This window comes from Ictidomys tridecemlineatus, chromosome 4 (assembly GCF_052094955.1).
Source record: "Ictidomys tridecemlineatus isolate mIctTri1 chromosome 4, mIctTri1.hap1, whole genome shotgun sequence".
NCBI lineage: Eukaryota > Metazoa > Chordata > Mammalia > Rodentia > Sciuridae > Ictidomys > Ictidomys tridecemlineatus.
Window position 1 is genome coordinate 80,539,812 of NC_135480.1, and position 67,025 is coordinate 80,606,836.

The 67,025-nt window shown below is 39.4% G+C and overlaps 1 protein-coding gene across 1 annotated transcript; it reads right to left on the reverse strand.

Annotated features, from left to right (window-relative positions):
- Positions 1 to 47,985: 47,985 nt before the first annotated feature.
- On the reverse strand, positions 47,986 to 60,337 carry Gpr83 (G protein-coupled receptor 83). The gene is made up of 4 exons (XM_005337188.4): positions 59,688 to 60,337; positions 55,068 to 55,193; positions 52,697 to 52,830; positions 47,986 to 50,787 (listed from the first exon to the last, which is right to left on the reverse strand). The coding sequence occupies exons 1-4, from the start codon at positions 60,072 to 60,074 to the stop codon at positions 50,163 to 50,165; spliced, it is 1,272 nt and encodes a 423-aa protein (XP_005337245.1). The 5' UTR covers positions 60,075 to 60,337; the 3' UTR covers positions 47,986 to 50,162.
- Positions 60,338 to 67,025: the final 6,688 nt, after the last annotated feature.

The following is a 67,025-nucleotide window of genomic DNA, read 5'->3' on the forward strand; positions in this document are numbered from 1 at the left end:
TCAAATAGAAAGTAAAGGGTAAAGGCGCCAAATAACCATCCCGAGAAGAAAGGGCTAATGGAGGGTGGGAGGTGAGTACTCAGTTTTACCCTGAAGCTAACATTTATTCAGCCTGTCCTGCAGCTAACACAGGTAAAGAAATTTCTTACCCTTCCCCATTTCTTAGGATCAAGGGGCTCAGGTAAAATTCAAGACTCTCGCTTCTGCTCCCATCGCTCCCTGCTTCTGGCATGGGACTACTTCCACAGGCCATTTGCACTGTCTCACCTTTGTACTCCAATTCTGCTTGATTTGGACTGCCCTGCCTTGGGCAGAATGGGGAGGAAGCAGACAAGGAAAGGCAAGAAAAAATGTTTATTGGGGACTTGTATGCATCAGGAGTTGTACTAAATGTTTTATCCATGACATTCAGTAAAATTCTTCTTCAACTCAATTCTACTACCACCCTCTTGATTTGGCACCATTACCCATGAGGGCCAGTAAACCCATGTGGCGCCTACAGCTTCAGAACCTTCAGGAGTCCTTTAGAGTCCTATGGGACCTAGGCAGTGCTCATCTGAGCTCTTCCCATGTTTCAGTGTGTTTTTGTCTCAGTCTGTGTGGGATACTATAACAAAATACCTTAACTGGATAATTTACAATTACTAAAAAATTATTTTTCATAGTTCTAGAGATTGGGAAGTCCAAGGTCAAGGTGTCACCAAAAGCTCAGTCCTTGTCCCCAATGCCAATCCAATAATGAAGATACAGTTTTGAGAAAAAGGAAAAAGAAGGTTTATTGCTTTGCTAGCAAGGGAGAAACACAGGGGAGTCCTGTCTCAAAGGCTGTGATTCCGCCCATCAGCAAGAATAGGGAGATTTTAAAGAGGTGACTCAAAGGCTACATTCCACATATTCTCAGTCTAGAGTTGTAATTTACTTGTTAATTGGAGAGACAGTCATTTCTGTGCTCTTCTGGTACCATCCCCAAAGTCTGGATTACTTCCTTCCTGTAGTGGGTATGTATTCAGGGACAAATAACTCTGTCTAGGATGGGGAAGAAAGGTAACCTGTTTCCCCTGAGATTAGGGAGGGGGAAAGATAAGGGAAGAGCAAGGGAAAGAGAAAGAAAAAGAAACATGTCCATTTTAAAAATAAGTTGCAATGGTAGAGCAGCAAGGGTTATGTCCAAAGCATAAAGTGGAACACTGTTACAGTATCTCATAACAAAACTAAGGGGGAAGTATAAACATGCTATGGTTTAAGTATTAGTCCCCCTGCCCTGCAAATCCATATGTTAGAATCTAACAGTATTATGAAATAAGGCCTTTTCAGAAGAGATTAAGTCATAAGAGCTCTGTCCTCATAAATGGGATTAGTGCTTTTATAAAAAAGGTTGAAGAGAGCTTAAACCTGACATTTGGCTGTTTTGTTTTGTTAGGTTTGGTTTGGTTTTGGTGGGGGAGGGGGAGCATGGTCTTTTCTCCTTTTCACAGTTCTCTAGAATTCCTTGGCCATAAAATAACTTCTTTGCTTCTTCAAGTATTCTTGAATTCCTGACATCTACTGTACTTTAAATTCAACCTATCCAATATGAGAAATAATTCCCTACCAGGAGGACCATAAAACATTATCAATAAGAGGACATAAGGAATTTAACAAAGGAAGGTAATTGTATAAACAACATTAAGAGCTGTTTGGTTGGCCTTGGGGAAAATGTGATTCACTTGCTCTGCAAAATCACTTGTTAGAATACAAAACAAAGTAGAGAGTAAGCATACTCTAAATTCTTTGGTTTTCAGGGCAATGCAAAGCTGTTGTGTTTTGAATAGACCTATAAAGATTAACCTTCAGCCTCCACAACATACACATACATTAACATCTGTATTATCTTTCTCATCCTACCATATCCCTTGGGAAGTCAGTGTTACTGTCACCATTTTGTGAGTGAGTTTACCAAGAGTGGGTGCAGTTTTCTGGTTCAACATTATACACCATATGTGTCAGAGCCTTGATTCCAAGTAGCCTGACTTCAAAGAGGATACAACATGCCTTGTGCTCTTCTCTTCCCCAAATGCTGCACATTCCTGAAGGCATAACTATATTTAATAATTATTCTTGTATCTCACAAGTGCTTTATACATTATCAGTCTTCAATAAGTAGTTAGAACCCTAGAGGTATAGAAACCTTATACCAAATTGGGTTCAAATGCATCTAAAGAAAATCCAACTAACAGTGGCTCAGATAAATTGGGACTTGTTTTGCTCACATGGAGGTAGGTGGCTGGCTTAGGTCCTGCAGTTTAGACCAGCAACTCTGGGGTTCTCTCTGCCTTTCAGAATGGATGTGATATGGGCCAATATGCAGTGTTAGCCACAGGCTTTTAGAGAGCACCTGGTCTCAAACCTTCTTCACCCTACACATGAGAATACATGGCAGGAAGCTTAAGTTACTTAGCTAAGATCCCTGGGTAAGCGGCCAGCTGAGCTTTGAACCAAACTCCATTAAACCATGGCCTTTTCTGCTTTAAAGCTATCTCCCTCCTGAGATCCTGCTGTCCACTAGAGCTAACCTGGTAATGGATTTTAAATAAGTCTTTGCTCATCCACCTCCTCACCAAGTTAATTAAGTTCATTTCCATCCTAACTTCAGTTATTAGTGGTCATAATAGTAGAAATTACAGTTCCTGCATTGGGCAGAATAAGCAAAGATGGTTCAAGCCAGAGTTGACAAAGCCTCAGATAAAGCCTCTAGAAGACATACAGGAAGTTGGTGACTCACTTAGGGTGTCCATCTAATGAATTTCTAATCAACTTTTTAAAATGAAATGTACTATATTAAAACATTGTGTCCTCCTTGTCCTGGATTCCTGTCACACAGCTTTTAAACTCTTAGAATTTTCTAAGTGATGGGAGTATCTTTGAAAGGACACTCACAGAGTCCACGCAAAGTCCAAAGACCATGCCACGCACAGGAATCTCATGCAGATTTATTGTCAGTAGCACAAGGCAAACTGGCAAGGCAGCCCTTCCGAGGAGAGCAGCATCGTGTAGGCACTCACAGGGCAGCTTTATAGTCTGCAAGAGGAATTTCATAAGCTGCTTAGGAGTGATGTCATAAGCTGGGGTGGGGTCGATCATTTAGGAGGCACATGCTCTTATGGGAAGTTAAGTAAGCTTTGCCTCAGAATCGAAACTTTGGAGCCTCTAGATAAAATGGCTCCCACACTAAAATGGTGAATCTGATGCCAATAATCTTTTTCTTTATGATAATGAGGTAACTTTTGGTAGTTCCCTAGATAGCAAGAGGAGGGAAGCTAGTCCAACCATGTGATTAGATTCCCTGGAGTCTAGGGAAGGAGAAGAGATCTGGAGGTCAAGTTTGATGACATGACCAATAATTTAATTAGTCATGCCCACATAATAAAATCCCAATTAAATCTTTGCACACTGAAGCTCCCTGGTGCTTCCTGGTTAATGAACAGACCAAAGTGCCAGGAGGGTGGCACACCCTGATTCCCTGGAGAGAGAGTGCAGAAGTTCTAGGTCCTTCCTAGACCCCACCCTGTGGGTGTCCTTGACAATAAAATTGCAATCCCAAGTATAACTCCTTCCTGAGTTCTGTGATAGAGTGATAATGGCAGAAGGACTGGGTTGGATGATATTCATATAATAGCTAAAAATTCAGAAAAATATCTCAAAACATCTATATGAATGTACTGGAAATGACAAAAAGTAGGTAGAAATTGAGTTGTGGTCCACTGTTAAAATATCATCACAACTGGTGTGATTTGGGAGCTTGAGGTTTTTGTATCTGTAGACATTTTCCACAAGGCTCAGAGGGCAAAGTTCAGGTCTTCCTTAGTAGTTGGAAATTTAGGGGGAAAATTGAGAAGGAGGTTCAGAAAGTTGAACCCAAAATCTGAATATACACGGAGATCAACTCTTTGTCAGATTATTAAACTATGCATATGCTGGGGAAGCCCAGAGAGTCCACCTGAAAACAGCAGGCAGCAGCTCTGGGAACAGTAGAGATTTGGGGTGATGCACACTATAGGGGATATCAAGGCTAACTGCATGCAAAGACCAAAAACTAGAAAAACAAACTCTTCAGAGAAACAAGATCCAGAGTCTCCTTATTATAGTTATAGCTCAGGTCTGGAATGCCCCACAAAGACTCTTGTACTTAAAGGCTTGATCCCCAGTGCAGCACTATCCAGAGGTGGAGCTGTTAGCAAATGATTGGATCATGAGGGCACTAACCTCCATGAAGAATTAATTCACCATGGCTGAGTTGACTATGGGGAGGTGGAGGAACCTGCAGAAAGTAGGACATGGTTGAAGAAAGTTGGTCAAGGGGACATGCCACTGGGGACTTTGTCTTGTCCCTGATTTTTCCCTCTCCTTTCTCTCTGCTTCCTGGTTGTCATGAGCTGAGCAGCTTTCTTTTGCCTTGTCCTTCCAAAATGGTGTTCTGCCTCACCTCAGGCCCAAAGCAATGCAGCTAGCCAACCATGGACTGAGAGCTGTTAAACTGTAAGCCAAAAGAAATCTTTTCTCCTTTAAATATCATTGTAATGCCCAGTATACAATCCATCAAATATCACTAAACACACAAAGAAAACAAAAAAATACAATCCATATTTAAGGGAAAAAAAGTCAAACAATAGAAACAACTTTGAGATGACCTAGATGTTGCAATTAGCAAGCAAGCAACTCTAAAGCAGCCACTATTATAAATATTCAAATATTTTAAAGGAAAATATATTCATAATGACAAGCATATGGTGAATTCTCTGCAGCAAAATAGAAATTATTCTAAACATCAAATAGAGAATTGGATTTCTATAATGATGGCATAGAAAAGGTCAGCTAATTCCTTTTTTCTTTTTTTTCATTTTTCGTGGTGCCAGGGATTGAATCCAGGGCCTGTGCATGCATGGCAAGCACTCTGCCAACTGAGCTATATCCCCAGCCCAGGTAATTCCTTTGACAATAGAAATCATTTAAAAATTGGACAAAATTGTTGAAAAAAATTACTTAAAACTATTCCCCAAAGTTTAAATGACAGGCAGAAATTTATTCATGAATAACCATGAATGTATCAAGTTTGGTAGAACAGAGGGGCCATCTAAACTTGAGAGATGCAGAGGAAGCATGATAAGTGGTATGTGAGGGGTGCTCCATGCTTCTGGGATAGAGATTGGAGAGGAGATAGAATGCCACCTTGGAGCCCCTGTGTGGTGGCTTTCAGATGAAACTTTCTGATACAGCTATCTGTGGAGGGAGCAGGGGAGTTCATAACAAGCATTAGGACTGTTTCTGCATGTACCTGCTGTGAGATCTAGAGTCTTCCTGGTGGAATATGACTGAGAAGGTGCACAGAGGAAATTGCTGATAAGGGTGCTCAGCATAAAAATATGGGAATGGAGTGCTTCTTGTTTTACCTCTGAGTTTGGGAGCTTGCAGGATTAGCTGAAGAGATACCAGAAGCTGGACAGGTGCACACATTTGCACTATGGATCTGATCCTGAGAAGAGCACTTTTGTGGGGGTGGAGTATATGAGAAAAACAGAAAGTTGGTTGCTTTGCCCCAAGAAAAGGGCTCTCAGGACCCCCTGCTCCAGAACTAAATGCACAGTGGAAATCATCAAATGCCCAGTAAAAATGTGGCTGGAGATATTCTGTGTACACCAGACACTTCATGACAAAGCTGGGAAGGTCAGTCAGAACTAAACAACCAGCGTCCTGAACTTCACATTTAGAACTCTGCTTCAGCCCCACCCTGGGAAGGCTGAATGGATAAAACTCCAATTGTCACTACTTCCCATTCTGTTCTTAAACTGGTGAAAAAGGAATCTGAGGGCCAATATAACCAGTTTCTCTTGCAGAGCACTCTAGCTGGCAGCTTAGTGAACAACTCAAAGTTGGGTTTAACAACACCCAGTGCTTGCTCTCAATAAGGGGTACATAGCCCAGGAAGAAACAGAAAGAACATCTAGCACGGGCGGTAATCATCCATTCTTGTCAATAATTTTGACCACCGTGGAAACAACCCCTTCATTCTTCATTAAGATTTTTTTCCTTTTCTCAGTTTTCCAGCTTTAGTGTCAATGTGTGAATGTGTGTGTTCTAGCTGTGCTGATGGCACATGAATATGTTTTTTTTCTCTTCATTTTTATCATGTTTTTCCTTCTTTTTCATTTTTTACTTTTTTCTTTCATGAACCATTTGTTATTTTGCTATTTAATTTTAGAGAAGTAAGGTGTTTTGTTTAGGTGTTTTAGTTTGAATTTGTTTGTAGTGGCTCTTGTTATTGTTTCTCTTATTATTCCTCTCCTCTCTCCTCCCTTCAACAGCCAGATTTTCTTGTTCCCTCTTTCTCTCTTGATATTTTTTTATTTCTTCTAGTTATATTTTACTCTTCCTTCTTTATAGCCATCACTTGCTACCTCTTTCCTGATGTACCTCTTTTTGCCTTTTTTAATATTTTATTTTTTCGTTGTATATGGTCACAATATCTTTATTTTATTTTTATGTGGTGTTGAGGATTGAACCCAGGGCCCTGCACATGCTGGGTGAGTGCTCTACCACTGAGCCACAACCCCAGCCCTGCCTTTTATTTTAAACTTTCTTGTACCTGACTATCCATTTTATTTTAATGAACAATAATTTTACTATCTTTAAGAACAATTTTATTTATGTAATTACTGCCCCACTAGTCATGTTGCTGTGGTTGTCAATAACATGGGAAGGCATAGTTGACACACACTGTTTACTTTAGTGATCAATGTAGTTCATGGATGTTTACTGTTGATTCTGTTGTTAAATGCTGACCCTGCTGTTACTCTTTTTGTGGTAATTAACAGTGAGCATGCCATAATAGGCACCAAACATTTATCCTAATACTGTATGTTGATCATTATGGTTGTTTCTGTTGCTTGATTCCCCTTTTTCTGAGAAGGGCTGAGAATTGACTATGAGTTCACAAGGTAGAGGCTCCATACCTGAACTACACCCACAACTCAGCAAAGTGACAGCTCATCTTCCTCCACACACAAACCAACCCAGCTCAAGCTTCAACAATACTTTAACACATAAACAGGAGAGACAAATACCCGAAACCAATGACTAGGCCCCAAGTAGGAATGACTAGAGGCAGGTAACGGGTCCACTCTTAGCCATCTATTCCTCCAGCAAAATCAGAGAAAGATTTCAAAAAGAAGATGCAGGAAATCCCACAATATTATAGCAGTCCTGTAAGAGTAAATTTTGCATTTCTTCAGTGGCAAACTGAGAAGCACTGATAGTTGAAAATAACACTTGTATTACACTGAGCCCATGTGTTAAAGCTCAGAGAAAGAAACAACTACATACCAAGGAACATCCTCACAAAAATAAAACAAAGGAGGAATCCATCTCAAAAGAAGTTCAAGTCCAAGACCTCTGAAAACATAAGGAAACAGGCAAATATGCCTTCTCCTAAAAGGTATAACCCCACAATAAAGCAACACACAGAAATAGAAGCAGATGAGGAGCTGGAGTTGTAGCTCAGTGGTAGAGTGCTTGCCTAGTGCATGTGAGGCACTGGGTTTGAGCCTCAGCACCATATAAAAATAAATAAATGAAATAAAGAAATCCTGTCCATCTACAACTAAAAAAAATATTTAAAAAAAAGAAATAAAAGGGGATAAAATTCTGGAGAAATATTTTTAAATTTATTATTTAAATGATTAATGAGCTAAAATAAAATTTAAAAAATTAATGAATGAACTAAGAGATAAATTACAGGGGAGAGAGATAATTTCAATAAAGAAATAGAAATTCTGAAATGAAAACAATTAGAACTCTTAGAAATGAAAGACAATAAATAAAATGAAAAATTCATTTGAAGTATAATCAACAGACTAGATTATACAGAAAACAGGATCTCAGGGCTCAAAAACAGCATATTTGAGCTGGAACATTTGGCAGACAGTAAAGGGGGAAAAAAGATCATGATCAGAATATATAAGAATTCTGAGACAACATTATGAGATGAAACTGAAGAGACAATGAGATAAAAGAGGGCCTAGAAACACAGGCTAATGAAATTGAAAATCTTTTCAGTGAAATAATAGCAGAAATTTTCCCAAACCTTAGGAACAAGATGGACATGCACACACAGGATGCATATAGAACTCCAAATAGACAAGATCAAAGAAGAAACTCTTCAAGACACATTGTAATCTAAATACCTAACACAAAATAAGAACAGAATATTAAAAGCTGTACAAGAAAAATGTCAGATCACATTCAGAGGTAGACCAATAATACTTACTTCAGACTTCTCAAATTCAGACTCTTAAAGCCAGGAGGGCTTGAAATGAGATAATAATTCAAGCTCTGAAAGAAAACAATTGCCAGCTAAGATTGCCATATCCAGGAAAGCTATCATTCAGAACCAATGGAAATTTCCCATGAGCAACCCATGCAGAATCCCAGTGTGGCGCAGTACAGTGAGCTGCTCCCAATCTACCAACAGCAGCCACTGCCATAGCCCCTTCCATTTGGTAGCCTCCACCTTAGGACACCAGACAGGACCTGGAGACAGCCACCCACCACAGCACTGCATCTCTGAACATGCCGCCCAACACCTCTGCGCAACTTGCCCTTGCTGCCCCACCTCCATCTTGTGTTACCTCCACTGTCATCATTGCCATCTTTAGTTGGGGCAACTTTTATCTTGGGTCACTAACTGGGGCCTGGAATCCCAACATCATGGTACCTATGGGCCCACAGGTCCAGATGTTCAGCCCTCAAGACTTCAAGAGAGAGAGGTTCCTGATTTGGAAGTAAAAGGGCAGGGCAGGAAATATACAATATAGAGACCAGGAATTGTGGGATTCACAGATAATATAAGGGCCTAAAACCAGGCTCCTACATCTCACCAGTGGACACCAAAGGAGATTCCTGGGATGCAGTCTGCCAATGGGGACCAGCAATCATTATACCCTACCTCCAGGAGTTCTACTTCCAAGACTAATCCTCCTACCCTAGTATCCCTCACCATCCTGAGAATGGAGATACCAGCAAACAACAGACAATCCCACCTACCAGGTGAGAAGGGAAGCAGTAAGATAATGAACTCCAACAGAAACAATTGTTCAATTTTCATTGAGACTTTTTTCTTCTTTTGTTGCCCACTCTTACATCCCCAACATTTTTTAATGTACTTTTCATGCATCAAACCACTAGGACTGAAATGTCTGAATAGTATATTATAGTTTTGTCATATATTTTTTTATTTTTACATTTTATCTTTATCTCTTTTTTCTTATTTTTTATATTTTTTACTCTCTCTATATATTTTCCTCTCACTTATGTTTCCTCAGAGTCTCTTTATCTTTTCTCCTTCTAAGATACAACTTCTTTTGATTTCTCCTTCACTCTTCTTATTATCTAATACCTCTATATTCTAACCTCCTACCTCAAAAATGTCACATCCCACCCACCTCCATTCTCTCTTTGTCCACCATTAGAAACTGTAGACCCTTTTTCAAACCTACTATTTACATTGTAGATAATAATCGAACACATCATTTCTGTTTATAGCAACAAAATTGTAATGGTCTAAATAGGAGCTGTTTGGTTTGAAGCTGCATAGTGTTTGCTTTGGGTGCTGTGAGTATGAATCTCCCTCTTGAAGATGAGGTATTGGAAACCTCCAGGTACACTATAAGTTTATAGGGTAGAAACTGTAACACCTCAAATCTGCACTGCTAGAGAACAAGACACATGGATAACATGAAAACAAGGGAAGAAAGTGCCCAAACAAACCAAGATGCTACAATCCATTGACAGTGCAGCAGAAGAAATGTCAGAGAAAGAGTTCCGAATTTACATAGTTAAAATGATCTGCAAAGTAAAGGAAGATATGAAAGTGCAAATACAGGCAACAAATGATAGCTTCAAGAAGGAGATAGAAAGCAAATGCAGGTAGCAAGGGAGATTACTTCAAGAAAGAGATAGAGATTTTTAAAAAATTTAAAAAAAACAAATCCTAGCAATGAAAGAAATGATAAATCAAGTTAAAAATTCAATAGAAATCATCACCAACAGACTAGATCACTCGGAAGAGAGAACCTCAGGCAATGAAGATAAAATATATAATTGTGAAAATGAAGTTGATCACATAGTGAAGATGGTAAGAAACCATGAACAGAACCTCCAAGAATTATGCAACAACATGAAAACACTAAATCTAAGAATTATCAGGATAGAGGAAGGCACAGAGATACAAACCAAAGGAATGAACAGTCTCTTTAATAAAATAATATCAGAAAATTTCCCAAACACGAAGAATGAAATGGAAAATGAAATACAAGAGGCTGACAGGATACATAAGGTACAAAATTACAACAGATCTACATCTAGGCACATTATAATGAAAATGCCTACTATACAGAATAGGCATAGAATTTTAAAAGCTGAAAGAGAAAAGTTTCAGATTACAATACAGATCTCAGCAAATTTTTCAACCCAAAGCCTCAAAGCCAGGAGGTCTGGGAACAACATATACCAAGTTCTGAAAGAAGATGCCAACCAAGAATCTTATATCCAGCAAAAATAAGCTTCAGATTTGAAATAAAAACCTTCCATGATAAAAAAAAAAGTTAAGGAATTTGTAACTTGAAAGCCTGCACCACACAACATTCTCAGTAAAATATTCCATTAGGAGAAAATTAAAAACAATGAAAATCTGCAAAGGAAGGAACTTCACTAAAGAAAAGGCCAATCGAAGAAGAAACCAAGTCAAGTTAAAAACCAAAAATAAACCAAAATGATTGGGAATGCAAACCATATTTCAAAAATAACCCTGAATGTTAATGGCCTACACTCATCAATTAAAATACATAGACTGGCAGATAGGATTTTTTAAAAGACTCAACAATATGCTGCCTTCAAGAGACTCATAGGAAGACATTCACAGACTGAAAGTGAAAGAATGGGAAAAAACATATCACTCATATAAACCAGGTAAACAAGCAGGGGTCCATCCTCATATTAGTCAAAGTGGATTTCAAGTCAAAGTTATAAAGGATAAAGAAGGATATTTTATGATGCTTAAGGGAACCCATACATCAACAAGACATAATAATCATAAATATTGATGTCCCAAACAATGCAGCATCCACATACATCAAACAAACCCTCTAAATTTCAAGAATCAAATAGATCACAACACAATAATAATGGGTAATTTTAAAAAACCTCTCTCACCATTGGATATATTTTCCATACAAAACTAAACAAAGAAACTATAGAAATAAATAATACAATCAATGATTTAGACTTAATAGACATATATAGAGTATTTCATCCATCATCAAGTGAATACACTTTCTTCTCAGCAGCACACAAATCTGTTTCTAAAACAGACCATTTGTTATGCCACAAAGCAACTCTCAACAAATACAAAAAAATAGAGATACTACCCTGCATTCTATCAGACCCTAATGGAATAAAATTAGAAATCAATGATAAAATAAAAATATAAAAGCTACTTCAACGCCTGGAGACTAAATAATATGTTAGTAAATGATTAGTGGATAGTAGAAGACATCAGGCAGGAGATAAAATAATTCATAGAGGTAAATTAGAATGCCAATACAAGGTATCAAAATCTCCAGAACACTGTAGGAAGCCATCCATGAAATACTCGAAGATCTTCTCTCAACATGGTAGCCAGGGAAAGATAGGCCTGGCATTGGGAAATTTCCGTGGCTCTCCCATGGCAAGATTGCCCAATGCACATGACCTTTCCCTCCACTCTGGTAGGAAGGTTTCTCATAGTAGCTCCGGAGATGGGCGTAACCCATTAGGAACTAAACAGCCCACCTTTAGCCTTTTTTGGAAAAAAAAAATTCTATAGAAACTCTTTAATGTTTCACAATATAAATAAACCAGGCACGAGCTCCATTTTGTCTAGAAGCAGCTTGCCCGACCTGCCCCCACTTTTGAAACTCCTTTCTGTGTTCTGTGGTTTTCTCACCATTTTATTTCCCTTAGCTTTTATTTCTCAGCATATTCCACCAGGGGTGGTGGGGGTGGGAGACCCCATTCCCACTGCCTGCATGGGATGTGGACAGGAGGACACTATGAAGACAGTGCTAAGAGGAAATTTAATTGCATTAAGCTCATTCATTAAAAGAATAAAAGCCAACAAATAAATGACCTAACATTATTACATCTCAAAGCCCTAGAAAAAGAAGTACAAATGAACTAAAAGAAGTAAAATTCAGGAAATAAATAGAATCAGAGCTGAAATCAATGAAATGGAAACAAAAGAAACAATCAAAAAAATTACAAAACAAAAAGTTGGTTCTTTGGAAAAATAAATAAAGTTGATAAACCCTTAGCTAATGAAACCCTTAAACTAATGAAAAGAAGGCAAGAGAAAACTCAAATTACTAAAATCCATGATGAAAAAGGAAATATCATGACAGACACTATTGAAATACAGAAGACAATTTGAAACTGGAAAAGTTATACTACAATGAAACATAAAATCACAAAGAAATCAACAAATTTCTAGAGACATATGATCTACCCAAACTGAATCAGGAGGACATAAGACAATTTAAACAGATCAATTTTGAGCAATGAAATAGAAGATGCCATTGAAAGCCTACCAACCAAGAAAAGCCCAGACAGATTCTCAGCCAAGTTCTACAAGACCTTCCAAGAAGAACTAATACCAATACTCCTCAAATTATTCAATGGAGCAAAAAAGGAGGAAACCCTTCCAAACTCATTCTATGAGGCTAGCATCACCCTGATATCAAAATCAGACAAAGATACATCAAGGGAAGAAAACTTCAGACCAATATCTCTGATGAACATAGACACAAAAATTCTCAGTAAGCTCCTGGCCAATCGCATACAAAAACATATTAAAAAGATAGTGCATCACGATCAAGTGGAGTTCATTCTAGGAATATAAGGTTGGTTCAACATGCAAAAATCAATAAATGTAATACATCACATTAATAGACTTAAAGATAAGAATTAAATAATCATCTCAATAGATTTAGAAAAACATTTGACAAAATATAGCACCCCTTCATGTTAAAACACTAAAAAAAACTAGGAATAGTAGGAACATACCTCAAAATTGAAAACTATCTATCCTAAGCCCAAGGCCAATATCATTCTAAATGGAAAAAAAATGAAAGCATTCCCTCAAAAAACTGGAATAAGACAGAGTTGCCCTCTTTTACCACTTCTATTCAACAGTCCTTGAAACTCTAGCCAGAGCAATTAGAGAGAGGAAAGAAAGTAAAGCGATACAAATAGGAAAAGAAGAACTCAAACTATCACTATTTGCTGATGACATGACTCTATATTTAGAGGATCCAAAAATATCTACCAGAAAACTTCTAGAACTAATAAATTTATTCAGCAAAGTAGCAATGTTATGGTTTGTATCTGGGGTGTTCCCCAAAAGCTCTTTTGAGAGATAATAAAAGAGGGTTCAGAGAACAAATGGTTGGGTTGTGAGAGTCCTAACCCAATAATTGAATTGATTCCTGATGAGATTGACTGAATGGCAAAAGGAGGCAGGTTGGGTGTGGCTGGAAGAAGTTGTTAATTGGGGGCATGGCTATGGGGTATATATTTTGTATCTGAAGAGTGGAACTCTCTCACTCTCTTATTCTCTGCTTCCTGATCACCATGATGTGAGCTGCTTCCCTCTGCCACACTCTCCTGCCATGATGTTCAGCCTCATCTCAAGCACTGATAAATGTAGCTGGCTTTCTGTGGACTAAGACTTCTGAAACTGTGAGCCCCTGAATAAACTTTTCCTCCTCTCTAGTTATTCTGGTCAGATCCTTTAGTCACAGCATCAGAAAAACTGACTAAAACAAGTAGGATATAAGATCAATACCCATAAATCAAATGCATTTCTATACATCAGTGATGAATGCACTGAAAGAGAAATTAGGAAAACTACTCCATTCACAATAGCCTCAATAAAATAAAATAAAATACTTGGATACCAATCTAACAAAAGAGGTGAAAGAACAATACAATGAAAACTACTGAACGCTAAAGAAAGAAATTGAAGAAGACCTTAGAAGATGAAAAGATCTTGAATGCTTTTGGGTAGAAAGAATTAATATTGTCAAAATGGCCATACTACCAAAAGCATTATAGAAACTTAATGATATTCCAATTAAAATCCCAACAACATTCTTCATAGAACTAGAAAAAGCAATCATGACATTAATTTGGAAAAATAAGAGACCCAGAATAGCCAAAGTAATCCTTAGCAAGAAAATAAGAGTAGGAGGCATCACAATACCAAACCTTAAACTATAATGACAGAGCAATAGTAACAACAACAGCATGGTATGGGCATCAAAATAGACATGTAGACCAGTGGGTTGTGAGGGTCCTAACCTAATGATATACAATAGAAGATCCAGATACCAGCACACATAAATACAGATATCTCCTACTAGACAAAGGCATCAAAAACATGCATTGGAGAAAAGATAGCCTCTTCAACAAATGGTGTTGGGAAAACTGGAAATCCATACACAATAAAATGAAATTAAACCTCTATATCTCACCATGTGACAAACTCAACTCAAAGTGGATCAAGGACCTCAGAATTAGACCAGAAACCCTGCACCTAATAGAAGAAAACTTAGGCCCAATTCTTCATCATGTAGGATTAGGCCCCAACTTACTTAACAAGACTCCTAAAGTGCAAGAATGAAATCAAGAATCAATAAATGGGATGGATTTGAAATAAAAAGCTTATTCTCAGTGAAAGAAACAATCATTGAGGTAAAGAGAGAGCCTACAGAATGGGAGAAAATTTTTACCACTTGCACATCAGATAGAGCACTAATCTCTAGGGTATATAAAGAATTCAAAAAGCTAAACACCAAAAAAAAAAAAAAATAGCCCAATCAATAAATGGGCCAAGCAACTGAACAGACACTTCTCAGAAGGTGATATACAATCAATCAACCAAAATGAAAAAATGTTCAACGTTTCTAGCTATTAGAGAAATGCAAATCAAAACTATGGCAGCTATTAACAATACAACAATAATAAGTGTTGGCAAGGACGTGGGGGGAAAAGGCACACTCATATATTGCTGTGGAAATAGTGCAGCCAATGTGGAAAGCAGTTTGAAGATTCCTTGGGAAACTGGGAATGGAACCATCATTTGACCCAACTATCCTTCTCCTTGGTCTATACCCAAAGGACTTAAAAATAGCATACTACAGGGACACAGCCACATAAGTGTTTATAGCAGCACAATTCACAATAGCTAATCTGTGGAGCCAACCTAGATGACTCTCAGTGGATGAAAAGATAAAAAAAAATGTGGTGTATATATATTCATTAAAAGAGAATAAAATCGAGTATTGGATGACCTTTGATCACAATAAGCTCTAACAGGGGTTCCAACATGGCGGCCGGCGAGCAGGCAGCATTTTCTGTACCTCCGCAGTAACGGGATCAGAGAGACACATAAATACAGTTGCATGGGACCTGCTGAGGAACTTCTAACAATATTCCATTGAAAGGAGACCTGCCGATAACTATTAAGTCTGTGGGAGGGGTCAGTTTGTCTCAGGCGAGTGAATCTAGGCAACGCGGATCAGGGACACAATCCCACAGGGACACAATCCCGCCGGCCGCGGCCGAACTGCAGTGAACTGCAGCAAACTTACGAACGGCCGCGGCGGACTGGGCCCCCGCAGGCCTGAGTCTGTGAACTGCCTCTGGCGGTTTGGCGCTGAAAACAACACCCCCTCCCCACCCCCAGCCAGTTCGGAGCAACGCGGATCAGGGACACAATCCAGCCGGCCGCGGCCAAACTGCAGCGAACTGCAGCAAACGTACGAACGGCCGTGGCAGACTGGGCCCTCTCAGGCCTGAGTCTGGGAACTGCCTCTGGCGGTTTGGCGCTGAAAACAACACCCCCACCCCACCCCCAGCCGGTTCGGAGCAACGCGGATCAGGGACACAATCCAGCCGACCGCGGCCAAACTGCAGCGAACTGCAGCAAACGTACGAACGGCCGCGGCGGACTGGGCCCCCCCCCCCCAGGCCTGAGTCTGTGAACTGCCTCTGGCGGTTTGGTGCTGCAAACAACACCCCCACCCCCCCCATCCCACCCCCAGCCGGTTCGGAGCTGCAAACCACACGACCCCCCACCCCCACCCCCACCCCGCTCCTGTGAATAACTCCTGCCCACTGGGCTCTGCAAAGGGCCCCGACCACACGGCAAACGGACAAATAGTCCCGACCACTGGGCACTTCGAACAGCCCTGCCCGCACGGGGGAATCAGGAGTGGCGAGGGACCCACCGCACGGAACTCCCAGCTACGGCTCCCACCAGAGGTAACATCTGAGGTCTCTTGCACCAGTTTCCGGGGGCGTGACTACCAGAGGGCAAGCAAATTCGCCGCGGGTCCTCAACCCCAAGCCCTACAAACTTAGGATTCCAGGGAATGGCAAACAGGGAGAGCGTGCCCAGGTGGCCATGAAAACAGGGCACACAGGAGCAGCAGACCTGGCGTGTAGCCAGTATTGTGGTGAGCATTACCGGTGAGCAGACCCGCCCAGTCCGGGAGGAAAAGCTGCTGCGCAGTAACAGGCTCCCGCCTACTAAGAAGAGAAGCTTAGCCTGGTGGGCACAGCTTCACCTAATGGAAGAATAGTGAATCGGACTCTAAGACTGCATTTATTAATTTTTTTTTTTTTTGGTGGATGTTGTGGTTGGGTTTTTTTTGTTGTTGTTGTTGTTGCTGTTTTTTTAAAAAAAGTGTTTTTAAAATTCATTTTATTTTATTTTATTTTTTAATTTTAATCCTCATCTCTATTATTACTATTGTTATTTGTTTTAATTCTTTTAAATCTTCAATTTTTTCTTTCTCTTTCTTCTCTTCCTCTGTCTTTCCATTTCTTTTCAATTCTCTTATTCCCCCTTCCTGGAATTCTACCTGGTTACTCTCATTCTCTTTGGTGATTTCTTCCCTTCCCTGCTAATACCTTTCCTCCCAAGCATCAAATAAATTTATAGGAGTAGACAGTAACTCAACAGTCAAACAGAACAAAAAGCAAAATGAGCAGTATGAAAAAGCAAGGAAGAAAAGGAGTACAAACAACACAGGACAGCCCAAATATTCAGAACGACATAGAGTCATCAGAAAAGTGGTCATATAAAGAACTCAGGGAACACCTTAGACAGATGGAATGGAACCTTAAAGAGGACACAAGACAGCAAATTCAAGCAGCGAAAGAACACATTGAGAAGGAATTACATAAAATGATAAAAGAAGAAGTTAAGCATCTATATCAGGAGATAGAGACTATAAAAAAGAATCATACAGTAATCTTAGAAATGAAGGAAATTATAAACCAAATTAAAATCTCATATGAGAGTATCACTAATAGAGTGGAGCAACTAGAAGCCAGAACGTCTGATAATGAAGACAAAATATATCAACTTGAAAAGAGTCTAGCCAACTCAGATAGGATGGTTAAAAATCTTGAGAGAAACATACAAGAGATATGCGATAATATAAAAAAACCAAATTTAAGAGTCATTGGGATAGAGGAAGGGATAGAAATTGAAACCAGGGGAATGAGTAATTTACTAAATGAAATAATTACAGAAAATTTTCCAGAAATAAAAAAGGAAACAGATATACAAATTGTAGATGCATACAGGACACCGAGCATACAAAATCACAGTAGACCAACGCCAAGACACATTGTTATGAAGATATCCAATATACAGAACAAAGAGAGAATATTAAAAGCTACAAGAGAAAGGAGACAGATTACATTCAGGGGTAAACCAATAAGGTTAACAACGGATTTTTCAACACAGACGCTGAAAGCAAGAAGATCCTGGAACAAGGTATTCCAAACACTGAAAGACAATGGATGCCAACCAAGAATCCTGTATCCAGCAAAATTAAGCTTCAGGTACGACAACGAAATAAAAATCTTTCACGATAAACAAAACTAAAAGAATTTGCAGCCAGAAAACCAGCATTGCAAAGCATCTTGAGCAAAACACTCCACGAGGAAGAAATGAAAAACAATAACCAAAGCCAACAGTGGGAAGTACCTCAGTAAAGACAGACAGGGGGGAAAGCAAATCATGGAGAAACAAACTAAATTGAAAAAAAAAAGAGATAAATAATCAAACATGGCTGGAAGAACAAACCATATATCAATAGTAACTCTAAACATTAACGGTTTAAACACTCCAATAAAGCGACATAGGCTGGTAACATGGATTAAAAAAACAAATCCAACAATATGCTGCCTCCAGGAGACTCACCTAACTGGAAAAGACATACACAGGCTGAAGGTGAAAGGTTGGGAAAAAATATATCACGCACACGGTCCTCGCAAGCAAGCAGGTGTGGCCATCCTCATATCCAATAAAATCGACTTCAAGACTAAATTAATCCAAAGGGATAAGGAAGGACATTATATTCTGTTAAAAGGAACCATTAAACAACAAGATATAACAATTATCAATATTTATGCACCTAATAATGGTGCTGTGAAGTTCATAAAACAAATTCTCCTCAAGTTCAAGAGTCAAATAGACCACAACACAATAATTATGGGCGACTTCAACACACCTCTCTCACCATTGGACAGATCCTCCAAACAAAAGTTGAATAAAGAAACTATAGAACTCAATACCACAATCAATAACCTAGACTTAACTGACATATATAGAATATATCAACCATCATCAAGAGGATATACTTTTTTCTCAGCAGCACATGGATCCTTCTCAAAAATAGACCATATATTATGCCATAGGGCAACCCTCAGTAAATATAAAGGGGTGGAGATAATACCATGCATTTTATCTGATCATAATGGAATGAAACTGGAAATCAATGATAAAAGAAGGAAGGGAAAATTCAATATCACATGGAAAATGAACAATATGTTACTGAACGATCAAAGGGTTACAGAAGACATAAAGGAGGAAATCAAAAAATTCTTAGAGATAAATGAAAATACAGACACAACCTATCGGAATCTATGGGACACAATGAAAGCAGTTTTAAGAGGGAAATTCATCGCCTGGAGGTCATTCCTCAAAAAAAGGAAAAACCAACAAATAAATGAGCTCACACTTCATCTCAAAGCCCTAGAAAAGGAAGAGCAAAACAATAGCAAATGTAGCAGAAAGCAAGAAATAATTAAAATCAGAGCGGAAATCAACGAAATTGAAACAAAAGAAACTATTGAAAAAATTAACAAAACTAAAAGTTGGTTCTTTGAAAAAATAAACAAGATTGACAGACCCTTAGCCATGCTAACGAAGAGAAGAAGAGAGAGAAATCAAATTACTAACATAAGGGATGAAAAAGGCAATATCACAACAGATGCTACAGAAATACAGAAGACAATTAGAAATTATTTTGAAAACCTATACTCCAATAAAATAGAGGATAGTGAAGACATTGATAAATTCCTTAAGACATACGATTTGCCCAGACTGAGTCAGGAGGACACACACAATTTGAACAGACCAATATCAATGGATGAAATTGAAGAAGCAATCAAAAGATTACCAACCAAGAAAAGCCCAGGACCGGATGGGTATACAGCGGAGTTTTACAAAACCTTTAAAGAAGAATTAATACCAATACTTTTCAAGTTATTCCAGGAAATAGAAAAAGAGGGAGCTCTTCCAAATTCATTCTATGAGGCCAACATCACATTGATTCCGAAGCCAGACAAAGACACATCAAAGAAAGAAAACTACAGACCAATATCTCTGATGAACCTAGATGCAAAAATCCTCAATAAAATTCTGGTGAATCGGATACAAAGGCACATCAAAAAAATTGTGCACCATGATCAAGTAGGATTCATCCCTGGGATGCAAGGATGGTTCAATATACGGAAATCAATAAATATTATTCACCATATCAATAGACTTAAAAATAAGAACCATATGATCATCTCGATAGACGCAGAAAAAGCATTCGACAAAATACAGCATCCCTTTATGTTCAAAACATTAGAAAAACTAGGGATAACAGGAACTTACCTTGACATTGTAAAAGCTATCTATGCTAAGCCCCAGGCTAGCATCATTCTGAATGGAGAAAAATTGAAGGCATTCCCTCTAAAATCTGGAACAAGGCAGGGATGTCCTCTATCACCACTTCTATTCAATATAGTTCTCGAAACACTGGCCAGAGCAATTAGACAAACGAAAGAAATTAAAGGCATAAAAATTGGAAAAGAAGAGCTTAAATTATCACTATTTGCGGATGACATGATTATATATCTAGAAGACCCAAAAGGGTCTACAAAAAAACTACTAGAACTAATAAATGAATTCAGCAAAGTGGCAGGATATAAAATCAACACACACAAATCAAAGGCATTTCTGTATATCAGCGACAAAACTTCTGAAATGGAAATAAGGGAAAACACTCCATTCACGTTATCCTCAAAAAAAATAAAATACTTGGGAATCAACCTAACAAAAGAGGTGAAAGATTTATACAATGAAAACTACAGAACTCTAAAAAGAGAAGTAGAAGAAGATCTTAGGAGATGGAAAAATATACCCTGTTCATGGATAGGCAGAACTAACATCATCAAAATGGCGATATTACCAAAAGTTCTCTATAGGTTTAATGCAATGCCAATCAAAATCCCAATGGTATTGCTTGTAGAAATAGACAAAGCAATCATGAAATTCATATGGAAAAATAAAAGACCCAGAATAGCAAAAGCAATTCTAAGCAGGAAGTGTGAATCAGGTGATATAGCAATACCAGACTTCAAACTATATTACAGAGCAATAGTAACAAAAACAGCATGGTACTGGTACCAGAACAGGCGGGTGGACCAATGGCATAGAATAGAGGACACAGAGACTAATCCACAAAGTTACAACTATCTTATATTTGATAAAGGGGCTAAAAGCATGCAATGGAGGAAGGATAGCATCTTCAACAAATGGTGTTGGGAAAACTGGAAATCCATATGCAACAAAATGAAACTGAATCCCCTCCTCTCACCATGCACAAAAGTTAACTCAAAATGGATCAAGGACCTGGATATCAAATCAGAGACTCTGCATATGATAGAAGAAAAAGTTGGTTCTGATCTACATATTGTGGGGTCGGGCTCCAAATTCCTTAACAGGACACCCATAGCACAAGAGTTAATGGCAAGAATCAACAAATGGGACTTACTTAAACTAAAAAGTTTTTTCACAGCAAGAGAAACAATAAGAGAAGTAAATAGGGAGCCTACATCATGGGAACAAATATTTACCCCTCACACTTCAGATAGAGCCCTAATATCCAGAGTATACAAAGAACTCAAAAAATTAGACAATAAGACAACAAATAACCCAATCAACAAATGGGCCAATGACCTGAACAGACACTTCTCAGAGGAGGACATACAATCAATCAACAAGTACATGAAAAAATGCTCACCTTCTCTAGCAGTCAGAGAAATGCAAATCAAAACCACCCTAAGATACCAACTCACTCCAGTAAGATTGGCAGCCATTAGGAAGTCAAACAACAACAAGTGCTGGCGAGGATGTGGGGAAAAGGGTACTCTTGTACATTGCTGGTGGGACTGCAAATTGGTTCGACCAATTTGGAAAGCAGTATGGAGATTCCTGGGAAAGCTGGGAATGGAACCAACATTTGATCCAGCTATTGCTCTTCTCGGACTATTCCCTGAAGACCTTAAAAGAGTGTACTACAGGGATACTGCCACATCGATGTTCACAGCAGCACAATTCACAATAGCTAGACTGTGGAACCAACCCAGATGCCCTTCAATGGATGAATGGATTAAAAAAATGTGGCATTTATACACCATGGAGTATTATTCTGCATTAAAAAATGACAAAATCATGGAATTCGCAGGGAAATGGATGGCACTAGAACAGATTATGCTTAGTGAAGCTAGCCAATCCCTAAAAAACAAATACCAGATGTCTTCTTTGATATAATGAGAGCAACTAAGAACAGAGTAGGGAGGAAGAGCAGGAAGAAAATATTAACATTAAACAGAGACACGAGGTGGGAGGGAAAGGGAGAGAAAAGGGGAATTGCATGGAAATGGAAAGAGACTCTCATTGTTATAAAAAACTACATATAAGAGGTTGTGAGGGGAAAGGGGGAAAAAAACAAGGAGAGAAACGAATTACAGTAGACGGGATAAAAAGAGAAATGGGGGGGAGGGGGGATAGTAGAGGATAGGAAAGATAGCAGAATACAATAGTTACTAGTATGGCATTATGTAAAAATGTGTATGTGTAACCGATGTGATTCTGCAATCTGTATTTGGGGTAAAAATGGGAGTTCATAACTCACTTGAAACTAATGTTTGAAATATGATATGTCAAGAGCCTTGTAATGATTTGAACAACCAATAAAAAAAAAAGAGAATAAAATCATGGCATTTGCAGCATTAAAAGAGAATAAAATTATGGCATTTGCAGGTAAATGGATGGAGCTGGAGAATATTATGCTAAGTGAAGTTAGCCAATCCCTAAAAAACAAATGCTGAATGTTTTCTCTAATATAAGGATGCTGAATCATAATCAGGATGGTGAGGGAGCATGGGAGGAATAGATTAATTTTAGATAGGACAAAGAGGAGAGAGGGGAAAGCAGGGGGTCTGGGGGTAGGAAAGACAGTAGAATGAGACAGACATCATTACCCTAAGTACATGTATGAAGACAAAAATGATGTGACTCTACCTTGTGTACAGAGACCTGAAGAATTGTGCTCTATGTGTAACATGAATTGAATTGCATTCTGCTGTCATATATAACTAATTAGGATAAATACAAATTTTAAAAATTCGTATTTGTGTACATGGGTTTATGTGACATTAGGTTTTAGATGTAGAGGTATGGAAAAAGTAATCAAATTTTGTACTTAGCTAGGGTTAGGGTTTGAGAATTAGGATTAATATGGGAAAAAGAAAATATACATAAGAATGTGTTTGAAAAATCTTTGGAAAAACATACATAAATATATAGGATCTGATACAAGGAAGAAGAAAGTATGAGTTTTATGAAAATATATTTTGTAAGCATGGGGACACATGGATTAATCCTATATGTGATATAGTGTAATATATATGCAAATTTAACATTGAAAATAGAAAATAAATGTCAAAATACACTTTAATATTCATATTCATGTATATGGATATAACTCACATTAAATTTGTATACAGAGGTATGGAAAGGGTAATATCAAATTTTGTAGTGAGGTAGGGTTATGGATAGAGAATTAAGATTAATATGGGGAAATATAAATATTCATAGGAATGCACATATGAAAATATGGAAAAATTATGTAAGTATAAAGGATCAGACTCAGGAAGAGTAAAGTGTGACTCCTTAAATATACATTTTGTATAAATGAGGACACATAGATGAATCTTATATGTGATATATTGTTATATGTATGGAAATTTACCTTGAATATGGAATATAAATATCAAAATACACTTTAAAATTCATACTCTTCATATAAATATAATTCACATTACTTTTATATACAGAGGTATAGTAGGGGTCATATCAAATTTTGTAGTGATGCAGGATTAGAGTTAGAGAATTAAGATTAATATGGGGAAATAGGAATATTCATAAGAATGTACTTTTGAAAATATGTGTGAAAACATATTAAATATACAGCTTGGGAAAGAAAAAGAGTAAATTGTGAGTCCTGTGAATATATATTTTGTAAATATGAGGATGCATGCATGAAACCTATATATGATATATTTTGATATGCATTAAAATATAATATTGAAAATAAAAAATGAATGCCAAAATAATTTAAAATTTATCTTTTTGTACATGTGTAAAAGTCACATTAGCTTTATATAAAAAGTATGGAAAGCATAATATGAAATATTATACTGAGCTATGGTTAGGCTTAGAGAATGAAGATTAACATGGGGAAATGTGAATATTCACAAGAACAATACTTGTGAAATTATGCATGAAAACATATAAATATACAGGATCTGACACCAGGAAAAGTAAAGTGTGAATCCTATAAATATATATATTGAAAATATAGGGAAGTATGAACGAATCCTATATATGATATATTGTGAGATGTATGCAAACATAACATTGAAAATTGAAAACAGAAGTCAAAATACACTTTAAATTTCATATTCATGTATGGGGATTTAAGTCACTTTAGGCTTATATACAAAGTTATGGAAAGGGTAATATCTAATTTTGTACTGAGCTAGGGTTAAGGCTACCAAATTAAGATTAATATAGGAAAATATTCATTAAAAAAGGATATGTGAAATTGCATGTGAAACCATGTATAAATATACAAGATCCAAAACAGGGAAGATTAAATGTGAATCTTGTGAATATATATTTTGTAAATATGGGGACACATAGATGAATTCTATATATGATATATTATGATATGTATGCCAATTGAACTTTGATAATTGAAAATAGAAATTAAAAAACTCTTTAAAATAAAAAAAACCAGAACACAAGCAATAAGTATTGAAGAGGATGTAGGGAAAAAGGTACACTCATACATTGCTGGTGGGACTGCAAATTGGTACTACCACTTTGGAAAACAGTGTGTAGATTCTTCAGAAAACTTGGAATGGAACCACCATTTAACCCAGCTATCCTTGTCCTTGGTTTATACCCAAAGGACTTAAAATCAGCATACTATAGTGACACAGCCACATCAATGTTTATAGCAGCTCAACTCACAATTTCTAAACTTGGAACCAAACTAGGTGCCCTTCAACAGATGAGTGGATAAAGAAAATGTAATATATATATACACAATGGAGTATTGCTTAGCATTAAAAGAGAATAAAATTATGGCATTTGCAGGCCAATGGATGGAGTTAGAGAATATTATGCTAAGCAAAGTAAGCCAATTCCAAAAAATTAAAGGATGAATGTTTTCTCTGATTAGTGGATACTGATCTATGATGGCGGACGGTGGGGTGGGTATGGGAAGAATGGAGGATCTTTGAATTGGGCAAAGGGGAGGGAAGGGAGGGTTATGAGGGTAGGAAAGATGGTGGAATGAGATGGACAACATTATCCTAAGTACATGTATGATTGCACAAATGATGCATCTCTACACCGTGTACAACAAGAGAATTGAAATGTTGTACTTCATTTGTGTATGATGAATTGAAATGCATTCTGCTATCATGTACAACTAAGTAGAACAAATTTTTTAAAAATAAATATATTTGGGCGGGGATTGTGGCTCAGTGGCAGAATGCTTGCCTCAAACATATGAGGCACTGGGTTTGATCCTTAGCACAACATAAAAAAATTAAAAAATAAAGATATTTTGTCCATGCATAACCAAACAATTTTTAAAATATATTAAAAAATAAAATTTAAAAAATGTTCAGAACCAGATGGATTCTCATCTGAATTCAATCAGACATTTAAAGAAGAATTAATACCAATCCCCCTCAAATATTTCATGAAATAGAAAAGGAAAGAACATTCCCAAACTCACTCCATGATGCCATTATCACCCTGATACCAAAACCAAATAAAGACATATCAAGGAAAGAAAATTACAGACCAATATCCATTGTGAATATAAATGCCAAAACCCTTAATAAAATATTAGCAAACTACATTCAAAACATATTAATAGAATAGTACACCAAGATCAAGTTGGATTTATCCCAGGGATGCAAGATTAGTTCAATCAACAAATAATTTACCACATAAGTAGAATCAAGCACAGAAATCTCATAGTCACCTCAGTAAATGCAGAAATAGTCTTTGACAAAATTCAGCATCCATTCATGTTAAAAGCACTAGGGATAGAAGAAACTTACCTCAATATCATAAAGGCCACATATAACTAAATCCAAAGCCAACCTCATACTAAAGAGAAAAAAACTGAAAGCATTTTCTCTAAAATAAGGAATAATACAAGGATCTCAACTCTCACCACTCCTATTCAATGTATTTCTTGAAACTCTAGTCACAGCAATCATGCCTGAGAAGGAAATTAAAGGACCACATATAGAAAAAGAAGAAGTAAAATTATCTCTGTTTGCTGATAACATGAATTTAATACCTGGAGGACCCCCTAAAAAAAAAAAACTCCACCAAAGGACTTCTAGATTTAATAAACAAGTTCGATAAAGTATCAGGATACATGATCAACACACAAAAATCAGTAGCTTTCCTATGCTGTAATATGAATATGCTGAGAAAGAAATAAAAAAAAATCATTCCATTCACAATAACCTCCAAAACATAAAATACTTAGGAGTAAATCTAACTAAGGAAATAAAAGACCTCTGCAATGAAAATTATAAGGAAAGAAATTGAAGAAGTCCTTAGAAGACAGAAAGACTTAAAATGTTCATGGATAGGTAAAATTAAAATTGCCATATTACCAAACACAATATTCAAGGCAATCCTCATAGAAACACCAGCGTTATTCTTCACAGAATTAAAAATAGTTCTAAAATTTTTAGGCATAATAAAGGACCCTGAACAACCAAAGCAATCCTGAGTAACAGGGGCAAGTCTGGAAACATCTCAATACTCAATCCCAAAATATATGAGAGAGCTATAGTAATGAAAATCACATGGTATTTGCATAAAAACAGAAATGAAGACCAGTGGCATAAACTATAAGACACAGAGACAAATTCATATAATTATAGTTATCTGATCTTTGACAAAGGTACCAAAAGCACCCATTGGAGGAAAGACAGCCTTTTTAACAAATGAAGCTGGGAAAACTGGACATTCATATGTAGAAGATAATGAAACTAGATCCCCAGCTGCTATCCTGCACAAAAATCAAGTAAGTGAATCAAAGACCTAGGAATTATACAAGAAACACTATAAATTCTACAAGAAAACACAGGGACAGCATTCCAACATATTGGCACAGGCAATGATTTCCTTAATAAGACTCCTAAAACTCAAGAAATAAAATAAGAATCAATAGGTGGGACAATAATAAATTTAAAGCTTCTTTACAACAAAGGAAACAAGAGCATGAAGAGAGAAGCAAGAGAATGGGAGGAAATCTTTGCTGGCAACCCAAAACTTTGTCAGAAACAGTGGATTAAGAACAAGAATATATAAAGAACTCAAAACACTTAAAACAAACAAACAAAAAAACCTAATAACCCACTCAATAAGTGGGTAAAAATTCTAGAGGATTTTCTCAAAAGAAAAAATACAAATTTCCAACAAATATACAAAAAATGTTCAACATCCTTAGCAACCAAGAAGATTCAAATCAAAACTACACTGAGGTTTCATCTGACTCCAGTTAAAGTGACCATCATCAAGGATACAGTTAATGATAATTGCTGGTGAGAATGTGAGTGAAAAGGTATACTTCTACATTATTGGTAGAACAACAAATTAGTTATGGAGACCTCTCAAAAGACTAGGAATGGAACGACCATGTGACCCAGCTATCTTACTCCTTGATATTTATCCAAAAGAACTAAAATCAGCATACTATAGTGATACAAGCATACTGTTTGTAACAGTACAATTCATAAAAGCCACGTTATGGAACCAACCTAAGTGCCCATTAATAGAATGAATGTATTTTAAAAAACGTGTTATGTATACACAGTGGAGTTCTACTCAGCCATAAGAAGAATGAAATTATATCATTTGCTGGTAAATTGATATAACTGAAGAACATCATGCTAAGTGAAATAAGCCAGACTCAGAAAGTCCAGGAATGAATGTTTTCTCTCACATGCAGAAGCTGGAGAGAAAAAAAAAGGAATAATAAAAGGGTGTCTTACACAAATAGAAGGGAAAGCAGTAGTGTCGCATTCCTGGCGACAAAAACACTCAGGGTCACTCCAGGGGAATTGGGCTTCGCAAAAAACACAAGAGACAGAAATAGTTTTTTCTTTGGGGGTCCTGTGACGGCTCCTTTGACCTTACGGTGAGAGAGAGAGAGAGAGAGAGAGAGAGAGAGAGAGAGAGAGAGAGAGAGTGCGCGCATGTGCTGACCCTTTTTATTGAGGAGGAGCCTTTCAAATGAGACAAGGGGTCAGGTTTTAGGGGGCTGAGTTTAGCTTCATGATGTCTACTGTCAGCAGGTTGACTAACATCTGGGTAGAAGGGGACACACAAAGGGCACTTCCATGGAACATCCTATCCCAAACAGGGCAAGGAGTTATATCACAAAGAAACAGGTGAGTGTAGATGGACCCATGGGGCTTCAGGAAGGCACGCCAATGCATGAAGACACATCTTGCTAAATTTTTATGAATTTTTAAGATCCGGGCCACCATCTACGGCCACTTTGATGTGGCCAGATCACTTGGAAGTGACTGATAGAGCCTCAACCAATCAGGAAAGGAAAATGCTGGTCACATGGCGTGGCAGCCTCCCACACAGAAGAGTAGAAGTAAAGGACCACAAGGGAGATAGAGGGGATGAAAACAGGAAGAACTAGAAGATGAAGTTGACCAAATTATACTAGGTGTATGTATGGAATATACCCACAATGCACTTCAATTTTATATATAAGTATAATGCACCAATTAAAACTTAACAACAATAAAACAAATAACCTAACCAATAAATGGGCAAAGGAACTTAACAGACACTTCACAGATAAAGAAATTCAATCCATCAACAAATATAGAAAAAACGTTCAATATCACTAGCAATTATAGGAATGCAAATTGAAACTACACCTGGATTTTATCTCACTCCAGTTAAAATGGCAGTTATTGAGAATACAAGCATAATAAATGTTGGCGAGGATGTGGGGGAAAAGATAATCTCGTATATTACTGGCAGGATTGTAAATTGATGCAACCACTCTGGAAAGTAATATGAGGATTCCTTAGAAAACTTGGAATGGAACCATCATTTGACCCAGCTATCCCACACCCTGGTTTCCACCCAAAAGATTTAAAATCAGCATACTACAGTAATGCAGCCACGTAAATGTTTATAGCAAATCATTTCACAATAGCTAAACTATGGAACTGACACACATGCCCTTCAACAGATGAAGGATACAGAAAGTGTGGTATATATACACAATGGGATATTACTCAGCCTTAAAAAAAACAATAAAATTATGGCATTTGTCAATAAATGGATTAAGCTGGAGATTGCAGAGTCAAGTTAAAATTTGGATAAGCCAACCCAAAAAACCAAAAGCCAAATACTTTCTCTGATATGCAGATGATAATTCACAATGGGCAGGTGGGGCTAGGGAAGAATAGAGGTACTTTAGATTAGACAGAGGGGAGTGAAAGGAGGGGAGGAAGAGGTATGGTGGTGAGGAGGGGATGGCTAGGAATGACAGTAGAATGAATTAGACATAATTATCCTATGTGCATATAGGATTATACGACTGGTGTGATTCCAGATCATGTATGACAAAAAGAATGAGAAGTTATACTCATTTATGTATGATGTGTCAAAATGCATTCTTCTGTCATGTATAACTAATTAGAACAAATATAAATAAATCAATAAATGAGAGGAAGATCAATAGAGTAGAGAAAGGGTTTCAGGGGGAGGGAGGCAAGAAGGGAAGGTGGTAGGGCTGGGTATTGAAATGAAGAAGACTGTTACATACATTTGTGCATATGCCAAAATGAACCCTATTATTATGTATATTACAATGCACCAAAAATTAGAAAAAGATTTAAAAATTAAAAAGAATATATGGCTTATAGCTTTCTTCCCTGGAGGAGTTCCTCAGCTTGCCAAGGTCTGGTGATGAAAAGCAGCAGGTCTTTTCAGCCAGTGATGATGCATAAGAGGGTTCAGAGCAGCAGTACAGCTGGAAATTTAAAAGGGAAATTCCAGAAACTAGAACGCTGCAAAAGGGCTGTGCTTCAAAATCTGAGTATAAAGTTTGCACAAATCCTTGGCTTACCACCAAAATCTGCAAACACAGGGAAGCTCTCAGGGAACCAGCTTCAACAAAACAGAAGTTTGGAGCTGAAAAAGTGGAGCAGAGAAATCTAATTCCCCTATGGTAGCATAAGCCCACTATAGCTTATCTTTCAAGTTGATTACAAATGAAAGTCCTAGACAAAATCTGAAAGGCTACTAACTACCTAACAACTCTGAAACAGTCCTTTTTAAAAATATATAGAGAGAGATAGATTGTAAAGTCTAGTTAAAATTTGGAGAGGTGACACTCCAAAAAGAAAGTTTCCAAGGTTTTTTTTTTGTTGTTGTTGTTGTTGTTGTTTTGTTTGCTTGTTTTTTTATTTAATCTCTCCAGGTTTTGCCCCATTTGCAGAGCTGCATGGTAGGGCACCAATGCACACACACAATTATCAAACAGAATTTATCTCAAGAATTCAAGGTTGTTATACCTCTTAAAAACCAAATGAGGGGCTGGGATTGTGGCTCAGCGGTAGAGCGCTCGCCTAGCACGGGCGGGATCCAGGTTCGATCCTCAGCACCACATAAAAATAAAGGCATTATGTTGTGTCCATCTACACTTAAAAAATAAATATTAAAAAAATGAAACTTTGGATTGTGTAGAGGGGAGTGAAGGAAGGGGTGGGACTGTGTGGACAGTAGAATGAGACAGATATTATTACCCTTTATACATGTGAGATTACACTACTGGTATGATTCAGCACTATGTACTGCCAGAGGAATGAAAAGTTGTGCTCCATTTGTGTACAATATGTCAAAATGCATTCTACTGTCATGTTATTAGGTTATGTTAATTAGCTCATATTTAAAAAAAACACAATTGATGAAAATTACCATGTTTCTAGAATAAAAGAAAAAACCTATTTCACTTATGAATAATTTCACACAATTCAGTATCCATTCATAGTAAATTCTCTCAATACTAGGAATAGAAGGAAATATCTTCAATATGATAAAATATATCTACAAAAACCTGTGGCAAGCATCATGCTTACTGATGGAAGACCAAATGCTTTCCCTTTAACACCGGAAACAAAGCACACACACCCATGCCACCACTTCTATTCTCTATTTTACAGGAAAGCCTGATTAGTGCAATAAGAGAAGGAAAAGACAGAAAAATCACATTATATTAAAAGAAGTAAAAACCATCTTTATTTTCAGAAGATATTCACATGTACATAGACAGTTCTAAAGAATCTACCAACATATCTGTGAAAATAATAACTGAATTTAGCACATTTGCAGGATAAGACTTCAATTTTTTTTTAAAGTGTTTTCTATGTCTTGACTCTTTGAGAAGGAATGAGAATTACCAGAAGCAATGACCTGATCACATGCCCTTATGGTTTGATGGAAGGAAGGAATTTTAATCAAACAGAAATTGAAGAGAGGAAAAAGAGATTCAGCAAAATTCTATATAATAAGAAGGAAGAGATCCCAGCTTCTTGCAGAAAGAAAACCAAAGCTCTGACTGATAAAATTGCTTTTCGTGTATAAAATCTCAAACTGTGTACAGAATTTCTGAGGGGCAGAGATAGATAGCTTTTCCTGTGAAGCAGCCATGTCGGGCTAACTACTTGTACTCAGCCAAGCATAGAAGATTCTGATCTTAGGATCTGGGCAGGTTGCTTACATAAAAGAATGTTGAAGCTGGTTCCTTCTGGCTTCAGTTTCATGAGGGACCAATTCTATGACTGACAGATTGACATCAAAGTAAGAATAAGACAGACCTCAACCTATATATTCTTTTCTTGAATCCCTATGCTAAATCAAGGCTATAGAAAATGTTCATAGTTGGAGAAGAGAAATTTATGGGGAAAAATTTTTTTCAGAGAACTGCTGCCTAGTTCTGCCCTAGTTCTGCCCCTGACCTCTCTTTCAGATGAGAAGTGTGTTTCTCTATCCTTCTTTTCAAGCCTACAGGAGTTCCCTAGTGAGTCTTATACATGTCCCCCAGAGTCCAGGCTGCTGTGGATTCCACAGTCAGATTCTGGTCAAGGCATCATAGGAGGAAGGATAAGGTCTGACTGACTCACTATTTTGGTGATGTAGCAAAGAGAAGGCTGCATTGCTTTAATGGGTCTCAGGAGAAAAAAATGTCAGTGATTTCTGTGAATAAGACATCAATCACAGGAGTGTGGAGCTGGAGCTATTGGGGGTAGAATGGGCTCTATCAAGGTAAACCTGGTGGAATTAGTAATGAACTAGAGGTTGAGGGCAGAGTGTTCAGGGATCAAACACATCTCCTTTGTTTTGAGGATTGTGGTTATGAGGCTACAGGGAGCCTCTGCAGAACCACTGAAAGCACCCACAAGACAACTATCTGCTCCAGCCAGAGAGGATGAGGTCACCCCATCGAGTGAGAACATGTATCTTTCCTCTCTCTCTTTGACTTGCCCATGATTACAGATCTAGGCAGGAACAAAGGAGTGAGGCAAGTGATGAAGGATGTCAGAGTAGAAGCCAATCACAGCCCAGATACTTAGCTAATCTGCAGTGTTAACCAGGAAAAGGAGGCAGAGGGTTAGCTGTGGATGAAGATAGAAGTGCTGATTCTCATATCTGATATTTTCATTTCAGAAATTAAAATTTGAAACTAAATTATATATGCTTAAAATTGTAAGAATAAGCCAAAAAAAGTTGTCACATAGATTGTAACATGAAAAGCATAGCACATAAAGAAGAAATTGACAAGTTGTAATTTAAAAAGTTGAATTTTTTGCTCTGCAAAAGGCAGAGAATAAAAAGACAAGCCATAAATTGGGAAAAATATTTGCCAGATACATACCTAATGAAGGACTTCCAACCATATTAGACAAAGAACTTTCACATTTCAACAAGAAAACAAACAACCCAACTAAAAAGTGGGCAAAAGAGCTGAATAAAAAAAGAATGATATGCAGATGGAAAATAAGCATATGAAAAGAAGTTCAATACCAATGGCCATTAAGGAAATGAAAATTAAGAAGACAATAAGATACACCAAATACATATTAGGATGGCTAAAATTTAAATAATGACCATACCAGCCAGGTGACTTGGCATAACTCTAATTCCAGAAATTTAGGAAGCTAAATAAGGATTGCAAGATTGAGGCCAGCCTCAGCAACTCAGAACCTAGTAACTTAATGAGACCCTGCCTCAAATTTAAAAAAGAAAAAAATGGAAAAAGGACTGCAAATGTAGCTCAGTGGTAAAATTCCCCGGTATTCAATCTCCTGTACAAAAATAAATAAAATAAAATAATGACCACATCAATTAACTGGAAAGGTGCAGAGCAACAGGAACACTCATCCATTCCTAGTAGAAATGCAAATGGTACAACCACTTTAGAAAACAGTTTGCCAGTTTCTTAAAAAGCCAAACATAATCTAACTGTATGGTCCAGCAATTACACCCCCAAATATCTACCCAATTGATGTGAAAATTTATGTCCACACAAACACCAACAAGTTGATGTTTGCAGAAACTTTGTGTATGTGTGTGTGTGTGTGTGTGTGTGTGTGTGTGTGGCATATATAGACATATGTGTGTGTGTGTGTGTGTGTATGGCAAAACCCGAAAGCCAATAATGTGTCCATGAATAAAGGTGAAAGGTGAATGGAAAAACTAGGTGTGGAACATCCACACAACAGAATACTATTTAGCAAACTGAACGAGCAAAAATCACACAAAAAATAATGAACTGTTAATCCACATGAAGATGAACAAATCTCAAATGCATGAAAGCCATTCTGTAAAAATTTAATTCTGTATGATTCCAATGATATACTATTCTGAAAAAGACAAAACTGCAGGAATTGTAAACAGATCAGTGGTTGCTTGAGGTTCAGGGTGGGATAAGTATTAAATCAGTGATGCACAGTGTTTTTTAGGTGAAACTATTTTGTATAGTATTCTAACATTTGATGTAGAGTAGAACAGTGCATATTTGTCAAAACTCATAAAATTTTACTAAACAAAAAACAAACTTTAATGTGTACAAATTTAAAACAATCATTTAAGGAGGCCAGAAGATTCCAGGGTAGAATCATGGAATGCAGTGATGGAATGCCGATAGAACAAAAGAATCTAACAAACAGTATCACAGATGTTTAAAACAATGTTACTGAAGGGGATGCAAAATAAAGGCACGGAATTTAGAAATTGCAACTTTCCAAAAGTAACTTTGGATATGAATGGAGTCTATGAGTCTCTAAAGGCAAAAGGTACTGCACATAAGCACTGAACTCTGCTTAATAAGTTATTTCCCACAGGAGAATGAGTGAGTGATACTGATATTGCTCTGCATGTACATTGGAACTGAACATTAAGTAAATGAATGGCAGCTGCTGGGAGTCAGGATTTTGCTATTGGAGTGGGAGTTTATAGATAAGCAAGGAAAGAAAGTTAGATTAGAGTTTGAGACACCAATATAAGCTCATGTTTAACTTATGTAGATATAGATGGTTACATGTAAAAATGTCTACAACTATGTATTTACACACAAATTAGTATATACATCTCTATCTCCTTGCTTTGCCAAATGAAAGTTCCTAGAAGTAATGGCACCCAAGTAGTAAAGGGCACACCTGGCATCCATATATTTATTTCTAAAATCAGTTTCCAGTAAATAAAGTGAGATTCCTTGGAGAAATAACTGATTCTCAGATGAGAGCAAGAAATACATAAGCTTGGAACATATCAGCTCCAGAAAACAAGGAAGTACTAAATCAAACAAATCCCAAGTTGAAGAGAGGGTGTCAAGTGGACACAGGAGCCAAACTAAAAGAGCTCCTTACAGCCAAAGCAAAATAAAGTCGTTTTAGACCATACTCCTGGTATAAAATAAGTATCACAAGTCCATATTTACATAAATAAATGAATAATTAAATGGGAGAAAAAATAAACCTGTGCAGCAGAATTCCAAGTAATTTATGTAGCTATTTCCATTCAAGGAGGTGCAGCACGGCTCCAATACTTAACTGTGGGCTGTGCTCCCAGTGATGTGTTCCAAAGAGTACAGCATAGAAAGGGGGAAATGACTTCATGAAAAAAACCTGAGAAGTAGCACCTCAGCCAGATGATCATGTTTAATATGAGGAGTGATAGTGCACATTCACAGTGTGTACCTTTGATATAACATGATGAGAATGGCACTTTATTTCTGGGATCACTCCATCCATCCACCCACAAAATCTGTAACCCTGTTGGTCATGAAACCATCAAACAAATCCCAATTGAAAAACATTCTTCAAAAGGATGCCAGAGCAGTACTCCTTAAAACTGGTGAGATCATCAAAAGCAAGAAGAGTCAGAGAAATCCACACAGTTTCAAGGAGCCTAAGGAGAAATAAAAAACTAAATGAAATGTTGTATTCCGATGGGATCCTGAAACAGAAAAAGAACCATTAAAAACTTAGGAAATGTGATTAAAGTATGGACTTTAGTTAAACTAGAGTAATGTATCGGTATTGGATCACTAATTAGGACAAATGTACCATAGCAATCTAAGATGCTTATGTTAGGGAGGGTCAGGTGTGGGGTGTAAGAGCACTCACTCTACTCTCTTCACAATTTACTAGAAACCTAAAACTATTTTAAAGATAAATGCTTTTTTTAAAGAAATCACAAAGCCTGTCTAAGCTTTTAGCTAGATATAGGGGAAGATTACATAATGAATACATTTTAAAATTATGGTGAAGTGAAAAGATAAAGATTGATTAAACCAGGGACAATTCATCTAAATTCAGGGGCCTTATTATTAACTCATTCCTGAGGATACCTACATACACTTTCACAGAACGTCTTTAGCCAAGGATTCCTGCCAAATACAAGTAATAGGCAAAAATTACAAAACACACATAGGAATCCACTCTGATTTAAAAAAAGAGAGAGAGAGAGAGTTTTTAGGTACAAGAAACAGGAAAATATGAAGAAAAGAAATGACAGATATGAACTCAATCTTTGAAGGACTTAGATGCAGAAGGACTTAGGTGTAGAATGACTAAGCTTAGAGAGATAAAAGGAAGAATATTGTCTATAATTCAATGAGAAGAAGGAAAGAAAAGAGTGGACATATTTCAAAAATAAATATATAGTCATACTATGAATATAAGAAATAGGCATTTCAGATGGATCCAAGATGGTGGGCCAGAGGGAGGCAGCATTCTAAGTGTTGCTTGGTGACCTGGGATTCAAGTAGTGAGAATACTGCTTCTCTGCAAGCAATATTCCCGTTACCTCACAGGAATCACGGTGCCTGTCCAGGAATCCAGGCCTCAGCATCAGAGTAGGTCTCCCAACCACTTGCCCACGCAGTACTACCCAGTACCAAGTGAGACCATCTGCTGTGACAGCACTCACAAAGAACTTCCGGCCCCCACCTGAGCAGAAATCATGGACACTGCTCCCATGCAGGACACCAGGCAGCTTCCCACACACAGGAACTCTGGCGGCCACTTCCGTGTGGATCCCCATCTACCAATGTGGGGCTCCTCTGGTTGCTGCCATCTTGGGACTCTGCAGCAGTGCAGATAATGCCCTATGTGCAGTAGCCTGCCCTCACCCAGGAACTTCACACAGGCTCTGAAGTCAGCCAACAGCCACACACTGCTTGCCACAGAGCTTGTCTCTGAACATTCAAGAAATAGCATGAAAAGACCAAATTTAAGAATTATCAGGATAGAGAAAGGCATACATTTCCAAGCCAAAGGAATGATTAATCTATTTAATGAAATAATATCAGAAAAAAAATTTCAAACATGAAGAATATCAAATTCAGGAGGCTTACAAGATGCCAAATATACAAAATCATAATAGATACACACCAAGGTACATTATAATGAAAATGACTAACATACAGAATAAAGAGAAAATATTAAAAGCCACAAGAGAAAGGAATTAGATTACATATAGGGGAAAACCAATTAGATTATGTGCAGTATTCTCAACCCACACCCTGAAAACAAGAAGATCCTGGAACAACATATATCAAGCTCTGAAAGAAAATGGATGCCAACCAAGAATCTTACATCCAGCAAAATAAAGCTTTAGATTTGATGATGAAATAAAAACCTTTCATGATAAACAAAAGTTAAAAGAATTTACGACTAGAAACCCTGCACTACAGAATATCCTCAGCAAAATATTTCATGAAGAGGAAATGAAAAACAACAATGAAAATCAGCAAAGGGAGGTATTAAACTAAAGGAAAAACTAATCAAAGGAGAAACCAAGGGCTGGGGATGTGGCTCAAGTGGTAGCACGCTCGCCTGGCATGTGCAGGGTGCTGGGTTCAATCCTCAGAACCACACAAAAATAAAATAAAGATGTTGTGTCCACCAAAAACTTAAAAAAAATTCTTTCTCTCTCTCTCTCTCTCTCTCTCTCTCTCTCTCTCTCTCTCTCTCTCTCTCTCTCCCTCTCTCTCACTCTCTCAAAAAAAAAAAAAAAGGAGAAACCAAGTTAAGTTAAATACCAAAATAAATAAAAATGGTTGGGAATACAAATAATGTCTCAATAATAACCCTGAATGTTAATGGCCTTAATTCATCAATCAAAATACATATACTGGCAGATTGGATTTTTTTTAAAAAATCCAACAATATGCTGCCTCCAAGAGACTCATCTCATGAGAAAACACATTCACAGATTGAAGGTAAAAGGTTGAAAAAATCATACCACTCACATGGACTGTGGAAGCAAGCAAGGGTTTCCATCCTCATATCAAATAAAGTAGACTTCAAGCCAAAGTTAATCAAAAGGAATAAAGAAGGATATTTTATACTGCTTAAGGGGAGCAGTCATCAAGAAGACATAACACTAATAAATTTATATGCCCCAAACAATGTAGCACCTACATTCATTTAAAAAAAAAAAAAGAAAAAAGAAAGAAAAACTCTTCTCAAGTTCAAGAGTCAAATAGACCACAACACAATAGTTCTGGGTGATTTTAACACACCTCTTTCACCACTGGATAGATCATCCAAACAAAGCTGAACAAAGAAGATATAGAACTCAATAGTATAATCAATAACTCAGACATAACTGACATACATAGGATATTTTACTCTTCAATGAACAAATACACTTTCTTCTCAGCAGCACATGGATCCTTTTCTAAAATAGACCATATATTATGCCACAAAGCAACTCTTAGCAAATATAAAAAATAGAGATACTACCCTGCATTCTATCAGATCATAATGGAAGGAAATTAGAAATCAATGATAAAATAAGACATAAAAGCTACTCCAACACCTGGAGACTAAACAATATGCTACTGAATGAACAATGGGTTGCAAAAGACATCAAAGAGGAGATTTTAAAACTTCTTAGAGGTGAATGAGAACAGATACAATGTATCAAAATCTCTGGGACACTATGAAGACAGTACTAAGAAGAAATTTCATTGCATGGAGTTCCTTCCTTACAAGAAGAAAAAGTCAACACATAAATGACTTAATGTTAAATCTCAAAGCCCTAGAAAAAGAAGAACAAATCAACATCAAAAGCAGTAGAAGACAGAAAAATAATTGAAATCAGAGCTCAAATCAATGATATTGAAACAAAAGAAACAACTGAAAAAAAAAAGACAAAACAAAAGGTTGGTTCTTTGAAAAATAAATAAAATTGACAAACCCCTAGCCATGCTAATGAAGAGAAAGAGAGAGAAAACTCAAATTACTAACATATGTGATGAAAAAGGACATATCAAAACAGACACTACAGAAATACAGAAGATAATTAGAAATTATTTTAAAAACTTGTACACCAATAAAATAGAAAACATCAAAGGCATTGACAGATTTCTAGACTCATATGACTTGACCAAATTGAATTAGGAAGATTTACACAATAAACAGATCAATTTCAAGTGATGAAATAGAAGATATCATCAGAAGCCTACCAACCAAGAAAAATCCAGGACCAGATGGATACATAGCCAAGTTCAACAAGGCCTTTAAAGAAGAACTAATACCAATACTCTTCAATTTATTTCAGGAAATAGAAAAAGAGATAGCAGTTCCAAACTCACTCTATGAATCCAATTTCACCTTGATTCCAAAACCAGGCAAAGACACAGCAAAGAAAGAAATCTTCAGACCAATATCTCTAATAAACATAGATGCAAAAGTTCTCAATCAAATTCTGGCAAAGTGAATATAAAAACATATCAAAAGATAGTGCACCAAATCAAGTGGGGTTCATCCCAGGGATGCAAGGTTGGTTCAACATACAGAAATCAATATATGTAATTCATCACATCAATAGACTTAAAGATAAAAATCATATGATCATCTCAACAGATGCAGAAAAAGCATTTGACAAAATACAGCACCCCTTCATGTTAAAACACTAGAAAAACTAGAAATAACAGGAACATATCTCAACATCATAAAGGCTATCTATGCTAAGCCCCAGGCCAAAAGTATTCTAAATGGAGAAAAATTTGAAAGCCTTCCCTCTAAAAACTGGAACAAGACAAGGTTGCCCTCTTTCACCACTTCTATTCAACATAGTCCTTGAAACACTGGCCAGAGCAATCAGACGAAAAAAATTAAAGGGATATGGATAGGAAAAGAAGGACTCGAATTAGCACTATTTGCCGAACATATGATTCTATACTTGGAAGACAAAAAAAAAAATTCTACCAGAAATCTTCTAGAACTAGTAAATGAATTCAGCAAAGTAGCAGGATACAAAATCAACACCCACAAATCAAAGGCATTTCTATATATCAGTGACAAATCCTCTGAAAGGGAAATGAGGGAAACTGGCCCATTTACAATGGCCTCAAAAAAAAAAAAAAAAAAAAAACTTGAGAATCAACCTAACAAAAGAAAAACCTCTACAATGAAAACTGCAGAATGCTAAAGAAAGAAATTAAAGAAGACCTTAAGAGATCTTTCTATCTCCCTTATTCTTGGATAGGCAGAATTAATATTGTCAAAATGACCATACTACCAAAAGCATTATACAGATTTAATGCAATTTCAATCAAAATCCTAATGACATTCCTCATAGAAATAAAAAAAGCAGTCATGAAAATTCATCTGGAAAAATAAGAGACCCAGAATAGCTAAAGCAATCCTTAGCAAGAAGAGTGAAGCAGGTGGCACCACTGTACCAGACCTTAAACTATACTACAGAGCAATAGTAACAAAAACGCTTGGTATTGACACCAAAATAGACTGCTAGACCAATGATACAGAATAAACAGAGACTAACCCACATAATAACAGTTATCTTATATTAGGAAAACACACCAAAAAATGTATATTGGAGAAAACTCAACTCAAAGTGGATCAAGGACCTAGGTTTAAACCAGAGATACTGCACCTATTAGAAGAAAAAGTAGGCCCAAACCTCCATCATATCAGATTAGGCCCCTACTTCCTTAATTATATACCTATAGCACAAGAATTATATCAAGAATTAATAAATGAGATGAATTCAAACTAAAAAGCTTCTTCTCAGCAAAAGAAACAATCAGTGAGGTAAATAGAGAGCCTACATCTTGGGAGCAAACTTTTACCACTTGAACATCAGATAGAGCACGAATCTCCAGGGTATATAAAGAACTCAAAAAGCTAAACACATAATAATAATAATAATAACAACAACAACCCAATCAATAAATGGGCCAAAGAACTGAACAGACACTTCTCAGAAGGTGATATACAATCAATCAACAAATATATGAAAAAATGTTCAACATCTCTAGCTATTAGAGAAATGCAAATTAAAACTACTCTCCAGTCAGAATAGCAGCTATTATGAAGACAAACAACAAGTGTTGGCAAGGATGTGGGGAAAAGGCACACTCATATATTGCTGAGGAAATAGTGCAGCCAATATGGAAAGCAGTTTGGAGATTCCTTGGAAAACTGGGAATTGAACCACCATTTGACCCAGCTATCCTTCTCCTTGGTCTATACCCAAAGGACTTAAAAACAGCATACTACAGGGACATAGCCACATTAATGTTTATAGCAGCATAATTCACAATAGCTAAACTGTGAAACCAAACTAGATGCCCTTCAATATATATATATATATATATATATAATTGAATATTACTCACCATTAAAAGAGAATAAAATCATGGCATTTGCAGAATATAATGCATTTAGAGAATATAAAGCTGTGTGAAGTTAGCCAATCCCAAAAATCCAATGCCAAATGTTTTCTCTGATATAAGGAGGCTGATTCATAGTGAGGTTGAGAAGGGGAGCAAGGGAGGGTTAGACAAACTCTGGATAGGGCAAAGGGTGGGAGGGGAAGGGAGGGGGTAAGGGGGTAGAAAAGACAGTAAAATGAGATGGACGTCATTACCCTAAGTACATGTATGAAGATGCAAATGGTATGAATATACTTTGTATACAACCAGAGATATGAAAAGTTGTGCTCTATATATGTAATATGAAGTGTAATGCATTGTGCTGTCATGTATAACAAATAGATTAAAAATAAAATTAAATAAAAAATAGATATTTAATTTTAAAAAATACAATAAGTAATTGACTATATTCAGCTAAAGAGAAAAGCAATCCACTAAAAGATCTTTAGGAATTATGTAGGACGCAACACAGAGTCATAAGAAGTCAAAAGATATGAAAGGGAAATTAAAAGTCAAAGAGGATTTAATAAGACACTTCAAAACTGACAAGTAGAAGTTACAGGGTAAGAAAAAGAGAAAATGGGAATAGGTAATATTCACTGTAATATTGTCAGGTAATTTTTCAGAACTCAAAAAAGACATAAATCCTTAGAGTGAAGATTCATACAGAATTCCAAACAAAATAAAGAAAAGCAAATACAAACTCAAAAACTTAGTAAATGTTCAAAATGTCAAAGAATAAGATACAATCTGAAAAACTACCTACTTATGAGTCCAAAGGACATTATGTTTTCTGAAATAAGCCAGAAAAGAAAGAAAAATACCACATGATCTCACTCATGAGTAAAATCTAAAGAGTTGAACTCATAGCAGCAGAGAGTAGAATAGATGGGAATTGCCAAGGACTGGAAGGTGTGAGCAGGTGGTGAGATAAATGGGGAGATGTTGGTCAAAGACTACAGAGTTTCAGTTCAGCAGGGTGAATAATTTCTGGAAGTCTATCATACAGCATGGTGAGTTTAGTTAATAATAATGTACTATATGCTTGAAATTTGGTAAAACAGTAGATCTTAAATATTCTTACCACAAAATGATAATTATGTGAGGTGATAGGTATGTTAATTAGCCTTATTTAATCATCTCACAATGTATACACTTATCAAAACATGTTGCAAACCACAAATGTACATAATTTTTGTCAATTATACCTTAATGAAACTAGGAGATTAAAAAAAACTCTTCTTACAAAGGAAAGACATTCAAAGAGTGAAACCTCATCCCTAAAAATAGATGCCAGAAACAATAAAATAATGTCCTCAAAATATTAAGGAGAAAAGTGACAGTCAACCTACTATTGTTTATACAGCCTGTTAGTCAGTTTCCTGTGACTATAACAAAATACCTGAGATAATCAACTTAAAGGAAGTAAAGGTTTACTTTGGCTCATGATGTCAGAGGTTTATGGCCAGTTGTCCAGTGTGTCTTTGGGCCTGTGACAAACCAGTGCATCATGGTGGGGAGCACATATTAGAGCAAATCTGCTCACCTCATGGCAACTGGGAAGCAAACAGAGAAAAAGGGTTGGGGCCCTAGTATCTCCTTCTAGGACATACTCCCAATTACTTAACTTTCTTCCACTGGGCCCAACCTCCTAAAGGTTCCACTCACTCCTAATTGCACCACAAGCTGATGACCAAGTCTTTAACACCTGGGCCTTTTGGGGCCCAACTGTAGCACAACTAAACTGTCATTCTAGAGCAAGGCTTAATAGAGTAAGTTTTTGTTTTTTGTTTTGGTACTGGGGATTGAACTCAGGAGCACTTGACCACTGAGCCACACCCCAGCCCTATTTTGTATTTCATTTAGAAACAGAGTCCCACTGAGTTGGTTAGTGCCTTAATTTTGCTGAGGCCGGCTTTGAAATCTGGATCCTATTGCCTAGCCTCACAAGCCTCTGGGATTCCAGGCACATGCCACCATGCCAGCTTAACAGAGTACGTTTTAAAAAAATAGAAGAAAGACCCGTGGAATAGACAAAGGGGGATGAAAGGAAGGGAAGAGGGACAGGTTTAAGGAAAGAGAGTGGAATGGATCTGACCTGCATTTCCTATGCACATATATGAACATACAACAGTGAATCTAACCATCATGTATATTCACAAGACACTAAGTTTAAAAAATACTGTAAGTAAATAGCAGAAAGATCAGTAGAGTAGAAGGAAGGAAGGGGGATGGAGGGTGGAAGGAAAGGGCAAGTACTGGGGACTGATTTAGAACAAATTATATCCCATGCTTTTATAATTGTGTTAAAATGAATCCTATTGTTATGTATAACCAAAACAACCAACAAGAAATTTTTAAAATAAAATAAGTTTTGGACTATCAAATGCTGCAAGAGATTACTTTTTATGAATCTCTGCTAAAACACATACTTCAGGTTGGTTTATTTGATAATAATTACAACTGCTTTCTTACATTGCTGAGGTTGGAATGCTATATATATATATACCTACACACACACACACACACACACACACACACACACACACACACACACATATATATATATAATGTAAAACATATTTTAGACCCTTCTGTACCTGATCTGCATGTGACTTATGTTCTGGCAAGGGATATGCTCACAAAAATTTTGAAGCCAAAGTGAGCCATGAGAAGTGGAAACCGTGTCAAGGTCTAGGTGCTCTTCTAGAGGACACTGAGTGGGAGGAATAGAGTTCACTGGCGGCTGTAGCACAGATTCTGCCAGCCTTAGCACTGAATGATGGCCGTGTGAGCACTTTTGGCTGTACTGCTTCTGTTTGTACAATGGTCCAAATGTCATTCCCTAATGACCCTGAAAATTCTGTTTTTTTCCCTGCTATCCTGTAATAAGGTGTTTTTAGATTTAAACTAGTCAAAATGGCTTGTTTTCTACAACAAAGAACAATGATTAACATACAACTTGTTCCACAAATGGTGGCAGGTACAGACTTTTAGAATCTGGACTTAGTTATCTCTTTTCCAGGATTTGAAGGCAATGAGAATAGGGTTAGCACAGGTTTCCCATGGCATGCAATGACTGAGCAGTCACCATTTTACATTCCCACCAACCATAAGGGAGTCAAGCGATAAAGGAAATTTTGGCTTCATGAGCTTATTCTGTGGTTAGTCCCGGAGTTCCTGAATGTAGAGTGGGAATACTTAACCACTGGAGAATCTACACATGAACAGTTAGGGCAGCATGCCAAGCAGACACCCCCGAAGCATCTTTTCTCCGTGGATTAGTGAACCCACAGCAACATCATATCTTTGGAAGAATCCCAGAGACTGGTGCCTACATAAGTTCTTGAAAGGTGCACAGTTGGTGATCCCTCCTACAGTCCATTCAACTCATCTTTTTGGCCTCAATCTAAAATAGAAGGGTCTTAGAGCACACGCATAGGACTGACTCAGAAAAGTATCCAGTTTCTCAGCAGAAGATAATGGAGCAACACTAGTAAGTAGGATAATGGCCCTCCCTGAAGATGGTCACATCCCAATGCCTAGAACCTGTGAATATGTCCAGGCAAAAAAGAATTAGGTTGGAGGATGGACTGAAGGTTGCTAATCAGCTGACTTTAAAATAGAGACATTATCCTGTGTTTCCCAGATGGGCTCAATGCAATCACAAAAGTCCTAAAAAATGAGGAGGAAGGGGCAAAAGAAGAGAGTCAGAGAGAAATGTGATGATGGAAGAAGTTCTGACATGGTGCTGCTGGTTTTGAACCTAGAGGAAGGGGGCCAAGAGCCAAGGAATGTGAGCCTGTGCCAGCTATCAAGGGCAGGAGAGAGGGTCTACCCAGAGCCAACAGACGGTAATGAAGCCCTTCTGTGTCAGACTCCTGATCTGCCTACAGAACTATAAGATAAGCAATTTTTTTTTTCAAGAGAGAGGGGGAGAGAGACAGAATTTTTTTTAATATTTATTTTTTAGTTATCGGCGGACACAACATCTTTGTTTTGTATGTGGTGCTGAGGATCGAACCCTGGCCGCAAGCATGCCAGGCAAGCGCGCTACCGCCCGAGCCACATCCCCAGCCCCAAGATAAGCAATTTTTATTGTGTAAACCTCTAAGGCAGTGGTAATGAATTATGGCAGTAATATAAAACAAATACAAATGCCTTCAAAATTGTGGAAAAAAACATGATTTTCAACTCAGTATTCTACACACTACCAATTAAATACAAGTTAAAATTAAACACATTTACAGACAGATCAGCTCTCAAAAGAAACGAGCAACGATGCACCTTTCCTTGGGATAATGCTGGAAGATGTGATCTTCCCAAATAAGGGAGTAAACCAAAAAAGAGAAAGACAACGCTGCAGAAGCTGAACTAGCTCTAACGCTGGAGAGGGCAGCAAGGCAGTGAGGACAGGTGTTCTGCAGGAGGAGAGCAGACAGAGTGGAGCCACTCAGGCAGCTCAGGAAGTCTGAGGGGACCAGGCTCGGGAGCTGGAGAACACTTAGGTCATGTGCCCATGTCACAAAGCAGTTTCGACTATTTTTAACACCAGAGAACAATTAGCGGCAGTGATTTAGAAAACTAAGCCAAAGCAAGTTTTAACTTCAGAAAAACAAGGTTGTTTTAAAAAGGAAAAATAATTGTCATGTCTTGGTTGTCTTAGCAGTGAACTCTAATTGCATGTTCTAGTAATACAGATGTGAGTGGACTGGAAGAGTACAGGGAAGAAAAGTGAAGGCCTGGACCTCTACGTCTCCATATCCATTGGTTTGTTGTTTTTTGGTTGGTTGGTTATAGATTTCAGGGGTGCATAATTGGATTCTCTATAACCTCGATCTGTGGCATGCTCCCTTTTGTCATTGTTGAGATGGAGTATGGTGTGTTACCCAAGCTGATCTCAAACTCCTAGGCTCAAGCAATTCTTGTACTTCAGCATCCCTAGTAGCTGGGACTGCAGGCTCCTGCCACCCATGCCTGGCTTCATGGCACATCCTTCACATTGGTCAACACGTGACCTGTTTTTAGCTATCTGGTTAGTTATTTGATTCATTACTTTTAATACATAATTAGCATCCATGAGCCTATTGTTCAAAATAAAAGCTGGACAATTATCTGTATCTACCTTGTGGTCCCTACCCTACCTTGACACCAACCAGTACCCCAGCCTGCCATAATCAATATCCTAAATCCCATGCTTATGATTCCTTTGCCTTCTTCATAGTTAAGCTGAACATCTTAAATTCATGACCAATCTGAAGATAGGGTTCCTGCTGGGCTAGAAATGGAAGCAGGGGAGGCCCTATGAAGTTCAACCCCTCTGTCCTCATGAAGCAGCTTAGTAGCTTATTCTCCCCAATTCAGGTTATGATGTCTCAGAAAGAACACTGATCCCAGGGTTTTCTCACATTAGATACCACCTTTTTTGTTGTTTTTTAAAAAGGTTCCCAGCATTGCATTTATTTCTTATTCTTCTTGTGTTCCTTTTCCTAACTACTCATTGAAATGAAAGGAAATTTCAGGGGAGGAGTACATGGAAATGCTAAAGGTCATCCTTCACAGCCTGGAGGCTGGCTGCCATGGCTACCATCTTCAGGCCACACTCTAAGACATACGTGTTTCACCCATGGATGCTCTAAAATCCCGGGTCTTATCAGATTCCTCCTGGATCCAGACATTCTGGAAGGGCTCCATCACTATAGAGACTCTGGTAGCACAGCGAGGGGTCATCTGAGTTCTGTTTATGTTATCTGAAGACCTTGAGGCCCAGGCTGGCTATTTTCCTTGGCAACCTACCATGGTCTAACAGGCACCAGCAAAGTGAGAGTCACTTAGGAGCTTGCTTGGAAGATGAGCTTAACCTTAACAACTCATGAGACAGCCATGTGACTTTTCTAGTACTAGAACCATGGATTTATTGACCAGTGGGCTACAAGAGCCTTTGAGGCTCACCTAGTCAAGCATTTCCCAAAGTATATAGTTCAAACACTAATTTTTAAGATGGTTAATAGATTTTAGATTTTTAAGATGGTTAATAAATTTTGGAGGATAAAAAAAGTTATCTTCCAATCAAGAAAATTTAGAGAACACTGAATTTAAAAAAAAAAAAAAGTAAGATTCTTTTTTCATACTTTCTCAGAACCTAATGTCCAAGAAGGTGACTTGTTTCCTATTTAGATGTGTGCAAGTTATCTAAGTTTGCTGAGCCTCAGAAGAAATATATTTCTATATTTCTGCAATATAGAAATAATAATGCCCACTCTGAAGGGCTACTGTGCCTGTGAATGAGATAATGAGCTCAAAAGCTTTTAGCATGGAACTGAAATAGGAAATTTCAACAAATGTTAGTTCCCCTCTACTTCTTTTATGCCTTCCATTTTTTCTTCTAATTTTCCTCTAAGTTTAGAAAATTACTCCAATTAACAACTGTCTGTGAAACTGTTTAAAATTTATTTTAACAGATGCTTTGGATGGCATCCGGGTAATTATGTGTGCAATGAAGGCTCCCACGCAGCTCCCCTGGCAGAATAGTGGGACCCCAGGCCCAGTGTGACAGATCACAGTAGGCACAGGGAAGGTGGTGCCCACTGCACACAGAGAGTGGGAGAATCACTCTCCAGGCTCCAGTGGCAGCTTCACCTCCTCCTCAGTCACCAAGGAACAGATGGAGTTTGGGGCTAAAACATGCAGCACTCGGCTGACTCAGAGGAGGAAGCTCTGGATCAGGAGACAGAGGCTTCTCAACTGGCTGTGTCCCCTCTCAATGCTGGACTCCTGCATCTGAGATGCCAGACTTTGGGGTAGATGAGTTCCATGCTCCCTTCCTGAATCCATGTTGATCCCCATTTTAAAGGTTACCAGGTGTGACAGAATCACCAATCCAAGTGGCACAGCCTCCACACACACAAGATATTTTATTGAGACTAGAACAATTTACAGTGAAGCATTCTGTATATCACACTGAGAAAACTCAAGTTTTACAAATTTCACGTTCACAATTACAAGTCACTTTTTGCTCTGAGGGCCACAGGAAACACACATGGAAAGGGGCAGACAGGTGACAACAGGAGACCCAGACTTAAGGGTTTTCTCATAACTCAGCAGTATTTCTAGCCACCTTCGAAGACAACTGGATGAAGCTGTCCCTATCCATGAGTCCAGACCAGGGCACACTTTCTATCTCCCTGCTGCCTCTTCTGGTTCTAGTTCATAGAATTTCTATGGCAGCATTAAGAGGGACTAAAAGCTGCTTCCTGACATCACAGACAAGAACAAACACAGGAGCCATTTAGCCCGAAAAAACTCACTTGGGGATCCGTTTGGACTTAGAAAATGCTCTCAGCCCCCATGAAAGTCATTTTTTAAATCCACTTTTCAGAAAAAGATGATTGTTAAAAATTTTTTTTTCTATTTTGAAAATGTTCTAACATCCTCATAAATCGACCAGTGAAAGAAACTCTTGTGGTTCATTATACAGAAGCAGATGATGAAACCAAGTTCAGTTTCAATTAACTGCCTGGAGATATAAGTGAACCTTGGCCAAACCCTTCTCCCCTAACACTGTTTCCCATTCAACTCCATCTGCCCGCTTCCCTTTCAGGGTTTCTCCAGGGCTGGGAGAAAACCTAAACCCAGCATGACAGCAGCAATTGTTCAGGGCTAGAGAATTAAGCTCAATTCTGCCTGACAAGTCTCTCTCTGAGTGACACTGTGAGTCAAGTCAGGACCAGACGGAAAGTGACAAAAACATTCAGTCTCTAGAATGAGATTTTTCTGGCGAGTGGGCCCTTAAGGAAAAAGTTTTTTTAAGGATACCATAGGTTTTTGGAAGTGACATGTGAATTGCCAAGGTGATGATGACAGTGAGTCTTCTTTCAGAAACTGGTGTGAAAGAAATCTCATTATTCAGACAACACAGAGAAATGGCCTGTCTAGACAGTTGGGATGATGAAGTGGCTCAGCACAGTTATTACCAGCATATTGGAAAGGCTGTTCCCTCATTTCCTGTGAAAACAGAACAACATTTCACCCCCTTTTGTTTCTGTGTGATTGTAAGAAAAAAAGAAATTATACTCATGGCTGAGTCTTTTCTCCTGGATCATCATGATGACCACCATCTGGGGAGAGGTACCTTAGCTGGTGTTGGGCCACCATTGGCTGAAAGTTGAAACCAGTTCTGAATGCTTTGGGACAGTGTTCATTTGGGGTTCCTCTCTCCCCTCTTCTTTGATTTGTCTGGACTACTCTTGGAGAGAGGCTCATAAGTACTCTGCTGCACCCCTGTTCCTTGTTGATCATTACAATCTAATGGAAAATTATAGTTCCAAATTTTAAAACTGCACACATGCATACATATACCCGTTTACACGCAAAGGGGAAAGCTGAAAATAAATTCACAGCGTTAGCAGAGGTGATCACAAATTGATGGGATGAAAAGATGGGTTTTTTTTTCTTTGTGCTTTTCTGAATTTTTCCAAGTGGAAATAATGATTTCTGTTTGTTTTAAGGAAACTAAATTGGTCCTTTCTTGTCATGTATAGAGCCAATCTACTGAAAAACTATGATTTATCTTGGTCCAATGACTTCAGAAGGCAAGGCATGAAAACCTATGCCTGCTCTAGCTTGCTAACATCTCACTGGCCAGCGAATCTGTTTTCAGCAGAGCTCTGTGCATGTGGGTCAGCTGCACCCAAAGGATGACTTTAAGTTTCCTCTGTGGATGCTCAGTAGTCAGAAGGGCTATAAGGTAGCTGCCCAACAGTTGGAGTCCATTGACTGATTCAGCCCCCATCTGAGCTGAGGTTGCCTTGGTTCTCTTGCTCAGAGATCCAGGGTGCTATACCTCATAGCATTTTCTAAATAGGAATTTATGAACAGATGCCTAGTTGGTAATTGAATTTTAGTTTGCACTTCAAATGGGGCTAGAAGGCCAGGTAGTTTCCTAGGAACTCAAGAGTCCTACTGTTTCTGTAGGAACTTGTTTCCAGCACTGTGAAGATCATGCACAAGAGGATAGGCCATTTTCCAATCTCAGCTGGAGGCAGATCCTCCCCTGCCTTCTCCCCACCTCCTCTAACTCATTGCCACAATGGGTTCCACAGATGACAGGTCTGTCTTCCCAGACTGGAGTTGCGAGGAAGGCAAGAGGTTATTAGCTAGTGGAGCCCTCCCACCATTGCTCTTCTCTGTCCAAGCCACCCTGAAGGAGGCAACTGGGGAGGGTGGCCTGTCTTCCTGAGGCTTGGGGGGTCTTTGGCACATGCTCAGTAATGCCTTTAACTCTACCCTGAAGTTCTCATTCAGCCAGCAGTAGATGAAGGGGTTGTAGCAGGTGCTACTCATGGCAAACCAGTGGAAGGCGAAGTAGAGGGCATTGTTGGTGCGGATGACCTTACTGGACAGGAGGAGGACGTAGCAGTTGAGAGGGAACCAGCACAGGGCAAAGAGGACCACCACAAGCATCAGCATCTTGATGGTTTTCTTCTTCTTGCGGCGCAGGGCCAGATACTGCTCGGTGGTCACATCGCCAATCGTGTTACACAGCCACAGCTTCTTGGCCACGCGAGCATAGGCCACGGAGATGATGAGGAGAGGGAGGATGTACAGCAGGATGAAGGTGGCCAGGTCCAGGTACTTCCAGAAGAGATCGGCTGGCTCAGGGAAGTCTGGCAGGCATAGGGAGCGCACAATGTCCTCACTGTGGGCAGGAGAGAGAGAAAGAAGGTGACAGGGAGGAGAAAAGATGGAAAGCCTTCACCCCAAGAGGCGCCAGCCCCTCCCTCCCCTGGACTCTTGGCACATCTGTCTGTTATAGCTCTTTTGACACTATAGCCTAAGTATCTGAACACGTTTCTCACTCCCCACAAGGTTGAGTTCCATAAAGGTAAGGAAGACACTGAATCTCTGAGTCCTCTTAGTCTTGCGTTGTTCCTAGCCCACAAATAAGATCTAATAGGTATGTGTTGAATGGTGAAACAGTAGTGTCCTTAAAAATGTACCCTGCTCCTCTTGATCTTTCTTACTAGGTCCGTGTGCCTTGTTGCTCTTGTTATATGTAGCAAAATAAAAATTCCCTTTGCTCTTGTAGGGAAAAAAAAAAGTCTTCCATGTGTGAAGGCAGCTGGGGGGTCTGAATGTGGGTGGATCTGAGTGTCTGATTTCTTCCAATATCCTGGAATTCATGAAAGGAGCCTTTATCAATAATTTGAAAAATTGACCTTCAGGGCTTCTCTGTCTCTCTTGAGTCTGCTTTTGTCATAGAAGTAAGCAAAATGTGTCTTTCACGGAAACAGTGCATAGCCACTGCAGCAGACACTGGGAGTGCATTGTCTTGGTCCCCAGGACCTCCCTTAACAGAGCATCAGCCCCAGCTGCTGCCCCTCCAGCAAGAAATGCTGGCATCCGTGGTCTTCTAGGTGTCTAGGATTACCCTAGACACGGAAAATCCTTTCCATGGATTCAGTAAGAGCAGAAGTGGGGGCAGTTTCTATTTTCTCTAGTAAGCCTGGAGCCAGTGGCTGGCAGGAATGTGAAAGCCCAGCTCTCTGGCCTGCAGCAGGGTTTTTCCTCCAGATTCTACTCCTGACTCTAAAGATTGCTCCAGAGACTCCAGCTTCCCCTTAAGCTACACCCTGGCATGGGTTCTCCCTTCCCAGTCCTGCCTCCCTACCCCTTCACCCAGTATTCCTTGGAGCATGGGCCTAATAAACTTCTTGCATGTGTGCATACCTTTATCTCAGGACCTGTTGGAACTTCACCTACAACAACGTGTGAAAGGTTGAAAATCCCTCTATGATCGTTCATTCATTTATTCACTCAGTAAATACAGACTGAAGGCTTGTTACAAAGAGTATGGTTGAGATCACTGAGATACCAAATCAGGAACTGAGCCATCTTGGGCTGCGGTTGTGCCGCCGTGGCAGCGCACTTGCCTAGCATGTGTGAGGCCCTGGGTTCGATTCTCAGCAACACATTTAAACACACTGACAACTAAAAAAATTAAAAATAAAAGAAACTGAGCCAGCTCTTTCTAAATTTAAGAGTCTAGCAAGGAGATAGGTCTTAATGAACTACTTTAAATTTTAAACACTGAATGTTTGAAAGAATATCCCATCTGGTAAAAACATATGATAAACAAATCTAGGTGAGAGGTGGGGGGATTAGGAGAATCCTGCCTCAGACACATACACACATATATGTTTTTCTAAGTCCTGTGAGAATTTAAGCCTTGCTCATTTTAAACGAGGTGCAGTTGATTCCCATCTCAGTCTATGTGAGCACATGCCCCCTGGTGGCAAAACCTGGTAACGACTGCCTGGTCCTTGGAGAGAGATTGGAAAGACAATCAAGAGGAAGCTGAAGTGGTTGAGAAGAAAAAAAAGACAAAAGCTGGGTGGGAGGTGCAAAGAATAGGCATGGATCAGAAAGCAACATGATGGGAGAGAGGCCAGGATCATGGCTCAGTGGGGCAGGACTTGTAACTCTGATAGTTGTGGATCCAGAGGGGCCTCCAGTTTCCCTTTGCCAGGGCTTCCTGTCGATTTGAGAGAAGGCAGGGATTGGCGATCTCCTCTAAAGCCTAGGCTTCTCCTACTTATTCATCTCACCTGTACTTGAAGGTAAACAATTTCTGACAGATAGCATGAGGGAGCGAGAAGAAGGTAGCCATGATCCAGATCACAGCGATGTAGATGATACCCTTGGTGATAGAGATTCGGGGCTTTAAAGGATGCATAATGACCTGAAAAACAAGCAAACAACATCACTAGCTAAACAAGTTTAAAGCAAATGAGACTCCAGATACTGCAGCTCAGTTGTCACTAAGATATGCCTTATTTATTAAGCAAGCACCCTTTACATTCATTGTTGAGCCCCTGAGCTGACCAGGTATCTGGGGGTTGGGGGGCAGGGACCATGCCCCACTCCATAGCCAACCTTCAGGAGTGTAAAAATGGTGCTGCCTGGATTCAGAGAGCCTTGGCAGTTCAAAGGCTTCTTGCTGCAGACCTGGGACCAAGGAGGGCTTGTGGAGGAGGTCTGCTTGCATAGCCCCAAAGCAAAGCTGGTAGAGGGACAAGCCCATGCTCAGTGCCTACGTCCTTGAGATCTGACATAATCTTCCCAGGATTCTAGACACCTTAGGTTATGCAGGGCTCTGAAAAGGTCTGAAGCTGTTGTACCTCTCATGGAAAGCTGCATTGACACTTATTTAGGAGCTCACAACACTGTTTATGAAAGCTGCTAGCAAAATTGCAATGGGGCTCGGCATCCACACGCCTACAATAAAGCCAGTGTTATAGGCTTCAGGGTGAAATGCACTCGAAATTGCTACTGTATGCCAATCAATTCTTCTAAAAGCTTGAACATTTAAAAGCATCTTCATTTTAAGATGAGAATCGTTACTTCTTGGGAAAGGCACTGGGGATAGGTGAGTTCAGAGTCAGGGAGACAGAGGTCATACAGAGTTACTGCTGTCTTAGGACACTATCCTGAAACACATGCAATGTTCTGGATGTTTCTCGAAATTTTTTTTCTTCCCAATTTTTTTTAAGATCTTATGGGTGGTTGTGATGAGTTTTCGGAAGCTTCCCAGAACATCTCCATTCTGGACTTGGCCATCTCTGCCCCTCCTACTCCTGTGTTCAGGTTTGCCGAAGGCAGTAGTAACCTGGGAAAAGTCTCCAGACACTGTTCAGGGATTTCATTGGCATTGGGTCAAGACCCGATGTTTGAAAATATGGCAACATGGTCAACATAAGGAAGATTTAACCCCTGTTCCTCAGCCCCACTCAACCCATGCACCAACTCTTAACTGTGTTAGACAGGAGTAATCACAGACCAAGGACAGGTAGCCTAGAGATCTTATTGAATAAAAGGAGATTTAAAAAAAAATATTTGTATGTAAATGGTTCACACTTTGCTGTAATGTATTGATAGTATATATGAAGAGTTCATTCTTACAAAACAATAACATTTCAAAAAAAAATTTCAAAGTTTGGCTAGTCCAATTCCTTATCAGATAGATGCTTGTGTCCCTTTGAAGACATTCTTATCAAGTTGTCATCCGGACTTTGCTTAGATATGGCTGGGAACATGGAATGCATTACCTCCCAGGCAGCTTTGTCCACCTTTAGACATTTCATTAGAAAATCATTCCTCACATTGGACTTCAGCTTTGAACCTGCATCTTTGAAGTTCCTTATCCCTGGGTGCTACTCAGAATAAATCCCATTCCTCTTTGTCCTGGTGGCCCTAATGATACTTGTTTTTTAGGTTTCCTTGAGTCTTCTCATAGCAGAGTGGTCTAGTGATCACAGAGTAGCATGGAGCCACATAGACCTTGGTCCTAGAGGCATTATTCATAGTCACATGATCTTGAAAAAGCTGCCCATGCACTTTTCCATGCCTTGGTTCCTTGATTCAGCATAGTCTAAACATACAACACAGGCTCACTGAGTTAGCATAGGCAAGGCACCTGGCATGGCACCTTCCAGGATGGACACCCTCAGGTTCTCTTTGGGTTCCTACTACCATGTCCACCCAGGACTTCTAATGTCCTCACCCCAGGTGATATCACCACCATGACACCTGCTCTTGCCATTGGATATCCTGGCTTGTTTTCCTCTTCAACAGTCTGGGCCAGTGAATACCCATCTCTTACTGAAGAGCCTATCTCCAACCTGCAATTATTTGTTGCTCTCTTTTCATCTGTAATTTTTCAGGTTTCCCTTTCTACCCCTAAAATGAGCTCATTGATTTCTGAGACAGAAAATGCCACCACTGAGCTTTCATCAGACAACAAACTTTTTTTGAAACAACTAGGACAAAGGGATTAAGATTCGTAATCTACATGCTTATCAATAAGAAAACATGCTCAGTGAAATCCGGGCTAAAACCACTGTCTTGAGAGTATTTCCTGCAGACTCCAGGAAAGCAAAGCCAAAGAGGGAGGACAGTGTTGGAGGTAGGTGCCCTCACCTGGTGGCGGTCCACAGCAATGGCCGTCAGTGTCAGTGCTGAGACATGCAGGGAGCAGTACTGGGCAAAGCGGCTGACATGACACATGCCCTTCCCAAACACCCATGTGCTGTTCACAAAGCGGACCTAGAGACAAGCAAACAGAAGTTAAGAGAAAGACAATCCTTGATTCTGACACCCCCTTGACCTCTTGGCGGTCTCTAAGGAGCATACCCTTGGGAGGCCTCTCCCAGCTCCTCCTTTCTGTCCATATATGAGGCCAAATCGTGATTACATGTGATTTCCCCCAGCTCAGCTCATTATCATTCATTCAGTTCAACAAACCCTGATCATGATCCTATGTCATCAGGACAGGAGATCTTAGGAAAGACATGGGCTTTGGAGGTGGACTACCTACCTCTAAGATTTTATCACTGTCCAACCTTGGCAATATATGTAACCTCTGTTAACCTCAGTTTTGTCATTTGCAAAGGGAAAAAAAAGGTATCACAAAAATCTCTACCTTACAGGCTTAGTATGAAGTCTGTAAAGGATGAGAAGAAACTATCTGGCAGATTGTTAGAAAGCTATTAATAGAAAGAAGTGGTAGGTATTTCTATGTGTAATAGTAGAATTCATTCTTTGCCCAACTAAGTTCAGCCTAGTGATTACATAACATAGTGTTTGGACTGTACCAGAAATTTTGGCTAAGCTGATCTTGTGACTCCTCATCCAGGAAGGAGAACCATGACGAGCTTGGAGTGGTATGGATCAGAGAGAGCTATGGTGCCCTAGGAGAACCTAGTCCTCCTACCACAACAGCCAGGCTGTTTGCTCAATTAGTACATGAGCAGCTCCTGGGGAGTATTGCTGCTTGCCCAAGAAGGACCAAACATGATTTTGATCAAGGAGCTTCCAATCTGGGGAGGGGGGAACCAAATAACCTAAGTATAGGGTGGAAAGAAATCAATACCCTATAGAGGCCCAGACAAAAGGCAATTAGACTACCATGTAGGGGTGTGAGTGGACAGAGGAGAAACAGAGGTGATGGAGATAGAAACAGAGCAAGTCAGCCCCACAGAAAAGAGTACAGTGTAGAGATTTACAGCAGATTTTTTGGTCATCCTAGGAAAGACATTTGGACCCTCTAAGCCTCAATTTCCTCATCTGCAAAATGGAGCTGCCTCTTTTAAAAGGTTGTTATGGAAATCAAACAGGATAGGGAGAGGGAACATGGGAGGAATAGACAAACTCTAGATAGGGCAGAGGGGTTGGAGGGTAAGGGAGGGGGCATGGGGTTATAAATGATGGTGGAATGTGATGACCATTATTATCCAAAGTACATGTATGAAGACACAAATGGTGTGAATATACTTTGTGTACACCAGAGATATGAAAAATTGTGCTCTATATATGTAATAAGAATTGTAATGCATTCTTCTGTCATATATAAATAATAATGAAAATAATATGCATCATAAAAAAATCAAACAGGATGGACAACACACATCAAGTAGGCGCAACAGTGCCTAGAACCCAGCAAGTGGGTGACCCTCTGCACTGCCACTGTGACTACATCAGAGACATCCGAAATGAGGAAGGACTTGCATGGGTGACCAAAAGGCACTGATACTGGATCATGTCGTGGCTGGGAATGAGGAATGGACAAGTCTGGCCTGATCGTGAAACCAGGACAGCAGATGGTGGGCTTTCCTCTTTTCAGGGTAGACAGGGAGGAGCCATTTGAGGCTTTTGAGCAGTCTAGCCACATTATAGAGCTAGCAATATTCACCCCTACACTTCTCACCCCCACACTGAGTGAATGACCAAATCCAAACCTCTAATGGTTTTCAAATACATTCCCTTGTCCTTCAGCCCTGAGGTCATGGCCCTGGTACAGCTTCCTCCCCACTCTTAGCTCTTATCTCTAGCAACTCAGCCTGCACACTGCTGTTCATAGCTTCCTTAATAAAAAATCAGATTGCTGTTACCAACCTGCTGAGCATTGCCCACAGTTCTCAGGCCACAGCCAGATGCCTCATGAGTATCCAGGCCTGTTCAAACTTGGCCCTGGCCTTGCTTTCTGGTCCACCTCTGCCTCTCCAGCCCCAGGCCATCCCTCCTCTCATCTCTGCTGCTCCAGCTACACTGAGCCACTTGATGTTCCTCAATACACTGTGAACTTTGATGTCTCCTTGCCTTTGTCTCCCTGATCCCTCTGTCAGCATTGACTGTTCAGCGTGACCTGGAAACTCCTACTCATCTAGGTCCCTTTGAAATGTCATGTTCTTTGCAAAGTCTCCTTTGACCCTCTCATGGGACTCTGGTGGGTGGGAGTGAAAGACTCCCCCCTCTAGGTTCCACTGCATTTTGTGTATGTCTCTACAATGGGAACTGTGAATAACTGTTTACTAAGCTCTCAGTGGTCAGAGCTGGGCTTCTGATGACCCTAGTGAGTGAAGTAGATAGGAAGGGAGACATGGGAGGGAGGATACTCTCAACAACCAGCCAAAGCAGGATGCCTTGCCCTGCTGAGTAGACTAAGGGGTTAGAAGACCCTGTCCCCATACTCCTCTCTCTCCCTGATTACCATCACCTTGCAACTTTAATAGGAATTTGGATTCAGCAGCTCTAAGGGTCAGGTTAAAGTCCGAGGTACTTTGGCTCATCCTGGATGGAGTGCAGGATTTTTAGCACCTTGACTTCCTGTCTTGCAGACCGTGCTCTGGGGCAGGGGCTCCCAGCTCTCAGCTGTAGCTGGCCTTAGGTCCCTGGCCTCCTTGTCCCCCGATGTGTCTATAGCAGATTCAGCCCTATAGCCTGGCTCTGGGCAGTAGCACAAAGGCCAGGCCATGGAGCCTTCCAGTTACCACTGTGGATGACCCAGCCCATCTCAGCACTGCCCACTGTCAAGTCAGAAACCTAGGGAGGAGGGGTAGATGGGTGGTGCAGTGGTAGAGCATTTGGCTGGCAGGCAGCAGGTCCTGGGTTCAAACCCCAACACCATAAAACAAACCAAAACCAAGGAGAGAAAGAGATGTTGCTTTCTTGTGAATCAAGGCAACAGAAGCAGTGCTCTTTGTCCTTGAGTTAGTACCCAAAGAACCCTGAATGGACATCAATAAGTTCTATATAGACCAGAATGAGAATAGGGAAAGTCCATAGTTTGAAGCAGTGGAAGCAGAACATGGTCCTAGAGTGACCTCCATTCCTCTGGTGATGTGGTGGACAGACATCTGGACTTGAAGTAGGGGATGTAATTCTTATCCTGGATCTGCATATTACTAGCCACACAGCCCTGAACAAGGGACCGAACCTCTCTCTGCCTTAGTTTCCTTATCTGCCAAATGTGAGTGATGTTCTCATAACAAACCAAGAGAAAGAGAACGTAAGAGTTCTCTGAAGATTTAAGATTTGGAGGGACATTCACATAGGTGCATGGACTTACAGGAGTCAGCCTCTTCTTTTTGTTTTCTGTCATTTCTGGATGTCTGTGTGTGTGTTGAGAGAAAGAAAGGCAGAGGCAGGCATGAACAGATTCTGCTTTGACAGTAACTCAAATAAAAATAAAGTTATTCCATAAATTGAAAAAGATGTAACCCATGATATAGAAACAGGCAGATTGCACAGTCACAGCCTTCATGATTCCAAATTATCCATGAGAACTGCACTTTTAGGTCATAAAAGGACAGAGATTACACTACTAATGTTGAGTGGCCAGGGCTTGGGGAGGAGGCCATGAACCACCTGTGTGCTGGGGAGCCTGCCAAGCCAGGTGGGACCCATGTTCACTTCACCCTCATCTCTTCCCCAACACAGATCTCATACACGGCTCATACACGGCCTCACTGTCAATCAACAGAAGGGAAATGAAATAAGCAATCTAGGAAAATGCACCTCAGGTTCCATTAACATTCAACAATTGTGTGATATTTTAGTTGCAGCATAAAACAGCACCCCATCGATATGGAGGGGTAGACCTTTAATAGGGAGAGAGGAGGTGATCTAATAGTGTCTGCTAATATTTTAAGGGCTTGATTTACTGTTTGATCATCAAAAGGGTGCATGCATCCAATAAGGTTAAACAGCAATGAGATTATCCAGCTGCAGACACTCCAACCATTGACCCAATGTCACCAGCTGCAGAAGCTCTGGTTTAGAAATTAATTGAGCAAAAGATGGGAGGGAGGGAATGAGGGAGAAAATGTGAGAGAAAGAGAGATGGAATGAGAGAGAAAATAGGAGAAAGGTAGGAGTGACAGAAAACTAAGACCATAAGAAGAGAAGAAGGTGATGAGGGATGCGATAGAAACAGACAAGTAGAGAGAGAAATGAGAAACAGACTTCAGAGAGAGACACAGCGACTGGTGGAAAGACTAAGAAAAATAGAGGAGGGTTGAAGCGTGATAAACTAGGGATGAATGACAAGAGAGAATAAAAGATGAAGTCAGAAAGGCATAAGTACCAGAAATGAGGAGGTGGAAGAACCATAGGGGTGGAAAGATGGGGGTGGGGTGAAGAGGAGAGAAGGGAGGGAGGCAATGACAGAAGGAGGGGAGAGAATTGAGAAATTAGATAGATAGATGAGAGGGAGACCAAGAAAGCCTGAGGCTGGGGAGCCAGCGGAGCCAGGGACCTTACCAAAGTGAAGGGGGTGTTGAGCAGCGTGATCATTATGTCTGCCACCGCCAGGTTGACGATGAAGAGGCTGGTGGCCGAGTGCATTCGCTGGTTCTTGAAGATGACATGACAAACCAGCACGTTGCCAAAGAGCGAGAAGATGATGATGAAGGAGTAAGCCACGATGAGCAGGGCTTTCACCGTGGGGTTCTGGGACTCGGCCCCGTAGCGCCTCCTGCCCACAAAGTTCTGCCAGTCGGAGAAGGTGTAGTTGTTCCAGGAGAAGAAGTGCGAGGTGTTGGGCACCGCCAGGGCCGCCTCCAGGCTCTGCTCCTCCGCCCGACCCTCGGGGCGCTCAGTGGCTTGCACCAAGTGGAGAAGGAGGAGCAGCAAGAAGTGATGGACCATTTTCCCGGAGCCGCTGGTTCCCTGGGAGCGCGCTGTCGGGACGTTTCTCCCGGACTCGGGGTGCTGGGAGCCGAGCGCGCCCGGGCTGTGGCGCCAGGGAGCCCCGGACCGCCGGCGCCCCGCTCGCAGCCGGACTCAGGCAGCTACCAGCCCTTGGTCGACAAGCTCAGGGCTTGTTTCAGCACTTTTATATCTGCTCCCCGCAGGCTGCCAGCGAGCGCCTCGCCTATTGGGCAGCGCAGCGACTCTTGCGCCGACCGTGACGCGCTCGGGCTCTGACAAGCCTCGCTCGCTCCACGGTGCCTGGCGACGTGGCTGCAGTCCCTACGCCCAATCCACTCCCACTCCAGCACACAACTCCCGTGGCGCTGCAAAGTGCTTTCTCCAATGCACCTTGGCTCGTTTTCTCCTAACCTCTAGTGAAGGAAGAGGACAGGTGGAAGCAGCCCTTGGGGGCCAGTGGGGATTATGTGGGATCACATTGCAAAACTTGGTCTGCGAGGGGGTCTCCTTCAGTGACGAGAATAAATTTCATTTGTTTCCATTTGTGCTGTAGTATTAGCACAGTTGCAATATTGAGTCGGATCATTTGAGTTCTGGTGGACTAAGGAACGAAGCAAACAATGAAACAGAGGCCTTAGAATTGCTCCAGACTCTCAGAGCATCTGGATTATAGGCATGCTGGAGGGCTTTTTAAAGGCTTATTATTTATTTGACAGCTCTCAGGAACGCAATGGGGGGACCTTTGTTTTTCAAAGAAACTCTTCAGAACAGTTTTCCTGATAGATCAAAGGAAACAAGAAGCTTAGCTATGTGCCCACTTACTGGGTAAGAGTGTTCTATCCTGAAAGTTGCAGAAACTGTATCTGATAGGAATATAATGATCCATATTGCTTTTTAGTTCCCCACCTACTTCTCCATCTTGCTCACCTGTTTGCACTTCCATTGTGCAGCCACCCATCCCCTGCTACTGACCTTTCTGACCTTGTTCTTAAGACCAGGGGCTCTGGTCTAATCCCAGCTTTGTCACCTCCTCACGGAGATATTAGGCAATTTATTTCACCTTTTTGGCCATGGTTAACAGCTTTCTTTTCCTTTATGTGAGGTTTTCAGAGAACCCTGTACAGATGTCTCACCACACTCACACCAACTGTCTCATGCAAGATAGTTGACTACTTATAACTATGCCCTCAAAACTTCCCATTCTAATGGTAAACCTGGTGTAGACTTTCTAGTGTATCATCTACCCCTGCTGAGCAGTGCCCTTGAGTTGAGGCCTGAACAAAGTACTTAAACCCAGATAACTTCTGAGCTATCCTCTTGGCCCTGGGGAAAGCCTGCTCCTTTCTCCCAACCAAAGCCTGGAGAACAGGACCTTCCCACTAATGTCCTCTTTTCTCACTGAACCAGTGGGAAAGCTCCAGTTACTTTCCACTTTGCAACTTTTCCAGGAATATTAGACTTCAGCTTCAGTACTCCCTCGAACACCAGGGACACAGCCCAGACTCTCCTGTTGATAAACAATCAGAAAATAAGTCAATAAGTATCACCCTAGTAAAATACAATGTGCACTTATCCTGGTTGGAGTCAGGGAAGTCTTATCAAGTGACACTTCAACTGAATCCTGAAAGAACAGCGGGAGACAGGTCATGGAAAAGGAGTCCTTAGTGAAGGAGTCGCAGTGCATTTGCAGACATGGAAGTCAGTTGTATATTAAGCAGGGAGGTGAGGAGAGAGTGAGCTGGAGAGGTAGGCAGGGACTAGAGCATGAGGGTCATTAGTCATGCTAAGAATTTGAAAGATTTCTGGGGATGCATGAAAAGACTATAGGTAGAGACTGATAGGATCCGTTTTGCCTTTTAACTCCAGCATATGAGTGGAGAATAGAGAGGCTGTGGCTTGAAATAGGTTTGAAGGCTGTTCAAGTAACCCAGGGGTAGAGATGAGACCTAAGTCAAGCTGGGTGGGGGGAGGAGCAAATGTGACAGAGATTGGAGGGAAAAATCAGGATGAATGCCCAGTTTTAAGTTTGGTTAAAGTCAAACACAAAAAGCATGAAAGGTCTTTCTTTGGCCTCAATCTCTTCCAGAAATTTTAGGCTTTCTTCACTGTTTTATCAGTAAGTTCCTAGAAATCCCCTTTACCTCCAGTTTCTTGCCTTATATTCTGCCTCCAAGCCACTATTTTGAAGTGTTCCTCAATTCTGCTGATGGGCCTGGCAGGTCACACAGTATTATGTGTTGGAATAGAGGATTATGGACTGATCCCAGGAGAAAGGACAGGGTGTCAGGCTGATGAAATAACAGGTATATAGATTTTTTTTAAAAACTTCAGGAGACTTCCTATAAACATGTAATCTAAGAGCTTGAATAGACTTCATGCCCCATCAAGATGACTTGGAAATATTTCAGGGTGGTAAGGCTGGTGTGTGGCAGTTGTTTAGAAACAGAATCCTAATGAATAGAATTGTGCCCCATGTCAAAAAAAAAAAAAAGTGTGCATGAGTAGAAGAGGGCCAGTGAGCAACAAGCACAGAAAAAGATCAAAGGTAGACTAAGTGCTCTGCCAAACCCTCCCTTCCAATCATCCTCCTCTAATCCTTAGCAGGCAAATTTTTTTTGTAGGCATTAAGTAAATGTTTATTGTTGTAAACCACTGGCAGAGTGTGACTTATTTTACAAAATAAGAAATCAATTCACCTCTACTCAGTCTTCACTCAGCTGTCAAGAAAGTTTGAAAGTAACTGAATCATTGGAAATTTTAAAAAAGCTTGTATATGCCTAAAAAGTATTAGTTATAGCACATATCTTTGAAACAATCTTAAAAAGAAATAAAGTATAAAATGTGATTCATAGCTTAAATTAAATCTAAATAATATAACAATTATCGCAAATTTTACTACACAATGAAAAGTAAATTAACAGCAGATGAGGTAGAGAAGGATGATGGGTGGAGAGGGGAGGGGGGGATAGTAGGGGATAGGAAAGGCAGCAGAATACAACAGTCACTAATATGCCATTATGTAAAAATGTGAGTGTGTAACCGATGTGATTCTGCAATTTGTATTTGGGGTAAAAATGGGAGTTCATAACCCAATTGAGTCAAATGTATGAAAGATGATATATCATGAGCTTTGTAATGTTTTGAACAACCAATAAAAAATATTTTTAAAAAGGCATATTCTTAATCTGAGCCACATAACTAGTGCCTTTGCTTTGATTCCTTGCTTAGCCTGTCTACCTTTTAGGTATGAGGGCATTTGTGCCAGGTGCCTGGAATTGTCCCTCTGAAAGACAAGATGAGGTATTCAAGAGTTTATTTGGGAGGTGAAGGTAAACACCAGCAGGGAGTGGGGAAGTGAGATAAGGAAGGAAAGGTGGCCAGTCAAGAGTGCATTGTCAAGCCAGCTACCACTGTGAGTGACTGGAGCTTAGCCACCTGTAAAGTCAATATTAAGCATAGATGTCAGCTACCCAAGCCAAAGGGTAAGGGAACTGGGATGCCTATACACCAACTCCTGTCACTCATCAAAGTTTTCTCCCAAGGGGTGTATTAATGCTCCAGAATCGGCCTGCAAAGTAGGCAGTGGAATTAGGCACAAAAGAAAATAGAACTAATGTGCTTTAAAGGGGCGGGGCACTCAGAATATCCAATGGCAGGCACAGAGTCTGTAATCACTTCCTTTTCTTCTTCCCCAGACATTCAGTTCTCCATTCATTCAGGTTTGGCCTCCTGACCTCAACTGAATTTCTACTCAGCACCATTGTCCCAGCTTACCCTGAACTTTTGGAACAACCCATTCGCTAATAAGCAAGAACATCCTTCATGTTACCCCACACTAAGGTTAAGTTATTAGACATTCTTTCCTCAGGGGCTTTATCTGTCCTGTAAATTACTGTTGCTCTAAGGAGTTATAGGAGGACACAAGCTGCTCTTATGAGGTGAACCAATTCCTTTTGTACATTCTGAGTAAAAATGAGGACACTGTGTATAGTCAGTGTGTGCCACATACTAATTAGATTTCTACATCTCCAATAATAGTTCCATGTATTAAACATACCAAAGAGAGTTTACTGTTTAACTCTCTCAAATGGCCTTGAAGAAAAGGAAGATAGGGACAAAGGAAGAAAAACACTTCATAAGTATTCTAACAAAAGTGAGACAGAGAATTACAGAGCAATAATTTCACACAGAGGCCTTAGAAAGAGGCATTTCTGAGAGCTTCTCCACATCAAGATTCTGGATGCTGCAAACAATGTTGCTTTGACACCAACATTGTTTTCTAAAAAGCCCCTACTTGAGTTAGAAACTCTCCACACTCACAATTCCCTCTGACACCAATCACAGCAGCAGAAGGGAAAGAATTGCAAATAGCATGGTGACATGACAGTCACTTGAAGCTTGTTTAAATTGCACACGTTGGATATTGACACATTTTAATTACAAAAGAACCAAGTAGGCCTGAAATATCAAGTATTGCTGAAGATTTACACAAATGCAGTTAACAACACAAAAGGTGTGGGTGGGCTAAGCCAGCAATTGCTTTCCAAGTCTGATACACTGGAGCCATTGAGTAAGAAGATATATTTAGAATAAGGGAAAGAAGAATACCAATGCTCCAAATTACAGTTTGTGACCCAAATTAAATTGCAAGTTGCTTTAACTTACCCTGCACTTTTACATAGAAATTTTTCATAAATGGTGATTTGGGTCTTGGGCCACCTAGGACCAATCTGTTTAACCTATGTCATAGTATTAGTTGTATCCCAAGAAGGGTAGGTAGTTTCCAGAATGGCATTCTCCATGATTTGCTCATTTTGAACCAAATGTCCTTGTGCATGTTCCCAACCATATCCACAAGTTTAACTTTCTACCACTCATCCACCAAGATCTGTGTCTCTACTCATCACCTTTGTCAAGAGTTTCAGACCTGTATCACATATTCACTGTTGGCTGAATATTTTTACCTAGAATACCCCCACACACTTCAAATTCAGCAAGCTCCAAAGTCAACTCATAGCCCATTCTCCCTCCACTTTCTTATACTTGTTCCCTTTTCTGTTCACTGTCCACCATGGTTAGAATCCTGGGGTCACCTTATACTTTGCCAATTTCACGATGGTATATGTTTGAGAATGTTATTTCCCTACCTGCAAGCATTGTTTCTGCCATCCTAAAGCCAGAAAAAAACTGCTCTCTTCTTCAAGATCCAGTTCAAATATTGCCACTCCTCTGAAAACTCACTGATGCCTCACTTGACTGCCAAAGTCCCAGGACAAGCAAGGTCAGGTCCCAAATCTACTCTTTTCTTGTGTGTGTGTTGGCAGGGGCAGGGTGGGGGGCGGGTACCAGGGATTGAACTCAGGGGTATTCAATCACAGAGTCACATCCCCAGCCCTGTTTTGTATTTTATTTAGAGACAGGGTCTCATTGAGTTGCTTAGCACCTTGCCATTGCTGAGGCTGTCTTTGAATTCATGATCCTCCTGTCTCAGCCTCCCAAGCCTCTGGGATTACAGGCGTGCACCACCGTGCCTGGCCCAAATCTCCTCTTTTAAGAGTGCTCCCATAACATGCCATCCATTCTCTAATGTTGGACTTCCTCTGTTGTAGTCTCGTTGATATGCACTCCTTTTTCCCACTCAACTGTGAACTCCTCCAAGGCTGGGAATGATCTTATTCCTAACATTACTTTCTGTAGCCTGGCACATTACCCAGACAGGAGTAATATTAGTAGTGGGTAATATTGTAGTAGATACTAAACTTGGAATCATCAAACAATTCAGGAAGCAAATTTCTCTGAATACTTTTTTTCTAGTAGGATTTGGGGGCATAGTTAATCATCTTCTACATGCAATGTAAAACCTACCTTCTGTGATAATAACTATTTTCTGGTTCTGTTGCTGGTTAATTATTTAAAATGAACATGTCTTAATTAGATCTTGGAGGGAGCAAAAAAAAGATACAGTTCCTCTACTGGGTAGAACCAAGGAATCAATGTTTCCTTAAGGGATTTTGTGTAATTCCATAGGTTGAGTCATATTTCTTAGCACAGTTTTAATTCTATGCTCTTAATTGCTGATGACCTATTTTTTCTACTTCTTTATTATTTTTATGTGTGCTTTGTTTCAAATCAGATCCTTAGAATGTGAAAGAAGAGAATTACCCATGATATTTAAGCCATTTGAGAAATATTGCATCTTATATAAGGGGAAATGATGATTAAGGTGGATTTTTTTTTACAATACTCAGTAAAAATTTTGTTAAAGATATTTCTAGAAAGCATCACCAGATCTACAACTTATTTTCACCAGATGTAAGTAGTAGCCGTCACTGACATAACCTTTTGAAAAATGCTTTAATAAGATTTTTTTTTAAATTACCACTTGAGGCCATTAATTTTGAGCTCCAGAGAAAAGCAGTCTTTTTTCATATTATCTTTTTCCTGACTTCTATTTCCTAAAGTTCATGCTATGATAAAGACAAATTCTAGCAATTACAGCTGAAAATCCTGCTTGCAGGCAGTGGAAACAAGAGAGGCTTGGTATTTAAAGTATGATGATGATGTCTCTGAGAGGAAAAACTGTCCACAGTGAAGTTAGCATGTGGTATGGGAAACGGATGGTCAGATCTTGAACCACCAGAGTATTAAAAAAAAAATCACATAAGGATATTACAAAAGCCTTAAATTAAGAGTAGAGTAATAAAACCTAATGTAAACTGTGTCAGGAAAAGGATCGTACCATTTATACTATATTTATAAGTTTAACTGCTAAATAAAAATTCTTAACAAGTAGTGACTTCTAGAAAGCTCTGGATCCTCAGCGTGGGTTCATCCTGGTTCATCCTCCCACCTCAGTCCTTTGTTACACAGTGTAATAACTATCCACACTCTGCCCTCCCATTGGACAGTTTCCTTAAGGGCAGGCCCCTGCTCTTTTCCTCTTTTAAA

Coding starts and splice junctions, on each gene's coding strand:
- Gpr83 (XM_005337188.4), bottom strand. CDS start 60,074: ATGGTCCATCACTTCTTGCTGCTCCTCCTTCTCCACTTGGTGCAAGCC. Junction 55,194..59,687: donor TCAACACCCCCTTCACTTTG/GTAAGGTCCCTG, acceptor GCTTGTCTCTAG/GTCCGCTTTGTGAACAGCAC. Junction 52,831..55,067: donor TTGCTGTGGACCGCCACCAG/GTGAGGGCACCT, acceptor CTTGTTTTTCAG/GTCATTATGCATCCTTTAAA.